The sequence below is a fragment of the Pleurodeles waltl genome, chromosome 5, assembly GCF_031143425.1.
Source record: "Pleurodeles waltl isolate 20211129_DDA chromosome 5, aPleWal1.hap1.20221129, whole genome shotgun sequence".
Taxonomy (NCBI): Eukaryota; Metazoa; Chordata; class Amphibia; order Caudata; family Salamandridae; genus Pleurodeles; species Pleurodeles waltl.
The window spans coordinates 468,666,722-468,738,810 of NC_090444.1; positions in this window are offsets into that span (position 1 = coordinate 468,666,722).

Consider the following 72,089-nt stretch of genomic DNA (forward strand, 5'->3'; position numbering starts at 1 on the left):
AAAACAATCCTGCCTGCGATGCCAGCATCATAGTGCAAGGGTGCCTGCTTTAGAGGCTAGGCTGCACTGTGTGTGTCAGCGCAGGAAGAGAGCAGGAATGCACAATATTTGAATAGATATGGCACATTCCTGCCCTCTCAATTGATGCAGTGCAGCAAGTTGTCTTGGTGCATTGCACTGCGTCACATCTTTGTTAATTTGGCCCTGTTTTTGGTGCCTGAGTGGGTCTTCCACGTCGTTCAACTAAAAACCCAATTTCTTACAATTATCAGTCCTATAACAGAGTGATACAGTACTCAGCGTTGATCTTGTCCTATATGATTTAAAGAAGGTCAAAGGCCATCTTTTGCACGCTCTTACGTACTTGGCACAGATTAGCTACAGATGCATGATGCTATCCTTCCCCTCAAATGTGCAATTACAAAATTGACTCCCACTAGTGAGCCTTGCACATCTCACAATATATTCTTTGGTGGGGAAAATACCCATCCTGAATTTATTATTTAGGGTACATTTCTGCTCAGTTTGGATCTGGTCCAGATAGCACTTCTGCCCCGGTTCCGTTTTTTTTCCAAGTTCTCATCACCTCAGCTAAGCACAAGCTTGTATTCTTTGTGAGAATTAGGTCAGGTGATCAATACTAGAAACCTGTGTGCATTACAGTATAATTTGGGGTCTCCTCAGTACTCGAAGAGATTAACCCCCACCGATGATTTCAGGAAATCCCTTGGTCAGTTTATTCTGTAATTTACATGTTATTAATTTTCCTTTTGTCAATAATTGATTTTGCACTCATTCAAAACATGAAGCGAAGCTTTCTTGGGCACTACATAAAACACAATCTGTTTGTGATATTTTATGGCGCAAAAACACCTTAGCAAATTCCTTAGCCACTTTCTGCTAATACACCCTGGGACGTGCTAGGTACGCAAACATAGCTCTGCAGCACGGGCCTTAACCTTTCAAGATGTTTGTGATCTCTTAAGTAAGGCAAAACAGATTCTATGTCAGGACCGGAGGCTCCGATTATGCTTTCTCTTTCTTTACTGAATCAAACAGCAGCCAATGAAATACAAGTAACAGAAAAAACTACACATCCCATGATGCTCAACATCCTATCACATGGTCCAATCACTATCCATGTCCTTGCTATAAGTCCTTTGACCCTTGATGTCACTTCCTCTTTCTTTGCTGCTTCGCAGCAGATAAGTACATGATTTATCTCTCTTGTGTATTTTCATGTTTATATATCGATGTAAGATGTTATTTTAACTTTGTTAAGCGTCGCGATTCAGCGCGCTTTATTTGCATTGTTTCGAGCGCTTCTACGCTCGGTTTTATTGGCTTTTTGCTGGCCTGACACTCGTGGAGCGGGAGCGGAGCTGCCTCGGCAGTCTCCTTTTCATTTTCACTCGCGTGCGCGCGCGCACGTCTCAACGAGCCGATTCCTTTCTGTTGAATCGATCAGCTTGTGAGAGGTGCGGCGAGGGCGTTCAAGTGCCCTTTTTGAATCCAAACTCTTTGCTCCCTGACGCCCAGCAGAGTGACTGTCTGGGTAGTAAAATAAATATTAGGCTTCTGCCTAGAGTGCTTTTCAGGCAGCTCCCTCCACATTCTATTTAGGGCTTGTATTTATAAATTGCCTGAACTGGGGTTTTTGCACTCACCCCTTCCTTGAGCCCTATCTATTTCATTTAAGATATTTACCCTATTAATCAGAACATGGCTCAGTGGGATGATCAAGGAGCTGAATATTATACAGATGATTTGAGCAATGAACTAGAAGTTGATATAGTTGAAGCCCTTGATTCCAGGGTTCAACGGTCAGTAAACGACGCGCTGGTGAGAACTTTGGGCCCCTTTTCAGGCCAATTATTTGACTATGCCCGTACACAGGGTTGGACACAAGATCAACAACATCTCCCCGAGTCCAAAAAAGTCAAGGACAAAGCAAAAAACCTGGACCCTAGGGCAGAGGTTAGTAGTCTGCACATAGACACATTTGAAAAACTACGTAAAAAACGTAGTGGGGAGCATAATTACAGTTCAAAAAAGGAAGCCTTCCTCCCTTCCTCGTCTTCCGATAAAGATTCCTCCTCTGATGATTCAGATGATTCCAATGCTCCTAGACCTAGTAAAAAAGCTAGAAAGGCTCCTCCTCCCTGTCAGGTTCTAGACTTTGATCCCACAGAAATCATTCACCCCAGAGCATCTAATTGGGTTCCCCCTCCCGAGGTGGCTCAATATGTCCATTCTAATTTACGTAAAAGTTTCGACAAGGAAGTGCGATCACGCTTAAAAGCGGAATGCCCTAGACCTAACCTAGAGGGCAAGGTTTCTGAGACTCCGGAAATAGATCCCACAATGGTCACCTTTATGCGAACATTTTCTAAAGACCCCAAAAAAGGTTTGGATCGCTCCTGGCGTAATTGCCAAGACAAGTTGTTGGACCTTTCAGGTCCCTTGACCAAGATTCTTGAGATGGCGTATGTGGCCAAGGAATCTGGATCTCCTGTGGACACTGATGTTCTTATAGGATGGGCACAGAGATCCATTTGTCTACTTGGGAACTCGAATTGTGCTATTTCTGCAGAACGCAGAAAGTCCGTGTTAATGCGTATTGACCCTAAATTGTCTGATCTTGCGTCTTCGGAAGCAGGACCTTCAGCTGAAGGACTGCTCTTTGGATCTTCTTTCATTAAGGACTTGTCCAAGTTTTGCTCCACCTTTTCTACACTTGACAAGGCTCAAATGTCCATCAAGAAGGTCTTTAAACGAGGCCTTTTTCTCAGGGCCGGTCGTTATGGAGGACGCATGCCCGGCCGAGAAACTTACAATAGTCCCCAGAACTACTACCCGAGAGGCAGAAGTGGCTGGTACGGAGATCAAGACCCCACCTTCTACCCCACACGTTCTAGAGGAGGACGCCCCCGTTTCCGCAGAGGTCAACGCAGAGGGCAACAAGGAGCCATACAGGACTCAAGTTTCACAGGTGAGCATTATTCATTTTTCTCAGGTCAAACTTGGGGGCAGGGTAGCTTTATGCTTGACAAATTGGAAACGGATATCAGGGGATCCCTGGATTCTCCAAACAGTAGCGGGTTTTCGCTTGGAGTTTGTCAGCACCCCTCAGCAACTATCTCCTCCTATGCAAATGTGTTTTTCCCTAGCAAATCAAAAATTTATAGATGAGGAGGTACAAACCCTTCTAGACAAAGGAGCCGTACAGTTTGCCTACCCTCACCCTTACGGTTTCATCAGTCCTATTTTCGTAGTAGACAAGAAAGGAGGAGGACACAATTTAGTCTTAAATCTGAAGGATTTCAATCAGTGGATCCTTTACAGACACTTCAAGATGGAAGGCATCCACATGTTAAGAGATATCCTATTAGAAGGAGATTGGATGGTTCGTCTGGATCTAAAGGATGCATACCTGTCGATTCCAATGTTTCCCCCTCACAGGAGGTTTCTACAGTTCCAATGGAAGGGACAGTACTTGGAGTTTCTAGCCCTTCCATTTGGTCTGTCGTCAGCCCCGTGGTGCTTCACGAAGCTCCTGAAACCTGTGATGGAATGGCTCAGAGCCAAAGGAGTCAGATTGATTATTTATCTGGACGACATTCTGTTGATGGCTCAATCCCCTCAAGTCCTCCGGACTCACTTAGATTGGACCATCAATCTTCTGCAGGATTTAGGTTGCCTTATCAATGTGCAGAAGTCATTATTGATACCCTCTCAAGAGATAGAGTTCCTGGGGTTCCAGATAAACTCCATATCTTGTCAACTCATACTTCCCTCTCAGAAGATCCGCAACATCAAGAGGGAATTGAGATCGACCCTACCCAGTCAGACCGTTTCCCTGAGGAATATTGCCAGAATAGTGTGCTTACTAGCTTCATCTATTCAAGCGATCTTCCCTGCACCCTTACATTACCGAGCACTTCAAATGCTCAAGATCAGACATCTGCAACAGGGTCTGAGTTACTCGGAACAAATCCCATTGACTGCCGAAGTTCGATCAGAGATCCAGTGGTGGCTTCATCACATGGAAGCTTGGAACGGCAGGGCAATTTTCGGATCCCATCCAGAAGTGGTGATAGAATCCGATGCCAGCAGATGGGGTTGGGGAGCACGCTGCAACTCCTTAGTGACGGGGCAGATGGTCAGAATGGGAACAGACCCCACATATCAATTGCCTGGAACTTCTAGCGGGATCTTTTGCCATAAAGAGCCTCTCCCCTCAGAAAACAGATTGTTGCATACTCTTACGGATGGACAATGTATCAGCAGTAAGATATGTCAACAAACTAGGGGGCACGAAATCCAGGATTCTGGCAGAGATTGCCAAAGACTTTTGGCATTATTGCCTAACTCAGCATCTAGTGGTCATTGCGGAATACCTTCCTGGGGATCAGAATGTCATAGCAGACTGGAATTCCAGATACCTATCGGATTCCAGCGATTGGAAATTGGACCATCTGATTTTCTCACAGATAATCAGGGAGTGGGGCAGTTGCGAGATAGATCTCTTTGCCTCGTGGATCAATTGCCAACTTCCATAATTCTTCAGTTGGCGTCCAGACCCGTATGCACTAAAGACAGATGCCTTTCTTCAGGATTGGTCCCAGTTTCGGGGTTATGCCTTTCCTCCATTCCTGATGATTGCCAGGGTTTTGGCTCAGGTGCGGAGACAGAAGACAGAAATTGTTCTGGTGACCCCTTTTTGGAGAGCACAGCCTTGGTTTCCTATAGCTCTTCATTTAGCTTGTGCCTCTCCTCTTCTGATTCCGCCTCGTCTGAATCTTCTGTTGAGTCCAGAGGGCCTTCAACATCCACTGGTCTTGTCAGGGAAGTTGGTTCTACTAGCCTGGTTAATTTCAGGTCGAGATGGAATACCCCAGATGTTTCGAAACAAGCTGCGGAATTCATTAAACAGGCCTGGGCGACTAGTACCAATAAAAGATATGACTCAGCCTGGCACAGATGGTCTAGTTGGTGTGATGGAAGGGGTGCCGATCCAGTGGAAGCACACCTTGGTATGATTGTTAACTTTTTAGCAGAACTAGCAAGTTCTGGTATGGCTTATCGTACAATTAATAATTTTAGATCAGCTATATCAGCAGGACACGCTCATCTTGAAGGTAAACCCATTGGTGAACATCCATTAATTTGCAAACTTTTGAGAGGTATACGTCTTTCCAAACCTCCTCAAGCTAAATATTCTGTATTATGGGATGTTAACATTATTTTGAATTTTTTGGACTCTTGGCCTACCAACAAGTATTTATCTTGCAAACAACTCTCTGCTAAACTGACAATGCTTTTATGCCTTATCTCTTGCAAGAGGGTTTCAGATGGCAGAGCGCTGGATCTAGCAGGTAGAGTTTTTTCCCCAGAAGGGGTCACTTTTTCAGTGACAAGAAGAACTAAAACAAATTGCAGGTCAGTATCCTACCCTATCTACACGGAAAATTCAAAATTGTGAGTAGTACAATGTTTAAAGGATTATGAAGTAGTCACAGAAGAATTTCGACAAGATTCTAAAGGTCAATTATTAATTTCTTTGCAAAAACCATTTAAACCAGTGACTTCAGCCACTCTGGCCAGATGGTTGAGATGGTTGATGAGTGAAGCAGGTATTGACACTTCTGTTTTCGGGGCTCATTCGGTGAGAGGAGCTATGGCTTCCAAATCTTTTGCCCTGGGTTCCCGGTTGGAAGACATTATGAAGGCAGCAGACTGGTCTTCGGAGAACACTTTTCGTACGTTTTATCACAAACCAGTGTTGGATGTAGCTACTGTAGTAATGGAACAGCTTTAAACTAGCATAATCGGAGCCTCCGGTCCTGACATAGAATAAAAAATGTTCTAGCTATCGCGTCAAGAATTTTCAATTCTATTAAGGACACGGAGGCGAGGATTATCCCCCCCTTTTTAAAAAATTATATAATGAATATTATGAATGTCAATTATTGTGAATATTTATGATTATTGTACATTTTTCCCTCCCATTTGATTGTCTATTATTGAACCATTAGTTGATGAAGACATTTCAATTTGTGGGGATATTACCTGCCTGTTTTATTTTACAGGTTCTGATCAGAAAAATTCCTGAAGTTATTCTCAGCAGGAATAGTTTTGTTTTCATGTTCTACCTTGGCTGATGCCCGGTATCGAGTTGCCCAGGAGAATGTTACCATGGAAGTCTAGAGGTTACGGTCATCGGAGTTCGTGATGGCGTAAGAAGTTTCGTTTTCCAAGTTGATCTTATCTGTTTTGACCAAAGAAAGAGGAAGTGACATCAAGGGTCAAAGGACTTATAGCAAGGACATGGATAGTGATTGGACCATGTGATAGGATGTTGAGCATCATGGGATGTGTAGTTTTTTCAGTTACTTGTATTTCATTGGCTGCTGTTTGATTCAGTAAAGAAAGAGAAAGCATATTCCTTTCCTCCGTGTCCTTAATAGAATTGAAAATTCTTGACGCGATAGCTAGATTTTTTTTTATTCACTGTCACCTGTATCCTTGCTGGTACTTTGTTTGGAGGTACAGTTTTTTTTAAACAAATAAAACTACAACTTGACTGTCAGACTCTGTCCCTTGTGTCTCTGCCCCCACCCCCCCCTTTCGGCTACCTCTCCTCAACCCCTCAATGTATGAAATCCCAGACTTCTTGTTTCCATTTCCGGCACTGTACTTATGCCTCAAGCGCCTAGTCCCTTCTACGGGCCTATAGATCTTTCTCTTTAGGGGCACGCCTTTAATTATATTTGCAACAATTCCTCCTGCCAATAGAAATCTGCGCAAGAAATATTCACATAGGCAGAGTCCTTTCGAGAAAAGCAGACAAGGAAATAAACAAGAGGCTTGCCAGACGTGCTGCCTGAAAGCTGTTAATTCAACGAGTGATTGCGCTGACGTCAGACACTTCCCATTGAATATTTGGGCTTCATCCCACACCATCTGATTGACTTCTGTCACAGCATTTCCACCAAGCTCAGTTTAGAGGCATCCATCATATGTCATAGTGTTAGACTTCAAAACTCTACCACGCTTCTTCTGCTACTGTCTCTGCCAGCAACATGTTTAGCATGATTTAGATGTCTATTATCCGCATGAGTGACTTGTCTTCTTAATTTCATCAAAAAATGAACCCCTGTAAGTGGCACAGATGCTGGTATGATGCTAATCGAATTAGGTTTTGGACAGGTTTATGGCCACTCGCTGTCAGCTCAGCTCTCTTTGGCTATCATGGCTCTTAATATAGTTTTGATGGTGATTAATGACTGCATTAATGCTCTGTTTGTTTGTGTTGTGATAGACACAACATTCTGCCCCTCTGTTGTTGACCAGAGCTGGTCATAAATTTGAAAGGAATTCGTTTTGGGCAAAAAAATCCAATCACACGCAGTGCCGCATCATTACATTTTTGTTTGGCAAGTTAGTACATTTCCAAATTCATTCCACATACATTTTGCATTTGATCATTTTGTAACAGGGCCTGCTGGACAACACAGTTGTAAATCAGAATGCCTGCTTTCTGTCTCTGCCTTGAAAAGAAAGAAGCTGCGTTAGTTTTCATACTGAGCTTGTAGCTGAGGAAAAAGATAGCGCAGTTTCTTTACATAGCATTTATGTGTATCATAGTTATTTTACACTGCGCTTCTGTTTGGTATTTTTAGAGCACACATTCAAAAACCGAAATAGGTTCTTAGAGCAGAGATTGTATCGTGTTTATAGTGTTGCAAAATGGCTGATACTGGTTAAAGTGGTCCCGGCTAGCCAACGAGTTTACACTGGTTACCTTTTTAGGGATTTTTGACCTACCAGGTGGTAGGTATCATGCCGAGTGTATCTATTTGCATTTTGAACATGCTCATGCAGTTTGTATATGTTCCTCAGTAATTTAGCATTTCAGCTATTAAAGCAAGATGTCAAGTTTTAATATTTAGACTAATACAACTTCAACCCTTGAGCGTGTGTATGAGGACTGCCCATCGTGATTCCCTCACTCAAATAGTACACCGCATTAAAAGATTAACATGATCGCATACCCTCTGTGAAAATGTTGCTACACACCTAGGCCCTCATTAGAAGTGGCCTCTTGAAGCCGATTGGCTCGGAGTCATGAAATACGCCGGAACACTGCAGATCTCTTTACTTTCAGATGGAGAATGTGACTGTCGCAAGTTTAGGGGAGAATGAGGAACAGATGGGGGAAACTGGGCTCGTAATGACAAATTCCTCAAGTACTTCCTCATTTATTGATGGACCTGTAGGGTAAAACTCATAATGGGCCATATATTCTCGGCCACGGGAGTTAACAGTATCCGTGGTATTGGTACCTCCTGGAATGAAGAAATAGCAAGCTACTTTCTGGGGTGTTCGTAATGAACGCTTCCGGAAGGTCCAGATATGTGTCTTCCCTTCACGTTTACTGCCAGACAGTGTGTTTGCAATGTTGGTGTGAGATTATGATTCACAATGCTGATAAAAAATAAACTTGAAAAGTGTAATTGGGTGAGGAAGAGAATGAGAAAATGAGAATTATGCCCTATGTTTCCATATTTCCAGGGAGTCGCTGATGTCCCATGGATACCCTTCCCACCCCGTCCCACATCAATCAATGTTAGTGACAAGGACAGAGACTACTCTTCTTCGGGAAAGGGATTGTCAGACCCCCAGATATATTTATTTACATACACACAAAACATTTAAACTTCATAACATATGAACAATAACTATAATATTTACATATTATTTACATCTTGCTTACATGTGGACCTAACCTTAACAGAGACTCTAGTACATGGGAGACACCTAACCATAAACTTGTGCAATCAACAAAATTAATAGTTCAGAGTGAGATTATAGTTGTTCTGTGCCCCTTCCTCTTAGACCACCTCTGTCAAGAGGATGGGTCTGTCCTTACGGGAGAACCCCACCTTCCCTCTCCTGTGCCGGGAGCTCTCCGGCCTTGGGAGCTCTTGTGAAGTGGCCCGGCTGCCCATAGGACACCTACCTCAGACACCTCCTAAACCCTAGTTCCTCGCATCCCCCCCCAAGTGTCTGCGCTGTCTGGCACCAAGCAGTGTCTGTGCAGGTGGTTAATAGGTAAGGACTGCATGTCAACGACCGCCCCCAACTTCCCACTAGGCTGCAACCTTCTTTTGACTTGCTGCCAGCACCCCTTGGAGGGTCCAGTGATGCCAATGTTAATTTGGTAGAAAAAGGAATGCCGTAAAGGGACCCGAAGTGTCCCCACCAATCATGACCTTACCTGCCACAGGCCAGCATTGTTCTCATACTATCTGGCACCCCACCCCTACCAAGCATATTCGACCAATCTGGCCTGCAGATTCTCAAGAAACATTGCATTACCTTCTCCGGACAAGTGGACCCCATCCCGTAGGAAAAAATGCTCACCCTTTATGAAGCCATGAGGTATAGATGATAAACAAGCAATCCTAAACAACTGACCAACCTTTCTGTTCAACCACTTCAGAGTTGTTGAGAGCCCTGACTGACTATGACCGCTCCAATTCAACCTCGGGACCACGCAATGCAGGTCTTCAGAAACTTTTTTACAAGCCAACCCATTTCAGAGACAATCAGTGCAAATAAGTCCTTACGTCCTAGCTCAGCCATATTGTTGCCTCCTAAATGCACGATTACAATCCCTGGAAGCGGAAGCCTCCGGAGCAACATTTTGTCCAATGTATTCCACAAATGGACCAAGCAGAGCCCCCCCTTGACCACAGGAAGTTAGCTGATATCCTCCTTTCTTTGCCTGTGCCATGTAGTCACCTGCAAAATGGAAAGCCTTTGCACGCCTCACAGAAGAGTGGCCCAATACCAGCACGTCTGTAAGACCTATTGTTTCTTCGTTGACAGGAAGCAATGGAGTATCCATCCGCCGCATCAACTCCTCACTTTCTCCACCCACGCTAAGAGGAGAATGTGTGAAAAAAGGATGAAGTCAGTGTTGTAACATCTACACCATGTTCAATCTCACATATCGCTTGTAGCAGTCAGACATCCACCTGCCTATATTTTGAACTGCTTGTCCCTGCAGCCCCATGCATGCTGTGGTGGTGGCTGCGCCAGTCCGAAATGTGTGCAAGTTGTACTCCAATCCTGCAGCTTCCAGGCCCCTAATGATTACCTTGGTAAACTGAAACCTTGTGAGAGGTGTCCTATCCTCATACACGTAAAGGGGGCCAACAGTCCCTTGTGTCCAGTGAGCCATAAATGCCTCCAAATTCCCCAGTTGACAGCACTCTTTCACCAGGGCCCTTTGAAGGAGTATCCGGCTGCCCCCTACCCATTTGGTTGGTCTTTGAACAGACAGCTAAGGAACCGTTTGACCATTGGATATCTGCGCGCTGCAGACAGCCATTTCTGTCTTGTTTATTCTTTGCCACTAGCGCCGCCACCCTCACGTAAAAGGCAGGGGAGAAAGCTGCCAAAAAATGTCGGACGTCATATGGTGATCTGCACACCGATCCAACCTGTCCATGCTAGCTGACAGCTTCACCATGTCTATGGGGCACCTGGAGTAAGGCCTGCCTCCCTCCAATCGGTGCTAGCCTTTTAGAGCCCTCTGACCCAGGTATGCTTTTGTACCCTAGCATTTTTGGAAAGAAGGAAATTGCAGTGACATGCTGTTTAGTGCAAGACACAGGTTGCCTTTCTTCCCTCAGGGACACTAAAAATGCAATAACAGACTCAGGTGAAAACCATCCTATGACCCTCTTGCTTTCATGAAAAATGCGATACTTGCAAACTGCCCCCTCATAGGCACAACTCATCCTGGGCACTAAACTGGCAGCCATGAGGTCAGGTAGACTGTGGCACCAGTTACCACAGTTGCTCTTATCTCTGCGTCAATGACTCTGCTGAATCTGGGTGGTGGTACCTGAAGGCCTGCGTCTTAAAACAAGACAAAGCATCCATTTCATTGTTCAATACATCAGGCACATGTTTGGATTTAAAATTGACATTCAGCTTTAAACATAAAAATATTATTTTCCTTTAAGAGTCTCAAGATCATCTCACACTTGGCCGCTTACTGATTAATGCATTCCACCACAGTCATGTTGTCTGACCAGAAGACCACTGACTGATTGCAGAACTGCTTTGGCCATGTTGTGAGGGCCACCAGAATGGAAAAGAGCTCAAGGAGGCCAATATTCACTACTAACCCTGACTCTACCCAGGCACTTGGCCACCTTTGGGCACAACAAGGCGTACCCAAAATGGCACAAAAGCCCTCACTGCCTGCTGAATCTGTCAACAAACTCAACTTCTCATTGGTCTTGGTAGGGCTTGGCCACACTATGGCACCATTGAAATACCTAAAAAATGCTTCCCTGATTATCATACCCCGTGAGACTTCCCCCTGACAACTTTGTGTGATGGTGCTTCAACCTCAGCCCAGACATGGCCCGCATGATCGATCTGGAAAATGAACGGCCCACAGGAGTGATGCTGAGGGTAAAATTCACCTGTCCCACCACCATCTATAACTGATGCAATGCAACTTTCATAGCAATGAGACTGTCCACCTATGCCCTTGTGAACACCCTGGCTTTCTCCTGCGGAAGGCTAGACATGCTTGTCTCGGAGTCCAATTCAATCCCAAGGAATTCAATTGTGGTAGCTGACCCACAGGTCTTACCTGTTGCTAGGGGCACTCTAAACCCTCCAAACACTCCCATCAGTTCCTGGAATGATTCTAAAGCCATGTCACACTCTGCCATGCTGGGGAAACCCAAGAAAAAGGAAATCATCCAGGAAATACAGCGCCCACCGGTGCCCAGATCTCTGCCTGAAAACCCACTTGAGCAAAGTGCTAAACTTCTAAAAGTAAGCACATGAGACTAAACAGCCTTTGGGCATACATTTATAAAAATAGAAGGTGCGCTCAAAGTAAGAACCCAGTAAATGGAAGTCACTAGCGTGTGCCGGCAGCAGCCTAAAGGCAGATTTTATATCAGCCCTTGCTAACAATGTTCCAAGCCCCAGCTTCTGCAACATTGCAATCTCCTGATCTAGCGATCGTACTTAACTGAGAATAGTGCCCCATCAATCACTTCATTAACAGACTGACCTCTCAGCATTGAAAAGTTGTGTATCAAACAGTTCTCCCTGGGTCTTTCTGCGGCACCACCCCTATGGGGAAACAGATAACATTCTGTAACGGAATGGAATCAAAAATGACCTGTCTCCTTCAAAATCTTAGTCCTGGCAATGCTAGGATTAGCCCTTGGTTACTCTTGGTTTTTATACAGTATGCTTCACTAATGTATTGCTCAGCTGGTCCCCTGAAATATTCCTTAAAACCCTCACACAAGGACTGTGGTGCTGCTGTCTTACTTAACACATTCAACCATGGAACCATTGCCTGCCAGTTAATTGAGGAGTGGGCTTTGACCAATAGTGGGTGTTCATTCCTGCTTCTTAGGACCTCTATCCTTTGTTTTCTTAAAACACTTCAACTCAAAGTATGAAGGTAGGCCACAGAAAGATTAATATTTTTCAAACTTGCATGTCCCTGGGGCTCTGGAGCAGGATCTTTTATTGAAATCCCAACATGCCCCCTTCTTTGTCCCATCCCCTGGACTATCACTTGTCCCTGAGCCCACAGGAAAGGGCTGACTAGGAACAGCCTAAAACCTCTGCTGCTTCATAAAGTGCAACCAGATGTTCACATCGATCTGATCCCAGGCCAGCGTCGGTCTATTGGCCTTAATTCTCCTAAGCTCTTTGTCATAGTCCCTCGACGCAGTGCCCCCAAACTCATCATGTACACACACTATCCTATTCTGGTAGCATGCCAATGGCACCCCCAGGATCGGGAGTCGCTTGGGCATAATTGCCTGGAACATTGTGAATCCCTTGACCCAATTCAACAATGTCTTTGCCACCCTTTTCTTGTAAGGACAATGCCCACATTCTCTAGAGTGGAAGCACTCCTTGCATCATTTGCCGTCTTCTCACTCGGGCCGCTCTGCAATTAACTGGCATATATCTACATACTCACCTTTGCAAATCTTCTCCTTCACCTCTGCTGGCACAGGCCTGCCCAACTAGTCATGCTCAGAGTGCACATCTCCCAATCCAATGCTCGACAGCAGAGTCAATGTACCTGCAGGCGTATGTGCCTTGGGAAGTGGCAGAGCACCCGACTGCCACTGGTACAGCTAGTTCACCCATGCCTGGATGTGAAGTATCAGCAACTACCGACACCTGTGCTACTCCTGCCTGCTCTTGCATGCCTTGTCCCCCTCTACCATTAAGATGGCCAACAAACCTCCATGCCCTCTCAACATAGTTGCTCTCAGATGATCTGCCAACACACTACCCATGAGTGATGCCGCTACATCCCTACCTTCGAAAGCCACAGCAGAAAACTGGCTAGGTTCACAACCACATCCGGCTGTCCCACGCTACCTGCTAGAGTGACTCGCCATTTACCTACTGCCATTCTGAACAATGCTGTTGTTTGCCACTGGCACCACCACTGCGGATACACTAGTTTGACCTTCTCCAGCAACTATGTTTCCCATTGACACAACCTTAGGGATCACACATGCCCCCTGACTCCTTTCACCAATTGCCACTTGTCGCGTACCATTCTTCACCACAGAGAATGCTGCCCCTGCTGCAACCCCTGGTTTTTTAGGCCTCTCAACCGTAGCTGTTGGCTCCACAGGCTGGCCTCCCTGTGGGCTCTGGGAGCGCAAAACCACCAGAATCTTATCCATCGCATTTATCGCATCCATCCTTCACATCAATGCCTCTGTATTGACTACAGAACATGTACGCTTGGTGTCTTTCCCTGCTCCATCTGGCATCCTTGCCACAAAGCAGTTACAATTTAGGCAAGACCCTGGCACTTTACAGCAACCACACAACCCAACACCGGTTTGTTCCTTCTGCGTGTCTCACTACTCCGAAAATATCGAGGAAAAATGGCCTCACACCTCAAATATTGTCAGAGAATTAGACACAAACTTGTCCAGGACCGAAAACACCTTGCCCTTTACCAAAATAGTAAGTAAGATGTTCCCTTAAAAAGAAAATGGTGTCACCCCCCTACTTCTCTCAGTGTAACCCTGAGCACCAATATTGTTGAAATCTCCACAGCACCGGCAGATGATCACTTCATCACCAGGCACACAACAAATAAAACACTGCTCCTAACAAAAGCCTGCCCAAACCTCCTTGCACCATCAAAAGATCACCAAAATATAGCCACCTAGTTTTGCCCAGAAACGGGCCTCACTGAACCCCTGTAGCCCCCCCATACATCACAGCCTGAGCTGCCCCCTAATGCCCTCCAGAGCTGCCACCGACCCTCGGAGGACAACCCAACCCACTCAGGTCAGGTGAGCTCTGTGCATTTCCCACAGGGCAGTACTGCCCGGAGGCCTCATCGCTGGGGTGGGGGTGGTGGAATGCTTGTTGCTCTTAGTCTTAGGAGGTGTGAGCACAGTGTGTCTGTGGCATTGAGCATGAACCACAAGACCGATTGTTCCTCTGCAGCTCCTTTTCAAGGGTCGGATTGACCCGGGTGACTCAGAAGCACTCTGGAACATCATGGCCATGCTCACCAATCAAGCCCTGTTAATGTCCAACGTCCCAGTCTTGGGCGAGATGCTGCAACCCCAGAAATGGCCCCTGGCTTCCCTGTCCTATCGTCAACTCTCCTGAGTAGGGAGAGCCTTGGGAATTTGGCACACAGATGACATGCAGTTGTAAACAACTGCTTTAAACCACATAGAGATTTTACATTTAATTTGAGAATTCCACTGGAATAATTGTATTTTAGGAGAATCAGTTGCCTGGGGCAAAAGTAAACACACATACACTGATTTCTATTACCTAAACTGGGTTGACTGGGAGGAACTGAGTTAAATTCCACAACGTGTGACAATTGCTGGCCTAATTCTTCTGGCCAGCAAGCAGTACCTCACCAGTACTCAAGAATAGAGGTGATTTGTGGCAGCCGGTTGCATGACATTCTGATTTCTCTGGGTAATCATGGTGGAACAGATCTTACCCTTTTCTCTCAGTTACATTAGTCTCACACATGCAAAGACAAACAGCAGCAGGATTTACTTCAATTAATTTAATTGAATCAACTGCATCCTAGATAAAAAGGCATGTTCTGCAATAGTAAGGATAATGAAAAATAATAACAGCAAAGCGGTGACTAAAAAAGTGAAACATAAGTAAAGTCCCACCATTGTGTCCCAATGCTAAGTGTTAGAATTTCAACCTACAGCACTGAAGCTCTATATAAGAGCAAAGCAGTGTTAGCCCTAATCCGCCCTTCAGAACCTCTGGGAAGATACCGTCCCCCATACCTGAATATGGTAGTAACAAAGAGGGATATTGGTCTACCAAGAATCTTCTCCCATGTAGGCGGAACAGATTATTAGTCTCAGCAGGCAGCTGCAATGAAGCAGACAGCATGCAGTTGCCCCTTCTGGCTGGAATTTCCCTATAGCGTATAGGGAGCAGAAAGGTCTTTTATAATAAACATCTGATGTTATAGGAAAAATGCTCTAACGCAAAAACACATATGTTTCTATGAATTGACAGGGAATATGATGTTCTACTTTGTACCAACAATATTATCGTCTACAGCCTTGAGTAAGCACAGAGTGAAGATGTCATGCTAAGGAATGAAAACAATTCCTAAGGAGAGCGAACAACAGATAAAAGAATAAAAACATCAAAGCAAAATGAGGCTGCTGCTAAAATAATAAAATGAATTATTTTCTAGACTGAAGGGCATAAGATGCAGTCCAATGGCCAAAATTACATGCCCATAAACTGATGCTAAAATAACTTCATGACACCGGAAGGCCTTTGACCAAGAATTGGGCCCTATACAAGTTCTTAAATTTGCTCCACAAATAATTTAATCGCATAGTATCAGGTTAACTTTCTGATATGTCAACACAATCTCACCTGAACCCAAGATTTCCAAAACCCTCCTGAGCGACACTCAGGCTCTGTTTCTTCCATTTGACAGGACTACTCCATGAGATCTCATTTCCAGTCATAATCAAGCCCCCTCTTTACAGTAGTTGACAAGGGCAGCTCCTCTTTACAGTAGTTTAAAAAACACAAAATTATTTTCTATTATTTGTGACCAACCACAGCACACATTATCACCCAGTTTCCATGTATGTAACATAAATATGTAAATATCACACTGTTCCTATATTTCATTGTTTGAGCATTATCTGCTATGTAATATTTTATTATTTGCCTAAGCTGTTAATGATACATATTGATTTTATGCTGTACCATTTTCACCTGTGTTGGTTTATGTAAAGCAACACTTTTGTTTCATATCCTAACTACTTTAAGAATATCCTCTGGCACAATACTTCATATTAAAATGTTTTGTCCTGAAATAAAATAAAAAATAAATAGAAATAATAAAGCAACCCCACAAATAATTCTGCGCTGTCCCACATGATATTGAGTCATACTATAACCCTCTGCTCTTTGCAACCAAACTTGCTTCATACCAGTACTCCTTCAAATACACTCCTGATACCTATTTATGCATTGCAACGGGTAACTCTGGTCAATTCATGTCATCCTTGTCTCCCCAAATTTGTATTCTGATTTTAAGTTTCATCTGTGCATTTGTCTCAATAAAGTTTAAGTGTCTAGGCATGGCATATCATTCTACAATGCGCAGTGTTCTCAGAAATGATGTAATTTAAGGTGTTATAGTGTTGTTATGAATGATATGATTTCACATGGTATGAGTGATATATTATGAAAATGTATAAGCAGTGCATTATAAAGGCACAAGTTTATTTAATGCAATGTGGCTAGAGAGTTGACAACACTGAGTACGGAGGTGCGTGAGTTACAGTAATTTGTAGGTGGTGCAAAAATTATAAATTTAAGGTAGAACTATAAGTTTGGAATTTCTATTATTTGTGAAGTTTAAGTTTGGTTTGTATAGAAAGAATAAATAAAAAAATACTAACTGTAACCAAGTTTTAACTTTTGTTTTTTTTCATTGAACCTCAATGATTTTAATTTTTAATTAAAAAAATGCTTCCAATTATAGAGTGGAGTGTCGAGTTGGGCTGTCCTTAAATGGAGGGAAATAGAATACAGTGGAGGAGAGATTTGTAGAGCGTAGTGTCGTACAGTGAAGTGTTGTAGGGTGGATTACAGTAGAGTGGCATAAAGTGGAATAGCATAGAGTGGAGTGGAGTAGAGTGGCATAGAGTTGAGTTGTGTAGAGTATAATAGCGTATAGTGGAGTGGCATAAAGTAAAGTAGTGTATAGTGGAGTGGTGTAGATTGGAATAGCAGAGAGCGGAGTGGCATGGAGTGGAGTAATGTAGAGTGGAGTGGTGTAGAGTGAAATAGGGTAGAGTGGAGTGGTGTAGAGTGAAATAGCATAGAGTGAGGCGGTGTAAAGTGGAGTGGCGTAGAGTGAAGTGCAAAGAGTGGCATAGAGTCAAGTTGCATGGCGTGGAATAGTATGGAGTGGAGTAGCATACAGTAGAGTGCTGTATAGTGGAGTGGTGTAGAGTGGTATAGAATAGAGTTGAGTAGCGTAAAGTGGAGAGGCATAGAGTGGACCAGGGTAGAATGGAGTGGCGTAGAGTGGAGTGGTGTAGAGTGAAATAGCATAGAGCCAGGTGGTGTAAAGTGGAGTGGCGTAGAGTGGAGTGGCAAAGAGTGGCATAGAGTCAAGTTGCATAACATGGAATAGCATAGAGTAGCATATAGTATAGTGATGTATAGCGGAGTGGTGTAGAGTGGAAAAGAATAGAGTGGAGTAGCGTAAAATGGAGAGGCATAGAATGGAACAGGGTACAGTGGAGTGGCCGAGAGTGGAGTGGAGTGGATTACTGTTGCATAGAATGGAGTGATGTAGAGGTCAATACCATACAGTGGAGTGATGTAGAGTGTAGTGGTGCACAGTGCAGTGGCATAAAGTTAAATAGCATAGCATAGACAGGAGTGAGGTAGAGTGGAGTGGCGTAGGGTGGTGTGGCGTAGAGTGGAATAGCGGGGAATGTAGAGGCATAGAGTGGAATGGGGTAGATTGGAATAGTATAGAGTGGAATGCTGTAGAGTGGAGTGGCATAGAATGGAATACTGTAGAGTGGAGTAGCATACAGTGGAGTAGCAAAGAGTGGGAGAGTGTAGATTAGAGTGGCATAGAGTGGTGAAAATTATTGGTGTAGAGTGAAACAGCATAGTGTGGCATAGTGGCATAGTGTGGAGTGGTGTACAGTAGAGTGGCCTAGAGTGAAGTGGTGTAGAGTGGAATCGCATAGAATAGACTGGCATAGAGAAGAGTGACACACATTGGAGTGGCATAGAGTAGAGTGGAATAGCATAGAGTAGAGTGGCATAAGGTGGAGTGGCATAGCGTGGAATAGTATAGAGTGGAGTGGCATAGAATGGAGTTGTGTAACATGGCACGGCATAGAATGGCATAGAGTGGAGTAGTGTAGATTAGAGTGTCATAGATTTGCATAAAGTGGAGTAGAGTGGAATAGCATTGAGTGGAGTGGCATTCACTAGAGTGGTGTAGAGTGACCGAGTGGAATAGCATAGAGCGGAGTGGGTTAGAGTCAAGTGGTAATGTCATTCACAGTTTTACACTTCTTGGGAATGGCATGATAATCAGAAAGGACCCATCTCCAGGCACAACTGATTTCCCTAGTAACCAACAAAGGACCATGAAGTACCAGGTGGTGTAAATGAAATGGGGAAGGAGTGACTGGGAAGGACGACTGAAATGAGTAAAGATAAGAGGGATTAGTGTCTTAAAACTATGCATACATGGGTTACATTCCTTCTTCTTATTCATCATACCTAAATTTAGGGAGAGGCATTTCGATTCTGACCCCCAATATGAGGCCTAACTCTCTTACTGCAAAGATAAGAGTCTGGTAGCTATAAACATCTTCTATGCACTTCTTCAAAAAGCTTTGGTCCCCAGCTTTGATTTGTTTAACTTCTTTAAAGTAGTTTTTTCTTATTTTGGTTTTCTTTCAGATGGAGAAAAAATTCACTTTGAGAGAAAAGAGAGTTCAGGCAAATTATCTAACACTTAATCCTATGTACTCAATTAACTTATGTAATGGGGTTTTGAATAATAGTTTTCAGAAGCCTGTGTCACAACACAAAAGTAGCTTGAGCGTTCAATACTTATTAAAACGCGATTTTTTATTTAACAATAGCTTTTTGTCTCTTGCCTTTCCAGATAATCACACTTTCTTCAGTGTACACTTTAGTTCAAATCAATAAATGTGCTTTCCACGACCAGTTCCGTCAACAAAGTACATTTCCCTTTAATTAAATTCGAGTTTAAAGTACACACTCTGCTCGTAATGTTCACCTTTTAAACATTGCGAAATGCGTGTGTTTTTTTTAGAAACAAAACAAGTTGTTGCTTGATTTAAATGAAGCTTCTTAAGTTGAAATGAAAATCTCTTCCTGCATATGCTGTAGTTATAGCTCTATAACTCTTCAAATGAATGGGCTTTTCCAGCACATTTAAGGAACCATTTCACTCTGACATTCAGAGTGGAGTAGCATGAAGTTGAGTGACATAGAGTGGAGTTGTGTAGAGTGGAATAGTGGAGTATTGTAGAGTGGAGGGTGTAAATTGGAGTAGAGTGGAATGGCATAAGGTGGAATAGCGTAGAATTAGGTGACATATAGTGGGGTGGCATTGAGTGAAGTAATGTACAGTAGAATGGCATAGAGTGGAGTAGGGAAGAGTTGAAGACATAAAGTGGAGTGGTGTAGAGTGAAGTACAATAGAGTGCTGTAGAGTGGATTGGCATGGAGTGGAGTACTGTACAATAGAGTGGCATAGAGTGAGGAAGCGTAGAGTTGAATAGTGTAGTAAGGTGGCAGTATTAGGTAGTATGTCTGGGGAGGCTTACCATGTAATACCAGCGTGCTACCCAGTAGTAGACCTCGAGTTCACACTAGTAAACCATATCTCAGTCCTGGTTGTGTGGCAAAGAGCATTCAGGCTACTTAGAGGAACATGTATAAAGCAGCTCACAATAACAACATGGACAATAAGTAAATGGCATGACTCAAAACAAATCCAAATCCAATTTAGAAAAATAAAGCTTATTTTTATATAAATTTAAACACCAAAATTAATGTTTTACGGTACACACGAGCAGAGTTATGAATTTTAGCACCTTTAGAAAATAGGGTATTTTCACTGTTTAAATGGCTCTCATTGAAGTCAATGGAGGAAATGTAAGTGTGCACTCAGGCATTTACAGGGTGAGTTCTGCGGATCCCACCTGGACTTAAGGTTCTGAAGGGCACTAGACCAAGAGTTAACAATATGTTTCTTATTACCTTGTCAGGGAGTCTGGGTCCAGAGGGCTTTAGTTGTCCTTGGTGCTGACAGGTCCACAGTGACTGGTGCATTTGCACCACTTGGCAAACGGATATTTGGGGGTGGACACCCTCTACCATTTGGATGTAGAGGTCTTTGGGGGCCCAGGAATCAACAGTTGAAACTTCATCACCATGTCCAATGGCTCCGGGTGTAGAGGTGGCTTCTAGCTGTCAATCACGGGAGCTGGTCGCGCCAGAGATGCTTTGCTGCTCCTCTTGAGGTCACCCTCTTCAGGATGCAGAACCACAGGTGAAGGGTTGTTGCCTACACTGGTCTCTATGCTGGGGGTCTGGTCTGAAGTTGGTGATGTCCGAGTGGCTGTCGGTTTCCAGATTAGCAGCAAACAAGCAATGGTAGCTGCAAAGGTAGTCTGCTGGTACTTCGTCAGCTGGAGTTCATCCGACGGTGAGTGGAGGCTTGAAACTTGTCAGAGACCCCACACCCACTCTTTGGATGCTGTACACTGAGTTTCTTTAGGTTCACTCACACAGAGCCTGTCAGGTTGCAGTTCTTTGACTTCAGCATGGCATTTACTCTTGCAGTCTACAGCGGACTGGTACCACCAGTTAAGCGAGTCTTTCTTGGCTTCTCTGTGTCCACTGGGGTCCCTCTTGCTGAGACAAATGAACTTTCACCTCGGGCACACATCGGTCACTCAGTTCCAGTGGTGGTTTCTATAGGTCACTTCTGTGTCCTCTCTTCACTCTGCGGCAGAAGTCCAGGTCCTATTGTCAGTGACAAGGTCTTCTTTGTGCCTCTTCTTTGTTGCAAGTAAGATCTACCTTTCTGGTGCCAGGGGAGCCCCTTAAGACCTGGTTTTAGGTAACATTAAGGGTGAGAGGGACAACGGCCAGTGGACTTTTGGTCCCCAAGGCTAGCTCACCCCTGTAGTGACCACTTCCTGTGGGAGTGTATCACTTTCCTACCCAGAATCCTCTAAACCAAAGGTTTGCAAGATGGCAGAACCCTTCCTTGGTGGTACGGATCCCCTAGCCCACCCTAAGGGTGTATGCCTCCTGCCTAGCTAATTTTCCTGCCTGTTGGGCTGGACAGACCAGGAAGGGATTTGTCCTCCACTGGGGGACAAGTAATTACACTTCAAGGGTGGGTGAACCCTTTGAGGCTCACCATTTTCATTACCTTTTCACGCTAGCCAACCCGGGAAGGGGGAGGAGGTGTGACCTCAAACATGCCAAGAACCTTTGTCTCCATCCTGTGGAAGTGATAGCAAAGCCTGCAGGAGAGCAAACTTGTATATGTGGTGACAGAGGCTCAAGAGAGCCTGCCAAAACAGCAGAGAGCTTGGTAACTCTGTGGGCACCCTCTCTGGGTACCACCTGGGCACATGCTAGTTAATCCTAAGCACGTGCATCATACTCAGGGTTATAAAGCAAGATGTTTGATACCAAACATGGGGGAAATCAGCTATCACAGAGGTAGGCATCTGGGAACTGCCCAGATGCCAGTCCATGTTTGCCGCGCTGCTGCGCGCGGCACGAGCGGAACATTCGGCTCGTGCCATGGCACGCAGTACCAAGACGCGCCACGTCCCCAGCCTGCTCTGCACCTTCTGAGGCCCCAAATTGGGCATGGGGCCTCGTTCTTCTTTAGCGCACCGCGCTCACAGGCAGGTCTGACCCCCCACTCACCTGTTCTTTTCTTCTTCTTCTTTTTCTTGTCATCTGGTTGTGCCTTCCTTTATGTTTTTCTCCCTTTCCCATATTACCCTTCTCTTCCCAGCATTCCTTATTCCCTACTCTCTATGGCTCCTAGTTCATTCTGTTCTATGTGTTTTTCCCTATCTAAGATGGTGTCCTTGTACTTCCTGTTGGTCCCTTCCTGTTTATTGGTATTTAAGTGCTGTGTTTCTTTCTCTCCTTGCGCGCAACACTTTCTGTTTGGATGGTGTCTTCGCTCCTACTTCCTTGTATTCCTGTGCTGGTTCTCGCCGGTTCCAGTGTATTTTCCTGTATTTTGCTCCTGCTGTTACTTGTTCGTTTTGTTCCTGTTGCAGGAACCTATCTTTTTGGAGGTTTTTTCCCCTTTTCAGGGGTTTTTTCCCTCTGGCACTACTTCTGAGGGACACGGCCTGCTCTTGGCGTACCCATTGCCTGCAGCATGGTGGCTACCAGAAAAAGTCACCCCTACCTGGGCCAAGGCCGAACATTCAAGAACAAGATCCCCGCCACTAGGTCTGCGGACTCCAGGTTTAAAGCAGCACGTAAATCGTGACAGATTGCAGCGCCCAATACTCCCGACGTTGTCTAACACCATGGATGATACATTGGCGGCTGCTGCAGATCCTGATCAATCTCTTCTGGCAGCTATTCAGCAACAGGCTTAGGAACTGCAACAATTACGCAAAGAGAATGCTGCTTTGTGACAGGCTTTCACTTTCCGCAGTGCATAGGTTCTAGCCGTCTCCACCTCCACTCCTCGTTTCTCCAGTGAACCAACTAAACTGCGAGAGTTCCTCGATGCATTAACTGTGTATTTCACCTTCCGACCTACCCAATTATCCCACGACAAGACAAAGGTGGGATATCTTATCAGTGCGTTATCCGGTCCTGCCTTGGCCTGTGCAACCCCGATGTTATCATCCAATGACCTAGTATTGTCAGACTATCCCGCCTTCGTTAATCGGTTTAAACTATGTTTAGTCATCCAGGATTGGAGGCCTCTGTGGAAGAAGCCTTATTTGACATCCAACAAGGCTCACAAGATGTCCTCCAATATATTACTCGCTTTCGACAGCTAGCGGCTGAGACCACCTGGGTGGAAGGAACTCTGGTGACTTTATTCCATAGAGGACTTAAAGAGGAAATTAAAGATGAGTTAGTACACTCCACCCGAGTTGAAGATCTTCGTGGTCTGATGGATCAAGCTCTTTCCATCGAATACCGTCTCCAAGAACGACGTATGGAGAAGAGAAAGAGTAGAGGATCTTCCCAGCCAAGCACTTCACGTGTCTTTATGCATCGCCCCGAGGAACCTCGTCCTCCCACCAGAGACACAGAAGGTGAACCTATGCAGGTGGATACCACTCGAGGCCCACTTTCCGTTAGCGAACGGGAAGACAGACGTAAGAAAGGATTGTGCCTGTATTGTGGTGCTGCGGCCACATGCTTCGTACCTGCCCCGTTCGTCCTCAAAGACCATCGGGAAACGCCACTTCCCGTCCTCTGTAAGAAGCGAGGGGACGGGATCATCTGCTATACCTTCCATCAGGTCATTCAAGGACAATGCCACGACTTTGTTTATGTTACCTGTGACGTTACAGTTCCCGGACAGCCGTCAAGAAAGAACGATGGCTTTACTTGATTGTGGTGCTAGTGGCATATATATGGATAAGACTTGGGCCACGACTCAACAAATACCAACATAACCCAAAGAAATCCCAGAACAAGTGCACACAGTGGATGGGGCCTTAATATCCTCTGGTCCAGTTGATACTACCACCCTGACACTAAGTTTACAATTTGGAAACCACCAAGAACACATCTCATTTAATCTCATATCATCCCACAATCCTACTATCATTTTAGGAATTCCGTGGTTCATAAGACATAACCCTTATGTAAATTGAGAAGCCTGGACTATTTCCTTGCCCTAACAGTTTTGTCATGAGAACTGCTTTGCTTCAGACACATATTGGTCACCCAAGAGGTTGATGCCTACTGAAATTACTACTGGATGTTCCATCAATACAGTCCAAGGAGTCCCCGATCACTATCTAGAATTTCAAGATGTGCTCCAAAAACCATCCAGACCTGTGTTACCCCCACATCGAGATTAAAATTGTGCTATTCCCTTGGAACCTGGAACTATACTATTGTTCCCTTTGGGAGGATGTATTCACTCACGGAACCTGAAAGGAAAGTTCTAAAGGAATATCTGGAAGAAAACTTACATAATGGTCTTATTGTACCATCGTCCTCTCCGGCAGGGGCTCCCCTCTTTTTTGTACCCAAGAAGACGAAGGATCTTCATCCCTGCCTGGATTTTCGAGGTCTAAATAAGATAACTATAAAAGACCGTTATCCTTTGCCCCTCATCAAGGATATACTAGAGGCAATCAGAGGGGCTCAACGATTTACCAAACTTCGTGGAGCCTACCACCTTTTGCGTATTAAAGAAGGAGATGAGTGGAAGACTGCTTTCCGGACCCCATTTGGTCATTATGAGTACAGAGTTATGCCTTTTGGTCTCACTAATGCCCCCTCCATTTTCCAAAGATTTATGGACTCTGTGTTCTCTGATCTCTTGAACCATACGGTCGTCATCTACTTAGACGATATCCTTATTTATTCTAGTTGTCCTGAACTTCTTTCCTCTCACGTGAAACAAGTCCTCCAAAGACTCCGGGAACATCAACTGTCCTGTAAACCAGGAAAGTGTGAATTTGACAAGACCGAAGTCAAATATTTGGGATATCACCTTAGTCCCACTGGAATAGCTATGAACCAGGAAAAGGTACAAGCCATCCTAGACTGGCCTTCTTCTTCCTTGATTAAGGAAACACAATGTTTTCTAGGATTGGCTAATTTTTATCTGCAGTTTATATTAGACTTTGCAGAACAAACCAGCCACATAACTCAAACGTTAAAAAAGGAGAATTTAAAGAAAGGCTTTGTCTGGACAAGGGTGGCTGAAACAGCTTTTCAGAGTCTAAAAAAGGCTTTCACTCAAGCACCGATATTGAGACACCCAGATACCAACAAACAATTTATTGTTGTTACTGATGCTTCCGAAAGAGCCATTGGAGCTGCCTTACTCCAACAACAAGAAGATGACGGTCTTAAACATCCTGTTTTCTATTTGTCCCATGTACTCTCTGTGTCGGAACAACATCACTCAGTACTAGAAAGGGAGTTATTAGCTCTGAAAACAGCCTGCATAGAGTGGATACAGTTTCTTATGGGTTCCAAAGATCCCTTCGAGGTGAGAACAGACCATCGTAATCTACAATGTTTCTGTAATTTTTTATGCCAGAACAGTCGTCAGGCTCGTTGGGCCTTTTTCTTCAGTCAGTATGACTTTTATGTCACCTATATTCTTGGATCCCAAAACATTCTGGCCGATGCTCTGTCTCGCCGTTATCCAGATTGTACTCCTACCCCATCACAGTATCTACTTGAGCCTAGTAAAATCATTGGAGTAGCTCAGTCTTTCCTGGATGAGGTACAACTGGAATATTCCAACCTGTCTGATCAAGAATTAAAGAAACTAAACCCCCTAATATGTAAACTGCAAGGGTATTATTATTATTATAAGAACCTGTTGTTCCTCCCTACTAATGGAGTAAGAGAAAAGGCACTACAAATGTGCCATGATTCGCCGGTTGCTGGTCATAGAGGCATCAAGGCCACACAAGAATTACTCTTGTGATCTTTCTGGTGGCCTACCTGGAAATCGGATGTCGAAAGATACGTTCAGGCTTGTCCCATATGTGCTCAAGTAAAGATTCCCCGTACCAGAGCTGCAGGATTACTACAACCATTACCTGTTCCACCGGCTCCCTGGCACACCATTCCATTTCTACTGATTTAATGTGTTCACTACCTCCATCAGCAGGCAACCGGGTTATCATGGTCACCATAGATTCCTTTACTAAGATGGCTCACTTCACTGCCCTGAAAAAATTACCTACTTCCCAAGAACTAAGTCAGATATTTATCCATCATATTTTCCGTCTCCATGGACTTCCACACAGCATTGTATCTGACTGTCAGAGTCACCTGATCCTCGGGGTCTGTGCACGTTCCCAACACGTCCACCACTGAACAGCTCCAAGACTCTGATAGATAAATCACAGAGACTGAGAGAGTTCTAGAGGGGAAGAGGGGATTAGGAAGGGAACAGCTGGGAAGGAGACCTGTACTAAGAAAAAGGTTAGAACACAGAATATGAAAATTATATCTCCTGAAATCAATACTAGACTATAATTCTAAGCCTAGTCACTCTGAAAACATGAACAATCTAAGAGTTAAGTTTAAAATGACTAAGTTTCAAGATGGCCGGATACCTGTAAGGGAATCAAGATGAATTAAATGAAAACTTTCTTATTCAAGTACTTTCCTTTACATGAGAATCAGAAAAAACATTCTGACTAAATGTGAAACCAGTCATATAAATCCTGTTTTGAAAATGTATACTAGGACCATACAATATTGCATCTAGAAACTCTGGCCTTCTGTGTACTCTTAAAATGTTTCAACACAAATTGCGCATATTGCAGATATATATATATATATATATATATATATATATATATAGTAAACACCATAAAAGGATTGTGCACCATGAATAACACAATATGGATTCAGGAAACAAATCACATAACTTGTCAACTCGAATATTACCTAATAAATATCTTAGAATAGTGGCATACAAAAAACAACATGAAATAAACTCGAGGAGAGAATCGTGCGTCTTTCCGATTCGAGTGTCACCATGTAAAATAGCAAGAAATGGTAGCACGCAATGAATATCAAAGTCAAATCATCATTAATCGAATTGCGTGTCTTGCCAATTCGTAAAACACGATGTAAATGTCAAGAAATACCAGCTCACAATAAATAACAAGATCAAAGTACAATGAAACAAATCACGCTTCTTTTGCCGATTCTTAAGCCACCATGTAAATGTCAAGAAATGGTAGCGGGCAATGAACAACAAAGTTAAATCCTCATGAAACGAGTTGCGCGTCTTGCCTATTCGTAAAACATCATGTAAATGTCAAGAAATAGTAGCGCGCAATGGACAACAATGTTTAAACACCATAAAACGAATTGCGCGTCTTGCCGATTCTTAAGCCACCATGCCAATGTCAAGAAATGGTAGCACGCAATGAATAACAAAGTCAAACCTTTATGAAACAAATCGCGCGTCTTGCCTATTTGTAAACAACCCTATAAATGTCAAGAAATGGTAGCGTGCAAGTAATCTGTTACTCATTTAAGAATGAAACCAAGAATATGAAAATTCTCAATAACGGTGTCGGAACAGTCCAACCACCGTCTTACCGCTTGGAACAATGATCACCAATGAAGGATGAAAGGCAGAAGACTGGAAGATCCAAATAGGCCGCCGGGACAGGAGCTCAGGAAGAAGCTGCTGCTCTGCACCGGGACCTCTGAATAGTGAGCACTGGGAGTTGGGCTGGCTCTCTTTTATAGAGTCTTGGCCCAGCCCAGAACCACGCCCAGGCATGTTGCAGTGAAAGTCTCTGGAAGGCCCTGGAAAGGGGACACACCCTAACATACTCTGAAAACCTGCAGCAATACATTGCAAAGGAACAGTATTTGTAAGCATATTAAAAATAAGTTTTCAGGATTGAACTCTGCAATGCAAAAGGTTAAACCACAACATATCAGCACAATGCATAAATTACGTTGTTTCGAGAGTGCTGGGTTTTTGCATTTTTGTCGCCAATAGAGCGCGTACTGCTCTGGTGTTGACACTGACAGGGGACCTCAGTACATCTCCCAGTTTTGGAAACATTTTTGTAGGACACTGAATATCAATATAGCACTGTTATTGGGTTTCCTTTTGTAATTCTACCCAGAGCAACTGGAACACTTAACTTCCTATCGCTGAATTCTCTTACAATAGCACTGTCCATAGTGCCTCCAAGGTCACTCCATTTTTCTGTTCTTATGGCTATCATCCTACCTCTTTTCCTACTACTCCTCAGTCTACCTCTTCTCTTCCTGCTGTTACTTCATTTTCCAGATGACTTTTACAGATCCATAGATTGATTCGATCTAACTTGTTGAACACCAAGAGGTACATGAAGAGAATAGCAGACGAGAATCGTAGGGATGCTCCAGAATATCACCTTCAAGATAAAGTCTGGCTTTCGTCAAAATTTTTGCCTTTACGCCTTTCTCAGAATAAGTTCACACCTCGTTACTACAGTCCTTTCCGTATCCTTCAGCTGATTAATCCTGTCACTGTCTGTCTTCACTTGCCTCATACCTGGAGGATTCATCTGGTCTTTCATGTATCCCAGCTCAAACCCTATGTACCTGATCCTTACTCTCTTCAGTTTCATTGTCCTCCTCCTGTGAATGATGTTAGTGGATGATGTACCTGAATATGAGGTACAAGAGATTTGTGACTCTCGTATCTTTCACAAACGTCTTCTGTATCTGATTCACTGGAAGGGTTTACCCTCTCAGTGAATGCTCTTGGGAAGATGCATCTTCTGTTCACGCACCTCTTCTGATTCGCCATTTTCACCGCTTGTTTCCGCACAAACCTGGACCTTCGGGGGGAAGGGAACTACTGTTGCGCCGCTGCACGCAGCACAAGCCGAACATTCGGCTCGGGCCGCGGCAAGAGGTCCCAAGACTCGCCGCGTCCCCAGCCTGATCTGCACCTTCTGAGGCCCCAAATTGGGTATGGGGCCTCGTTCTTCTTTAGCGCACTGCGCTCATAGGCGGGTCTGACCCCCCACTCACCTGTTTTTTTCTTCTTCTTCTTTTTCTTGTCATCTGGTTGTGCCTTCCTTTTAAGTTTTTCTCCTTTTCCCATAATACCCTTCTCTTCCCAGCATTCCTTGTTCCCTACTCTCTATGGCTCCTAGTCCATTCTGTTCAATGTGTTTTTCCCTATCTAAGATGGTGTCCTTGTACTTCCTGTTGGTCGCTTCCTGTTTGTTGGTATTTAAGGGCTGTGTTTCTTTCTCTCCTTGCGCCTCAACACTCTCTGTTTGGATGGTGTCTTCGCTCCTACTTCCCTGTACTCCTGTGCTGGTTCTCGTCGGTTCCAGTGTATTTTCCTGTATTTTGCTCCTGCTATTACCTGTTCATTTTGTTCCTGTTGCAGGAACCTATCTTTTTTTAGGTTTTTTCCCCTTTTCAGGGTTTTTTCCCCTCTGGCACTACTTCTGAGGGACACGGCCTGCTCTTGGCGTACCCATTGCCTGCAGGACCGTGGCTACCAGAAAGAGTCGCCCCTACCTGGCCAAGGCCGAACATTCAAGAACAAGATTCACACCACACATTCTGCGGACTCCAGGTTAAAGCAGCAAGAAAGTTGTGACAATGTTATCCTATGGTCTGCCACTTACTCATGATTGCATTGTATTGCATTTTAAATGCTATCACAGGGTCATATTTGCTCATGCTTATATGTCCTCACTCATAGTATAGTGCATCCTGCCCCCTTTAGGGGGCCTGTCTTAGGGGTGACTAATCTGCACGATGGGCAGTAAAGGGACTCTGCCTGCACCTGGAGGGGGCAGAGTCACAATCGAGCAGCAGGCTGCTCGTGCAGGCTGATATGGCAGCTCTGCAGTCTTACTTTTACTCTGGTTACACAGGGTGGCACAATCAGTGTTGCAGTCCTGGTGATCCCTTTACCACCCTTTCCCTGGGCCACTTGAACCAATTACTAGGGACTTCCTGGGGTGATAAAGTCCTTGCCAATTGGCCTTTGCAAATTGACATACAATTTAAGGAAAAGAGAATAAGTACTGAAGTCTGGTTAGCAGACCTCAGTAAACTAACAGGTCAAAACAACAGCAGTCTAAGTGAGGCACAAAGTGGAGGGGGCATCTGCAAAAGAGCTCAGTTTCTTACAAAAAGCATGGAGTGGAGTAGCGTAGAGTTGAATGGAGTGGAGTGGAGTGGTGTGGAGTGGAGTGGAGTGGCATAGAGGTGCATATAGTCAGGTGACCTAGAGTAGAATAGCAGAGACTGACGAGGTGTAAAGTGGAGTGGTGTAGAGTTGACTGGTGTAGAGCGGAGTGTTGTAAAGTGAAGTGGGGTAGAGTGGGATAATGTAGAGTAGAGTGGCATAGAGTAAAGTGCCATAGAGTGGGATAGCATACAGTGGAGTGGCATAGAGTGGCATAGAGTCATAAGGCATAGAGTGGAATAGCATAGAGTGAAGTGACTTTGAGTGGAGTAGCATAGAGCAGTGGTTCCCAACCTGTGGCCCAGGGCCCCCTTGGGGTCTGCAAAGCCTACTTAGGGATGTTTGTCAATGCTTGGAAAATTAAACAATATTAACATATTCCTAAAGGGTACATACATTTAAAAAAAAGCAAAATATAAATCTTAACATTTTAAAATGTTCTATAAATGTCAAGGAATGTAATATTGGAGGCTAAAGATGTGTGAGTTTCCTCATTTTGATTAGTGGAAGGGGTGCAAGTGCATCAAACATATTGTATTATGGACGACTAGTGGCCTCAATTGAATTTAGAAAGGGACAAGCCTTGCCATTACAATTTTGATTTCTTTTATATATGTTTGTGAATTAAATGAATGATAAAATGTTTTGCTGATTTGTTTGATAAATTCATTCCTCTGTATTTTTTGTGCATTGTTTTGCAGTTCAAATCAATGCAAGTGCTTAAGATGGGGTCTCCTCATTCAAACAATCACTCAGTGGATTCCGTGGATTCCAACAGTGATTAATTGGGAGTCCCTTGGTTCCAGTAATAATTAAGTGGGACTCCCCGGAAGTCAAAAGGTTAAGAACAACTTACATAAAGTGCAATGGCTTAAAGTGCAGTGGTGTAGAGCCAAGTGGTGTAGAGTGGACTAGCATAGAGTGGAGTGGCATAGACTAGAGTGGCATACCGTGGAGTAGGATGGAGTGGCATAGAATAATATAGCGTACATTCAAGCTACATAGAGTGGGGAGGTATAGTGTGGAATAGTGTAGATTTGAGTGGCATAGAGTGGTGTATATTCGAATGGCATGCAGTGGAATAATGAAGAGTGGAGTGGCATAGATTGGAGTGGAATTGTTGTGGGTACACTAGCACATCCAAGAACTCGATTACAATAAGATGCTGTTGCAAGCAACATTCAGACTTATTTGGGTATTTTCATTAAATCCTTGAATATCAAGTTTGCAATAACTAATGCTTGTTAAATGCCTCATTTATTATAACAATGCTTGTTAATTGTGCACATTGTATTCCAACTACTCCAACTGTAACTGCCAAAACATGTGCTCTTCATAATGTGATCTGTATTGAACATGTGCCACAATCAGGAGGATAATTGCTCATTTCCCTAACAAGCAATCCAATACCAAAACGCACTTGGGCACATTTTATTATTTAAGGATGCTTGTGAGTCTGAGGCCTTGCTTTGCTTCGCACCTACTGCTCTGCTTATCTATTTCCATTCAAGTTAAGTGCCTTGACCTCATGTCCAGTTCCAATGCAAGTCAAGTTCCTTGTCCTCCAGCCTGCCTCAAGTCGAGTTCCAGTGTTCCTCTTTCTCCGACCAGCTGCCAGTTGAGTTCCAGCATTTCTCGTCCTCCAGACAGCCTCCAGTCGAGTTCTGGCGATCCTTGCCTTCCGGTCAGCTTCCTGCGTACTCCAAGCTCTCCTCTTCTGTCTTCTGCTGACAATCCTGTTTTGCTACAGAGACTCTGAAAGTATTGTAAAAAGAGAAAGAGACTTGTTCAGCCTTATAGAAACGTATGCACAATATGTCAACAATAACTGACATTATGCAATGCACAATAGTTTATGCAAGTTCAATGTGTTTATGAAGTAATTATTTTGCAGCCCAGAATCCTAAAAAAACAACACCCAAGTATTTTGAGAAATCAGAAGTCCTGACACCCAACACGACATTCAGACCAGGATCCAGCAGTAACTGGTATTTTCTCTCTTTCTTCTCCCCTTGAGGACTTGCGAGAGGGCAATGTACTCTTCATCGCGGTCACGTTAGTCCTCACTGTGATTGGGAATTGGACATCGCCCCATCGGAATGCTTGGAATTCAGGTGAGCGGCTCACACAGAACAGGCATAGAGTGGAGTGGTGTACAGAGTGGAGAAGCGTAGAGTGGAGTGGTATAGAGTGGAGTGTTGTAGCGTGCAATACTGTACAGTGTAGTGGTGTAGAGTGGCAAAGAGTTGAGTGGTGTACAGTGGAATAGCGTAGAGTGGAGTGGCTTAGAGTTGAGTGACATAGAGTGCAGTAGCATAGAGCGGAGTGGGGTGGAGACGAGTGGTGTAGAGTGGAGTTGCATACAGTAGAATGACAGAATGGAATAGCATAGAGGTGAATAGTGTAGAGTAGTGTGGTGTAGAATGGAGTAGTGTAGTGTATGGCATAGAGTGGAGTGGCTTAGAGGGGGTAGATGTGAAATGGCATAGAGTGGAATAGTGTACAGGGGACTGGTGTAGAGTGGAGTGGCATACAGTAGACTGGCATGGAGTGCAGTGACATAGAGTGGAATAGCATAGAGTGGAGTGGAGTGGCGTGGAGTGGAGCGGCATAGAGTGGAATGGTGTAGAGTAAAATGTTGTAGAGTGGAGTGGTGTAGAGTGGCACAGATTCAAGGTGCTTAAAGTGGAATAATGTACAGTGGAGTGGCATAGAGTGGAGTGGTGTCAAGTGGAGTTGCTTACAATGGAATAGCATGGAGTGGAATGGCATACAGAGTAGTGACATAAAGTGGAGTTATAGAATTGAGTGATATAGAGTGGAGTGGCATACAATGGAGTGTCATAGAGTGGCACAGAGCAACATGGCATAGAGTGGAATATCATAGAGTGACATAGACTAGGGTGGACCAGAGTGGAAAGTGGCATGCAGTGCAGTAACAAAGACTGAAGAGGCCTGGAATGGACAAGTGTAGAGTGGAGTGGCATGGATTGGAGTGCCATAGAGTGCAGTGCTATACCGGTAAGTGGCATACAGTGTAGTGTTGCATAGTTGAGTGGCATGGAGTAGAATAGCTTATAGTGGAGTGGTGTAAAGTTGAGTGGCATTTAGAGGAGTAGAGTCAAGTGATTTACAGTCGAATAACATAGAATGGAGTGATATAGAAAGCAGTGGTGTAGAATTGAGTGTTGTACAATAGATTAGCATAGAGTAGAGTGGTGTAGAGTGGAATGGCATAAAGTGGAGTGGTGTAGAGTGGAAAAGTGAAGAGTGGAGTGATGTAGAATGCAGTGGCGTAGAGTGGAGAGGTATAGAGTGAAGTGGCATAGAGTTGAGTGGCATAGAGTAGAATAGTTTAGAGTGGAATAGCATAGAGTGGAACTGTGTAGAGTAGAGTGGCACAGCGTGGAGTGGCAATGACTGTAGTGGCATAGAGTGGAATAGAGTAGAGTGGAGTGGCATAGAGTGTAGTACTGTAGAGTGGAAGACCGTAGATTGGTCTGGCACAGAGTAGAGTGGAATGGCATAGAGTAGAGTGGTGTTGAGTGGAGTAGTATATAGTGGAATAGAGTGGAGTGATACTGAGTTAATTGTGCAGACTGGAGTGCCATAGAGTGGCATAGACTCAGGTGGCATAGAGTAGACAAGTGGAGTGGAGTGTCATAGAGTGCTATAGCGTACAGTAGAATGGCATAGAGAGGAGTGGCATAGAATTGAGTGTCATAGAGTGGAATTGCATAAAGTTGAGTGGTATACAGTGGAATCGCGTAGAGCACAGTGATATAAAGAGCACTGGCATAGAATGGAGTGTTGTACAGTGTTGTACAGTAAAGTAGTATAGAGTGGAGTGGTGTAGAGTGGAGTGTAGAGTGGAGTGTTGTAGAGCAGAATTGGGAATAGTGGAGTGACATTGAATGCAATGGCATAGGGTGGAGTGGCATACAGTGGAGTGGTGTTCAGTGGAGTGGAGTGGAATGGCATACAGTGTAATAGTGCACAGTAAAGTTGCATAGAGTGAAGTGGCATAGAATGGAGTGGCATAGAGTGAAGTAGCATAGAGTTGAGTGTCTTAGAGTGGAATGGCGTAGAGTGGAATACTGTGGAATACTGTAGAGTGTAGTGGCGTAGAGTTGAGTCGTGTACAGTTGAATAGCATAGAGTGGAGTGAAGTACTGTACAATAGAGTAGAGTTGAGTGGTGAGGACTTGAGTGGTGTAAAGTGTAGTAGCATAGAGTGGAGTGGCATAGGCTGTAATGGTGTAATGGTGTAGAGTAGAGTGGTGTACAGTGCTGTAGAGTCAAATGGCATAGAGTGTAATAGTGTACAATTGATTGGCATAGAATGGAGTGGTGGAGTGGAGTCTTATACAGTAGACTGGCACAGTGTAGAGTGGTGTAGAACTGAATGACATAGAGTGGAGTAGCATAGAGTAGAGGGACATAGAGTGGAGCGATGTAGAGTGGAATGGCATAGAGTGGAGAGGTGTAGAGTGGCGTAGAGTCAAGTGGCATAGAGTGGAATAGTGTAGAGTTGAGTGGCATAGAGTGGAGTGGTATAGACTGGAGTTGCATACAGTAGAGTGGCATAGATTGAAGTGGCATAAAGTGGAATAGGTTAGAGTGGCATAGAGTGGAGTGGCTTGCCATGGAATAGCATAGACTGGAATGGTATAGAGTGGAGTGTCAGAGAGTAGAATTGTATAGAGTGGAATGGCGTGGAGAAGAGTGGCATAGAGTGGCGTAGAGTGGGGTAAAGTGAAATATCATAGAGTGGAGTGGAGTGACACAAAATAGAGTGCCATTCAGCAGCGTGGCATAGACTGAAGTGGTGAAGAGTGAAATAACGTAAAGTGGCATGGAGTAGAGTGGTGTAGAGTGGAGTGGCTTAGAGTGGCATAGCGTAGCACACATTGGCATAGAGTGAAGTGTCATAAAGTGTAGTGGTATACCATTGAGTGACATAGATTGGAGTGGCATAGAATTAAGTGACATAGAGTAGAATAGCATAGAGTGGAGTGGTGTAGAGTGGAGTGGCGTAGAGTCCAGTGGGGTAGAGTAGAGGGGCGCAGAGTGGAATAGTGTAGAGTGGAATAGCATAGATTGGAGTGGCATTGAGTGGAGTAGGGTAGAGTGGAATCCTATAGAGTAGACTGGTGTAGAATGGAGTGCTGTGGAGTGGAATAGTGAAGAGTGCTTAAGTTGTCTATAGTCGAGCAGTATAGAGTGGAATACCGTAGAGAGGAGTGTCCTAAAGTGAATTATCTTATGGTGGAAAAGCATATAGTGGAGTAGTGTAGAGTCAATAGTGCAGGGTAGAGTGGCATAGAGTAGCACATAGTTAAGTGGTGTAGAGTGGAGAAGTAGAGTAGAGTAGCAGAGAGTGGAGTGGTGTAGAGTGGAGCGACATATAGTGGGGTAGCATACAGTAGAGTGGCGTAGAGTGGAGTGGCATAGAGTGGAGTGGTATAGGGTGGAGTGGCATAGAGTGGAGTGGCCTAAAGTGAAATGGAATTGAGTGGAGTGGCATAAAGTGATGTAGTGTACAGTGTTGTAGAATTTAGTGCTCTACAGTGGAATAGTGTAGAGTGGAGTGAAAGAGAGAGCAGTAGCACAGAGTGGATTGTCATACAGAAGAGTGGAGTGGTGTATAGTGGAGTAGTGTAGAGTGGAGTTGCATAGACTGGAGTAGAATAGAATGCAGTGGGGTAGAGTAGAATAGCAAAGAGTGAAGTGACGTAGAATGCAGTGGTGTAGAGTGAAGGGGCATACAGTGGAGTGGCATAGAATGCCGTGAAGAAGAATGGAGTGGTGTCGAGCGTACAAGAGTATAGTATAGTTGCATAGAGTACAGTGGTGTGGTGTGTTGTAAGGTGGAGTGGCGTGGCATGTCATAGAGTGTCATAGAGTGAAGTGGAATGTGTTAGAGTGGAGTGGTGTGTCATAGAGTGGAGTAGCATGGAGTGGTATAGAGTGGAGCGGAGTGGGGAGTCGTAGCTACTGGTGGGTAGAGTTACGAAAAACTCCACAAAGTGACACAGAGAGGAGGTTTTTCTCTTGCTTGGGCTCACCGAAGTTAAGTTGGTGAGCATGAGAAATCTCTAAGTTGGCGAATGTGAATGAGATTTCAGAGACAGCTGCCACTTGCATTGAGGAAGCTGCCACTCAAGTAGAAAATCTACTTGAGTGGCAAAAAGAAGTTTGCTTCCTCTGGCAGTTGGAGTGATGTTGTTTGCACTGATTTTACAGTGTGGGAGAAACCCTTGCACTGAAAATCAGTGCGAACAGCGTGACTTACCCAAACTCTGCGGCTCACGGAACTCCGAGTAGTGCGGCAGAGTTTTTTCAGTACTTCGTGGGGTTCCGCATAGCAGAACTCTGCGAACTCTGCCCAGGCCTTGGTGTAGCATGGAGTTGCATGTTTTAGAGTGGAGTGATGCATTTTAGAATGGAATGGCTTGTCATACAGTGGAATGGTGTGGTATGCCTTGTCATTCAGTGCAATTTAAAAAAGGCTATGGAAAAAATGGCTGATCGGATGTGGATGACATTTTGCAGTAATATAGATTATAGGGTGGAAAGGGTCATTTTTGTGAGTGATGTAAATTGGTTGAGTGGTTTGAAAGTTATAGAGCCTGATTCACAAAGGTACAATTACAATTTTGTGATGACAGAACAATATATGATTGGTAATGAAAGCTTATTTAACAAAATATTTACTTAGTACGACAGTAGGACCTAGAAATGACTGTAGTAGTTACTGGGGAAAAAATTAATCTGTAACCAATTAAAAATAAACCGTAGTACGCTATATTTCTGAAATATAGTGTAGTAAAAGGAATTTTATCTTTTTAATAAAGTTATGTTTTTTGTTTTTTTTGTAAGTACTTTGGTACTTTCCAGGTACCACTGCAATACTCCATATTTTTTTTTAAATTTAAATATGTTAAAAATTGAATGCATTTTATAGTACACTATATAGTGACATATAGTATACTGCTGTATTTTAAATGTTTTATATATATACATATGTACTTGTATTTATATATCTCGTAAATGGAATGCTCCTGCATTAATCCGATCACTTCAACCTGCGGGCAGGTGCTGGGCAAGCGAGCGCAGGACTCGCTACAAATTATTCAGAATTCCTTCATATTTCACTCCAGAAAAACGCCCGCACTCCAGGAAACTGTGCAAAGATTTATTTAACACTCACACGTATGGACCACCACGGTTTTCGTCAGGCTGAACACAGTGGAAACAATGTCGCCAGATTAAAAGACACATCAGCACATTTCCAACATAAAAAAAAAAATACTCTTCCTCTGATTATTAATGGGACCCTGTCAATGTCAAAAAAGCGATTTTTTTCAGTGCTCGATTCATGTATTTTCTGCCAATGTCTCGCCACCAGATACATGGGATCACGAGGAGCAATAGCTCTATCGTGTTCCAAAATTCTCTTTTTAACCGGAAAATTGTACTTCCTGCATACACCAAACCACAAGGGCAAACCAGATAAATCACATAGTCACGGTTACAGTGTAGTGTGGTCAGTTTTACGTATATTTTGCGCATTAGCTTCAGGCCTTAGGCCTCTGTGCACTTTGCCCTAAATATATTTTATTCATTTGCTAACAGCTTAGAGCCTCTGTGCACTTTGCTCTAAATGCTTTCTATTAGGCTTCGTACTGTTATTTTACAGAATAGCCAGTTCTACGGTGTTGTTTTTTAATCATATCACACTGTTTTGCCTACTTCAGCACTGGAGTTCTTCATAACATATTCACTCTGTGCTTTAGTCAAGGACACAGTCTGGTACATTGCCGATAGACGTGGTAGGAGTCTAGACTTGCCATTCCTGCGTAGGAACATTTTGTGATCACGATGACATGTTAGTTATAAAATCACTTCCTTGTCCCAATACATGCAAGAGGGAGATTCCGACCAGGGAACCACAACTAGACGCTGACTGCCTCGTTGCAGATGCTGAACCAGATCACAGGCCTTTGCTCAGGTATGAGTGTGTCCGTCTCCCTAGTGATACAGAAAGGCAAGCTGAAAGCTTAACATGCTGTGCTCTAAATAGAACAAGCAGAGGGAGAGTAGAAACGGTTAGGAATTATGATAGCTTTATTTCTATGTTTTACTCTCCTGGTTACTATATCAATCCTACTATGTTGTATTGTTCTGGTTATTGCGGCTCACGCCTTAATATCTAAAATACAGTCGTTTTATTAAAACATTATATAAAACTTATACTGTCTTTGTCATTTGTATATGAGACCATATTGTGAATGAGAGAGTTGGTTTGGATCTGAGTGACCACGACTTCCCTGAGAAGTTCCAAAGATGTCATGCGCTCGGCTGCCCAATCATTTCTTCCCCGTGGGAGAAATGAGGCACTGCTAGTTAGCCGGAGCAACAACCGGATTTAGGGTGACAGAGTTCCTTACACGTGGGTCAGACTCAGTCCCCCACACCGTTATCGATCCTGCTGCCTAGAAATCCAGTAGTCTCATTTAGGATAATGAGAGCCCACGCGACATGGCGCCGCCAACGTTTGGTCTGGCTCTAATGTTTGGGTCCGACTGACTCTCTCGGTCTCGTATATATTTTGACTCCTCGGTTCCGTATGCGGAGACGTCCGTGGGGCTGAGGGTTTCCGCCACCACAGGTTGGGTACATCCTATTACTTAGTGGTTGGTTGTTCAAGCTTGAACTTTGAAAGGAAATACCCCGATATTGGTGTGCCTTCTCTGTCCTAGAGCTATTATTGTTATACTAATGGCGAATACAGTTGTAGTAGATATACCGCTTAATATGCGATTTCCGCTCACGGGTCATCTGATAGCACATGGACTGACGGTCCAGGGGGGTCCGGTCACTTTTGTGGTGGACGCCCATGCAGCCTATAGATCAGAACTTTTTTATTCTTGGGTCGTATTTCCAGCAGCTGATGGGGGTACAAATACTTTTCACAAATATACTGTTGCGAATGTCCTGGACAATACAGGGCTTATGCATACTTAGAAATACCATTATCTTATCAAGAACACCATAATTGGCTTGATGGCGCCCTCCCACATTCAGTAACACCAGTACGGTTAGGTCCGTTGAGTAATGATGGTCCGACCTGGCCTTTATTGGCTACATATACACCATATCCTGGAGTGGCAAATGTGGCAGTGGCTGAAGTGCGTCGTTTATATGTGGAATTAACTGCAACGTACAGACGATTAGTTCAGTTTGTGATGCAGACATTAAATACTAATGCAGCGCGTGCTGCTCCAGCTCATCCACATGCGGTGGTGCCGGGAATAAATCCGGCCACTGTACACTCTGTAATGGGCAAGGTACCGGCTAAACGTGAGGAGACTCCATTTTGGCTGGCGCAAAAAATGAATACGCTGGAAGCAGTATTTCCCCATACGGGACCTCAGGATAAGCATAGAATTTTGACGATGTGTTTGCCGTATGGGATGGTTCCTACGGTGGATCTTTGTAATACTTGGGGCACGGTGTTTGCCGCTCTCTATACTACAGCACACGGTACACTGACTTTGGCTAATTTGCCGGAGGTGCTTAAACAAATTCAGGATGAATATGGGGCTGCCCCTGCCTTGGATTTAGGCATGCAATTGATGGGTAATTTTGACGCGGTTTCTTCTATTATTTTGAGCAATCTCAAGGGGGAGGCTGTAGCACTAGCAGTGCGAATGCGTCTTCGGGACGTTCCGCAGATTAATCAGGAGCGGGAACTTCCGAGAATAATAGCTGAAACATATTCTAGTATTGGTCGTGATAGCCTAGGGGCTCGACCGCAGAAACAACAATTGCAGGGTAAAAATAATAAGGATAATTCTAAGCAACAGCAACCTGAGGGTGCGAAAAAGCGCTGGGATAAGAAACAGCAAACACCTAAGAAAGATGGTGGGCAGTCTCCGCAACCGGAGACCCCACAAAATAAGTATAATCTCAGGAATAGGGATACTTTGAAGACGCCTGATAGATATCAATATACTGATACGCGCCAATCTCGTTCCTTCCAGGACTCCTCGGAGAAAAGAAGTGAGAGAGGTGGGCGGTCAGAGCGGAGGACGGAGTACGTGAAACACGCTGGGTGCAGTTAAGTCACACCTCAAGTTACTGTCTAATGGTACTGATTTACAAGATTTCTTGTCAGGTCCCAAGGTGCCCCGGAGAAAAAGGTTCTTATACGAAGTGTATAATGAGTTTTGGAAACTTTTCCAGCAGGAGGCTGCAGCCCGGTTAAGACAGATTGATCAAGAACTATGTTGTATTGTTCTGGTTATTGCGGCTCACGCCTTAATATCCAAAATACAGTCGTTTTATTAAAACATTATATAAAACTTATACTGTCTTTGTCATTTGTATATGAGACCATATTGTGAATGAGAGAGTTGGTTTGGATCTGAGTGACCACGACTTCCCTGAGAAGTTCCAAAGATGTCATGCGCTCGGCTGCCCAATCATTTCTTCCCCTTGGGAGAAATGAGGCACTGCTAGTTAGCCGGAGCAACAACCGGATTTAGGGTGACAGAGTTCCTTACACGTGGGTCAGACTCAGTCCCCCACACCGTTATCGATCCTGCTGCCTAGAAATCCAGTAGTCTCATTTAGGATAATGAGAGCCCACGCGACAACAGTTGATGAACTTATTTATCTTTACATTCCTACCCGTGGGCAATGTAACCATTTTCCTGTTAATACTGTGTCTACAGGCTTTGCATTTTCTGCATTTGAAAAAGCCTTTTTGTTCCTGTATCCATGAGCTCTTACTTCCTTTTAAGTGGCTACGATCCAAAATATCCTTTATCGAAATGCATTTCCTATCGGTGATAGTTGGACGTGGTGTTACTAAATTCACAATGACCTGATCCGATCTCACCAAATACCAGTGTTAGTTCAAAATATCTCTCACTTTTCCTGATTCATTATTGAAAGTAGTAATCATTCTGATCGCAATACTGTTCTCTTTCTTCACCATTTTTTTGCTGTCTCCAAAGTTCAAAAGGCTCTCTCTAGAGATTGCTTCTGGTCTCTGGATTGGCCCTTTAATAACATCCCTTGGGTACCCCCCTAGCTCTAAACCTTTTAGCTATAGCAGATTGTTCCACCTCATACGCTGCTATAGTACTACAATTTTTCTTAGTATGGAGAAATTCTCTGTAGGGAATACTCCATTTAAGTTTCGTAGGGTGATGGCTCATCGCATGTAGAATACTATTTCCAGCAGTTTCCTTCCTGAAGAGACTAATTTGTACTACCCAATCTTCTACTCTGATCAGGATGTCCAAATAAATCAATCTAGGAGTCATGTGTCCTATAGGTAAACTTCAAATTCAAATTATTATTTGAAATTAAATCCAAAATGGCACGCAACTTGTCACACGGGCTCTCCCAGATGGCAAATATGTCATCTATATGGCGTATCCATAACGCTAAATGTCTACTCCAGTCCTCATTCTCTTATGTCCAAATAACCTGTGACTCCCACCAACCATAAAGTGGTCAGAGTTCAAAAGCCAACAGCAACAGGTCAGAACAAAATAGGAGGCAGGAGGCAAAAAGACTGGGGATGACCCTGCATAAGCAAAAAAGTCCAGCAGTCATCAGCAAGTGCTGCAGAATACCAAGAAATATATCACTTACCTTTAGTGCCTTATAACATTAAAACTACTTAACTAAATTGCATCTACAAACAAAAAGGATCATCTACACCCTATAATCCATATTCCTGCCAATGTTCATTAAAATCCGTTCAACCATTTTACCGTTATGGCCAAGTACATAAAATATAAAAAATGCATTGGTGGAAAAAAACATTTTTGGACCCCCTGTCTTTCTTTGCACCTCCTTAACGAATCACCCCAAAATGTTGCATCATTCGCCAATGTAGAAAAAGCAGTAGGTCTGCAATGCTTTGTGGAGATTAGTCAAATGGTTGCAAAGTTATTAGCAAGCAAAAATCCACAGCAGGACTGCCCAAATAATAAGGTCCACATTATCATAGCAATTGAGCAAAAATAAATTACCCTTTTTTATTGGTTTAGTCTCTGAGAATGGGATTCTCAGTGCCTAATAAGGCTGGGGGAGGGGAGCTGCATGCATCTCTCCCCTTAAATTTTGGCTCAGGGGAAGGGGTCCCTTGGGGCCCAAGAAAGTGTGGAGAGGGTGGTTGAGCATCTCCTCCCATTTCTATTGCAACTGGACCACAGGATGGGGTCCACGGGACAAATTAAGGGTCAAGAAAGGAGGCTTCAAGCCCCATTCAACCTCAATATATATGTTTTGCTCCAGAGATGGGATCGAAGGGGCCCAAAAGCCAACCCTACACTGCAAAGGCTGAGCTTCGTGTGGGTTTAGTAGCCTGTTGGGGGATTGGCCAGAGGGCGTGGCAGCAGGCTAAGCCCTGTGGCCAACACACCGCCGTGCATGGCTAAAGGCTTTGTGCAGAGTGTGAATGGCTGCCTGCAGGGAGTTAGAAACAAGACCTGACTATTAAACAGGCCCTGCAGCTAACCCCACACCACGCATGACCAAAGGCCATGTACGGCATGCGGTTGGTTGCCTCCGGGTGCAGCCTGTGGGGAGATGGAAACAGGGCCTGACTACAAGCTAGGCCCTGTGGCCAACCCCACACTGTGTGTGACAAAAGCCATGGCCAACATGGGGCTAGTTGTCTGTGGGCTGTTTCCTGCAGGGCCCTGTCGCAGGCCAGGCCCTGTGGCCAACACCTGCTGTGCCTGGCCAAAAGGCATGCCCAGAGTGGGGTTGGCTTTATTTATTGAAATAAAATATTACTTTCCAGTTAAAAAAACAAGAAATGCACTGAAAAACCAAAGGTTAAGGTAACGCTACAGTTAGGTGAGATAAAAAGAACTGTTATTGTAAAAAAAAAAACACCGAAATTTGCTGACAAAAACAAAGGTTAAAGTGATGTTATAGTTCGGTGAATATGTCACTGACAACATTGAAGTTTTGAACTTAAAAAAACACAGAAGTTCACCATGTATTCTCATCAGAGCAACTATAACTTGCACCCCCACCGTGCACTGCTTATGACCTCACATATTACATCACTCATGACATGCTATGCACAGTTTTCTCATCAATAGTTTTACAGCAAATGTTGCAGTTATACTATCAATTATGATATTGAAGATATCATGAGTGATGTAATATCTGGGGTAATTATCAGTGTGTGAAGAGGGAGTGAATTATATTTATCTTAGAGCATGAGTTATAGTTACTTGAGATAACTGTAATTATAGCTGCTGAATTTCTATGGTTTTGTGTGTGTTAATTCTGAACCTAACAATAAAGTCTCAGTAACCTTTGTTTTTTAGTGAAATTCTAAGGATTTTTAAATTTTATTTCTTAACTAGAACGTCCCTATAACCTTTGTTTTTTTTCCGGGATTTTCTACTTTTTTAAAGCTATTCCCTAATTATAATGTCTCTGTAACCTTTGATTTATTTTTTGTAAATGTATAAGGTTTTTTTAAAGTGAAGGAATATTTAATTACCATATGGCAATCTAACTGCCATCCCCAAAGGTAGCAAACCCATTGGCCCCCTACCTAGGCCACTTTTTGGCCCTAGGGACCCCTTCTCCTTGGGCCTGCTGCATTTTTTAGCAGGAAGAGGGCATAGAGGGGTCCCTCTCTTCCTGGGCTGATTTTGGCCCTGGCACCCCATCCCTGGGACAGAGCACCTTTTGAGAGGAGGTGGGGGCACTTGTTTCCCTCCCTGGGTGGCTTTTGGCCCGTGACCCTATCCCTGAAGCATTTTTTGGGAGGATGGTGTATGTGGCCCCTCTCCCAGGGCCATTTTCGGCCCCAGGTACCCCCCTCTCCCAGGAACCAACATTATATTTATGAAGGAGGGGGCAGAGCATTACCCCTCCCTGGGCCGGTTTTGGCCCGGGAACCCCATCCCCCTGCCTAAGTTAATAAAGGGGCACTCAACTCCCCTCCCCTGGCCAATATTGTCCCCATGGACTCGATACCCCGGGGACCAGCTATTTACTAAAGGGTAAGAGGGGTATGTGGCCCCCCCTCCTGGGGGAATGATTTTGGCCCTGGGGTCCCCATCCCCCTGCCCCACTTTTTGCTAAAGGGGGAGGGCCGCACAGCCCCCAGGGCCCAGCCAAGAAAGAGTAGGAGCCCTGGAGCCCACCCAGGGCACACACTACATCCTCGATGGGGCCTGCAGGGGAACGTCAAAGCCCCCACAGTGTCAGCTGGCTCCCCACTTTGAGTGGGAGCATGCATTACTCCCACCTGCAGAGAGCAGCAAAAATGCTGCTCCCTACGAATGTGAGCAATATTCAGATCAGTTTCCATCCCTATATCACTGTGCAGCCCCTTACAGTCAGGCTCCAGAGATAGGGTCCCTGGGGCCGAAATCGGCCTGGAAAGGGGGCTGCATGCCCCGTCCCAGTTTTAAAAAGACTGGGACCAGAGGATGGAATCACTGGGGCTGAAATCACCCTGAGAAGGGAGGCAACACGTGCCTCCTTTCCCCCAAATCTTTGTATACCCACCGGCTCCTGGCCCAACAGGGGGGCATAATAAAACATGTGCAGGAAACAGCTCTTGTTTTATATTTTTAATTTTACTGAGGATCCATGGATGCTCTGCAGATCTGAAGCAGCATTTAAAAAAAAAAAAAATTGGGCCCAGGCATGGCCCCTTTGAGGGCCCACCACCAGGCATAAGGGGTCAGGGTACTCCTACCCAGCCCCCTTATATTTTTATTTGTGTTTTTTCTTGGGACTCGGCCTAGTCCAATTCCCAAGATGGCTGCCACCACTTCAAGGTTGATGTGATGGCAGCCAATCAGATCTCAATTTTGAGATCTGTCGGCTCGGTGGACCCTCCACGACTCTAGATATACATAAATCTTTTTTCCTTAATAAATTTGAAACTACTGAACAGATTTACACCAAATGAGAAAAAGCACTCTTTTTCGACCAAGATCTGGCTTTATGCCAAATTTGGTTTCATTCTGTTCAGTGCTTCGGGCTGTAGTCGTGTCTAAAATCCCTGTGGGATAGTGCATTTGGGAAAATGCATTTTGAGACCCCCCTTTTTCTTAGCCCCCGCTTAATGAATTATCCCACAACATTCCAAACAGCAGCTGAAGTGAGTGGCAAACTCGTTTTGAAAATGTCATAAAGATTTGTTAAACAGTGCCAAATTTATTAGCAAAACAAAAGTTGCTTTTCCTATGGAAACTAGGTCCTAACTATAACTGGCGACTGGCAGTAGGTAATATATGTAGTGGTTGGGGTCTACGGCCATTGAGGTGCAGTAGGAGCTGGCTACATCTGTTTTTTCCCGCTGGCCAGGAGCAGCTTTTTTTCTGCTCTCACCAGGTGGGAGAAAATCTGTGGACCCTACCTGCAAGAGCACGGGCACTGCTACTTACCACCCATTTTATATCACTTCATGACATGTTCCATGACATTATTGATAACAACACTGCAACATCTGAAATTACATCCTTGATGACAACACTGTGCACTGAGAAGGTGTGAGTTATAGTTACTTTAGGGCACACGCTATAGTCACTTGAGATAACTATAACTGGTGGATTTAAGTGGTTTTGTTAGTCTAAAACAATATGTTTAACTGACATTATGCATTAATTATTATTATATATGAATGTTTTTCACTGCTCATCAATCTGCTAAGCTCTCTAATTGCCTTGTTTAACATGCGGCTCTCAAATCCTATGATGACAAGATGTATGCTGCTCCTATTGCTTTCCAGGAGGGATCTGTAATGTTATACTGCCATGATGCTACTTGCTGCTCTGGTCCTTCTATTTCCTGAGCTCAAGAAGACCATACTTTGGGGTATAACCTACCATACATTTTGTGACTTCAGTTTTGGTCTACCATGAAATCAATCTTTGACAACTGCTTGCACGTATTTTACAAACATCTTCCTTTTTTTTAAATAACGTTTTCACAATAGGAGTAGCTCAAATACAATGACAGTGGCTTTGGAGATATGTATACATCATTAACATACACCATAGATCATGGCATATAAAGCAAAAGCATCTGGATTACTGAAATCCCTATACGCATATTTCCACTCAACATATGTATGTATGTATGTGCGTCTCAATAAGAAAACCCTATATAAAACATATAACAGAAATCAAACAATACAAACTGTTCACCACTCATCCTGCCACACCTCACGTCAGGAACAGGTCACATATTGTCCCTCAACCCAGTCCATACATCATCCTGGAATGCCTCACAGCACTCCCTTCAAGTACCTCCTAAACCACCATTCCCAGACACATCCCACTAGTCCTACCAATATACTGCCGGGGGAGGGGGTCCAGTGGTGGCTCATAGGTTTGCCACACAGTTGCACTCTATTTTGACTTAGTGAACTCTGTTCATCTTCTCCAAGTAGACCTCCCGCTGCCCCCACGGATGACACCTCCGATCCTGTGTCTTAGCGTCTGCGCATACCGCCAGTTTGGGCAAGTTAAGGGGCAGAGTCATTGCCGACTTCAAGGACATGGCTATGCAGTGCTTTGCCAGTACCAGAGCCATATCATGAAAGCAAGCCATTTGCCTCATCCTCTTGGTTACCACTCCTGTGTGGAATAAGCAGCTTAAAGGCTCCTGTGAGAAGATGGATGTGGTGACCTCTTACATGCAGTGTGGAACCTCTTTCCAGAACTCACTGATTATTGGGCAAACCCACGCCATGTGGATAAAATCAGTCTGGCATCTGTGGCAAACAGGCCTGTTACCTTCATGCATTCTCACAATTTGGTCTGGTGAGAGATATATGTGGTTGATATAATCAAACTATGTAAAGCAAAAATGGGAGTTCCTGGAAACCACCTTGACGGAACCCAGACCTTTCACCCTTGTGGCCTCTGGAATCTCTGTTGACCATTGTTCCTTCCACCAACCCTTCAGAGCCTGACTGCCTCTTGTAACAGTCCCATGTAAGAGTGCTCCATATAGACCCGACGCCACCTCATCAATTTTGTGTATAGTATTGCAGTCACTTGGACTGCCAGTGGTGGCAAATCGAGTTCTGATCCCAACATCTCCCTGCCGCACCACGCAAAACTAAGTATAAAAGGAATTGCTGGGGTCCAAACTGTGCCCAGCAACTAAATCCTCAAACAGGCAAAATCGTCAAACAGGCATAACCTCACTTCAGTAACCACGTCTTCCCATGTCCATAGTCCTACTGCGGTCCATCCCCCTGTCCTGCTGTGTCTCTCTCAGGTGACTACCTAGGGGACTAGCCCACAACTGAAGCTGCGGTGCTTATGGGTCTGCCCTTTTCCCATTGGGAATATATTTTTTCCAGCACCAAGTGGCTATTCGTAATAATCACAAAAATGTTCCTAATAAAAAACTGTGTAGTGTTTCCACTTTTTATCGAGTCCATGATTTATGTATTCTGAACTTAAAGAACCACCTTACTGATATTCCCTATTGTTTTAACAGCATAATAACACACTACTCTAAATTGATGATTTACTAATACGTTCACAATAGTGTGTGCTTCACTCGGTTATCCCTAAATATTTAAAATGTATCTGGAATCCTTCAATCAATGTTTTGTAATCTGCCAATCTCATGTGTGGTTTGAACGGGGTTTAAGAGTTAAACAATTTGCACCTGAAACTCTTTAGGAAATGTTGTTACTAAAAAACGTTGCTGATCCATTTTTGACCAAAGCCCTCTCTGAATTGTAATTGTTAAAAAATCTCGAGAAACCTGGTTGAGGTATATGCCTGAGGGAAAAACGGGTGCAATACTCTTGCAACCATTTATGCAATGAATAAAGTGTTCCCCTTACAAGTTACCAGTGGATTTCCATTCGAACACACACTGAGAGTCCCACGCACCTCTATCAGCTGCAACTTTTCATGATGTCAACAGTTTAAGTGACATCTTTTCAAAGCCCACTGAAATGTTGAAAGATTCTGACTAGTCTCTATAAAGTAAACATAAAGGTTCAGGAGTTGAAACATAAACTCATCAATCAGATAACAGCTCTGGTGACTAATAATCTGTGTGTTTGCGCTGTACTGCCTTTTAATATTATCAGTTACACGGAACTCACATACATTTTGTGTTCATTTTAACAGGAGTTCGTGTTTGTCTGTATCTAGCGTGTGTTTCTGTGACCTAGCTTCATACCCTATAAAACTTCTGTAGTTACATAAACTTTCCCTTTCCTTCTCTCATAGACAATAAAGTCTAATTATGTCTTTAGACTTCTATCTGGCCGCCAACATTGTTCGTAGTACTAATTAAGACTTTGTTTGCCCCTCCCCCTCCATTGTGGCAATGCCTTGATTTCCTTTTTTCTATAGAAAATTACTTTTCACTTAAGGCTAGATTGTCTCTCAGACATTCAATATATGTTGCTATAATAATGTTCTACGATACTGGACAAGCTTTCCTTTCTGATGCCTCTCTTCCATAACTACTCCTTCTATTACTCCCTATGTATGGCGTGTTACCTTCTTTACTGTGCAACTGTATTTCTACATTTCCTATTTTGAACCATTTGTTTACACATATTGACCATTTCACCCTACAGTTGTCTACTGCATCTTCCAGTCACTAGATGACATTAATAGTCTTTCCATGGACTAGCTGTACATTGTTGATAATATTTGGTCCTGCCAAAAACATATCATGCCTAAGATGGCTGCCAACGCATTTGCTATATGTTTTTGCAACACTTTATTGAAAGAATAGAGATAATTTGGTCATATATAAAATAAAGAATCTCAGCTTCTGAATTTTCTTCTAGTAGTATTTTCCATAGGAGAGTAGGGACACTTATGGTCCGTCCACAAATGGGCAGGTTTCAAAGCATGCATGTAGAATACATACAGCATGTGAAGGCAGCGATTTGGCTATATGTGTAGATATTTCTCCATTTCAAATGCAAAGAATGATGCACCAGTACTAATTGCCAACTAAGATTCTCCATAAATATCTATATCCATCTTAAATCATTGAATACTCCTTATTTTCTTATGCTCTATGTGTGATAATGTTATAATATATTACTATCGAAATGTAATTCTGTCTGTTGGACTATTTACTTAACTGGCTCTTACGTAAGAGAAAGGTCTGTAAATAATAGTCTACCAAAAGTCCCCTCTCCTACCAATTAATTAAACAACTTTTGACCTTACAGTGGAAAATTAAAGCTGGGATTATAACTGTAAAATGCATGATATCTTCTGGCCTCCTGGATTAGTCTTTGTTATGGGAAAAACAAAATGCTCATTGATAAGGTAATATTGAAATATAAGGAAAACTAAAAAATAAATTAAAGGCGTTATTTGGCTTTCTGTCAATAAATGGTTCTTTCACTGAGCTGATTTAAATTATTATTTTTATTCTCATGACGAGTTCATGTCAAAGGTATCACATATTCATATTTTATTTTAAAAATAAAGTTGAATGTTTCTTAGAACACAATTTCCATTCAGAACTTAAGTTTGCAGGATCGCCTGCTAATGTGAACATGTTCACTAGATCAATTTTAAATGGTTGTTCATGCACTTGCCATTTTTTAAGATGTGTCAATTTTATGCAACGAATTGTGCATCCTCGAACACCATACAGAAATACAGAATACTGCAAATGTCTTTGTATGAGTCCCATCCTTAAATAAATGTTTTAAAAAAAGTTGACATTATTTATTTTTTCTAAGTACATATAAATACAATTATAAGTTGTCAGTATTGTCCAAATGCATGACCTGCATTCAAGTATTCAAATACGTTCAGACACAGTTTACAAAACACGTGACCTGCGTGTATACAATGTCAGATTTAAGTTCTGTCACGTAACATATTATCCATCTATTGTTTCCCACAATGCACAATCACTTTGGCTCAAAATAAAATGATTGTTTGCAGCCTGGCAACCACTTGAAGAAGCACCGTGGCCCCTTTAAGCAACAATCGAAACTTCAAAGGCTTTGAAGACATTGGACAGGCAGGTTTGAGCAAGCCAAAGAACAAAAGGCATTTCCATCCCCACTGAGGTGTCTCTCAGTCAAGAACTACTTCTCTCGACCTAGTTTGCGTGTCAGAACTCTTGGCAGCAACAAAGACACATTCTGCCCACCATGGTGTACCCTGGGTTCTATATCAGGAGCGCATATGGGCATTTACGGCACCATAAATCAAGACTAGCCTATCTGCGAGCAGCTGGCACATGTGCTAATAACTATAATTATTAATCATGTCAATTTCACACCCTTCAAGTGTATACTAGGCACTCTCTATATGGAGCACATCACTGGCGCCTTGAGCAGTTTATAGTATGAAAATATGATGTGCCGCAGGTCTTGGATAATTGTCTTATGACAGCGCTGAAGGGCCTACAATTGGGATTGCGGGGCATCGCTGCCTGACAAACGTGGTATCCTCGTCTTCTCATATATATCATTGTCACCACGGCCATTGTTTGGAAAGCGGGAGATTCACTTTCAGCATATTGCTGGGTCTCTGGCTGCTAGGTCACCATTACTCTTCTCTTAAGTCAATGTGGGGACATTTACTTTGATGCGTCCTTTGTAGGTCTTCTGCAGCTCGACTCTTAACCATAAATATCGTTTTGTAGGCTAGATTCAAAGAGAGGCAGGACCAGCTGTGGGTGGACAGGTTGTGCCACGGGGAGAAGGACAGAGCTAATTCGAGAAGGCAACCTGAACACGCTAATAAAGTCTTATCAAGGGATTTTAATTCAAACCTGGTCAAGAACATCGGTTCAAGACCTAATCACGAGCTTCTAAACCATAAACACACTTTGTAAACATTTCTTATTTGTTAATGGACTAGCATTTTACAAAATATCTGACAGATACTAAGTACATGCATGAAGAAAGCTACGTTTTGCACACTGATGTTTTCAATTGAAAGTAATATTTTATGCCTGACGCAATTCTTTAGTCAATATCTGGACACATACCAAGTAATTTGCATGTTAACTTGACGTTACCGCGTGCATTCATGCCTGCAGGGTGAACAAGTGCATAGGACGTTCACTGCTTGTTCAGAAGCAGGCTCAGCATCCTCGGGGCCAGTCCTGAATCACTCCCGCTGTCTCCACAGCTGCTCTGTTCGGATGACCCCTAGAAGATTTGAGGGCCATTAGGAAGTAAAAACAAATCTATTAATCAAGCGCAACTAGACTGTTACAATTTCACACTTCTCTTCCCGTCGTTTCACACATTTAATGGATGTAGGTGTCTGGGAGGTTGGCGACATTCGCAAGCAGCCATCAAAAGCAGATACATACAATGCAAGGCGGCAAGTAAGCACACGCCACTTCCACAGAACACAAGAAAGCAAGCGCAGCCAAGAAAGCATTGTGAAACAAAGCTGGTCCACCCCAGGCGAGATCAAAGAAAAGCAGTTTTACATGCAGCTCCTTAAAAAGACAAATGTTTCACACACTGTCCCATCACCAAAGCAAGGTTAGAATACATATAAGTGGCAAGGATCAACATTCTAGCGACTGTAAATACAGGTGTGAAAGCTCTGCCTTCGTTCGTGGTTTCTAGATTCCATGGAAGGTGATTAACATGTCCTCAGTGAGCACGTTCCAAGGCCAGTTCGCTTGGGTTAAGATTTAAGCCTTCATTACAAATTGGCCACTATCTAACGCACTAATTACCACAAACGATGAAAACGGACACATGAGAAGTTCTATTTTTATTCGGGCGAGATAATTATCACCTTTCACGAGCTTTTGGTGAAAAATGTGCAGTTTCTGTCCCTTAACTTCACCCGCCAAACTCCACATGCTGCCTCAGCTACCTTTATTGTCGAGTATACATTTATATGTCTGGCATTCATGTACCTTGGTTGTCCTTCGTTGTCTGGCCTTGTGCATATGGATTTGCATGCAACTTTAGGATCACAATATTGGCACATGGTGATTTTTTTTTTTCTGCTTCCATTATATTTCTCTGCATGCACTCTGAGTTCCTAATTGATTATAAGTGGCCCAGTAAAGTGTCATCCATGTGCAATTGAAAATATAAGTTATACAATGTTTATCTCTTCTGGTACTCAGTGGATGTGACAAAGTTCAGAACCCTTTTTCAGCAGGACCAGAGTTTAAAGAGTGAAAATACCTGGAAAATACAAGGACATGCGGGTTTTGGTTCAGTAAGAATCAAAATCCACATGCCATGCCCCACTTTGAGGGCACACCATGGGATGAGCGACCCTTATAATACCTTATAAGTTCCGAGCCCTTGGATGTAAATATTATATTGGATGAGATAATTATAGCATCGAACACAGGGACACTCATAATCATGCTAAAAAGGTATTCCTGTTCATGCAATTCCTTGCTACACACTCAACTTTAGATAACTGGACAAATGAGTGCATGTTCCTATACTTTCCCTCCAGCTCTTGGTTGGCCCTCTTGGAAGTTACTTTAGCACTCAAAAAGCATGGAAAATACATTTCTAAATGTTTGACAGTACCCAACGGAGTTACTACTCTCTTAATGCAAACATAATTTGCATTGCATTTTCTGGCCACTCTTCTAATTCCTTCCTGGTTGATAGAGTCACATTCCTTGTGACCAGAGAATAGGCAGTCAGTATAGGAGCGAAGTAGAGTCTTCACATTGGTGAGCGTAGATGGCTGTAGGCTATTCTACAAAGCATTTATTTGTTCATCAGCATGGAATACCATAACAATTTCTATAGTGGAGTAAAATCAAAATATGTCTGCAGGAAGGAAGAGTTTAATTTTTTTGTAGGAGATGCAACTAGTACAAAGCAGTTCTTTTTGGTCAAGTGGTACTTGACATGGTAACACAGAAAGTATGTGATTTTTTGAGTGAATGTATGTAAGGACCTTTGCATACTGGTTCATATCCATTGTGCTACTAGCAGATTGAGAAACAGCTGGTATCATCACAGCAGAGATAAACTGTAATGTCATGGGTAGTCAATGATTCCCCTAGGGGTTGCAAGTATGGATTGACTAGAGTGGGTGAAATGGTGAAATACCATGGTCTGCACCTGGACAAGATGCAGACTTTAGTGGAGGCAGGAGGAGATCGCCTTGAGGATGGTATAGCAAATATCCATGTAAGTCGAGAGGGAAGTTGGATGGGCTTGGTGAAATACAGAATCAAAAGAAGCTGACATACCCACTCATGCAATTAGGCAGCCTCCTCCTTTTTCAGTAATGTACTGGGTATCATCTATCATCTTGAATAAAGCAACTCCAGCACCGCACCTGGGTCAGATACCTGACATATGAAAGCAGGAGGGTTTGTGGTCTCTGAGTAATTGACACCGTAGTGTCACTTATACTCCTAAAAAATACAAAAGTATGGACAAGTGGGTATTGGGTCTTAGTTGATAGCTCATCTGTGTTGAGGTGAGGTACGCTACAATGGGAGAATTTAACTCGTTTTGTGGATTGGAGAATGATTATTGTGAAAGTAAAGTGGTGACAAGGTTATAAGGTGGTGCCTTTCTTTCGAACGGTTTAATAATGAAGGAGTATAGATTATCATCCTTGTAGGAAGTTGCTTTGACATTAGAGTAGGTGAGGCCATCTATGCTGAGATGTGTGAATTAATGCCATACTGGTATGTCACGCTATGAGACAGTAGACATGTAAGAGGATCTATGATGCAGGACACTGTTGTATTATTTGGTGATGGGGTTGTTGACAAAGTAGCTGGCAGTAGTGGATTTATAGACTGAATAAGGGTATACAAAGGAATTAAGGCTGTGTTTTATAGATTCGAATATAGCTGTACTGCCTCTCTGGATTTTTGCAGATCATACTCAAAGAGTTCTTTGCATGTACTTTAAGTGTGATGTTGTCTCATGTGCATTTCATTCTCCAATAGATGGTTACCATTTTTGTAAAATTCTTTTGATGGAGCTTAGGTCTGTGATATACCAGGACGTTAAGTAAGTAAAGCACATAATTATGCTGCAGAGGGCTCTATGTAGTCCTAATGCCATATAGCTGTGATTATTCAATTCATACGTGGCTCAACATTTTGTCAAGGGATCAGTTATAATGAGGAGAGAAAGTATTTCAGTTAATCCATGGGGGTCATTTTTGAGGAACGAGTGGCAACATGATGTTATCCTGTCCCCGGTGGGGTTTAGGGTTGTCTACAATTTGAAAAAGATTGTGTTCTGGTCATACCAATCCACTGGGAATGGGCTTCCGAAGAGAAAGAAGAGGGAAGATAAGAAGATGAGGTTGAATTAATTTATTTTAGAGTAGATGGGGAAGGTAGCATGGAATGTGAGAAAAGGGAAAGGCATGATAAAAGAGTTTCCATAATATTCTTGGTAGCTGGATGAATTAGTGTAGGGAAGTCCTGTGAATAAGTGTTTGTGTGTGAGAGATGTGCTCACTTTTCTAGCCTAAAAATGTCTCTATGAGCCTTTGTGAGCAAGAGCTTTGTATGTTGACTAGCTATGAAGACAGAACACGATGTGAGGTTTTCAGACAGTTCTATATGAAAGTACATAAATCAGTAGTAACATTTTAATGGTGAGGACATTTTCTGTTTTTTGTAGACAAGTTTGTGCAAAATCTTGTTCCCAATTAAGACGAGTGTCTCCAAGATGTCCAGAATTGGTGTTGATCTTGTTGTTATCTATGTTTCATTGATGAAACTAGCTAGTTTTGTCTGACTTGAGGTTTACATTGTTTTATTCCATATAAGTAATTGAGAAAAGGCTTTGAAATTGTTTTCTCTCTTCATTGGGAGATTGTGCTGTGATTGCTTCATCAGTCAGAAAGCAGCGCTGAGGTTGGTGAGACTTCACCACAAAGATGCGCTATCATTGATTGCTGACAAAGCCGCACTATGATAGGCCTTTGACGGAGTGGAGCTTGGCTTAGTTGTAGTTTGTTAGCGTATTCAGTGTGATATTTGTAATTCATTTTTAGCTAGACAAATGGGTGTTGTGTTTAAAAAAGCCTAACATTTCTGTTGTACTTTCCACAGGGAATCAGAATTTACCAACCAAGGGAACACCCGCAGAAGAAATCATGATGGTGATCTGGTTTTATATGCCTGCCTTGATTTTGAAATGCATAAATATACTGCTTCTGATAAAGACTTACAATTTCCTTCAGAGGGTACATTTAACATTTGAAAGTTTGATCTCTTGAGAAAAAAACATGAATAATAGAAAGTCGTTACCTAGACATATACATTTTGAGGCGGTGAATAAATTGGATCGCATGGCAACAGAAAAGGAAAGCAAGGCAAGGGCAAAGCAAGTGATGGATTCATTCAGATAATGGATTTAAATCAAGTGGGGCTGACAGGAAATGTGCTGAAAGGAGAACATGATAGAGGGAGTGAGAGTCTTTCCTGTAATAGTTAAAGAAACAACAGATAAAAAGAAAATGTATGAGGGAAAGAAAGGAAACCAGAATCAAGTTTCAGATGAGGATAACCTTTTAAATGCTCTTCTGAATTTTAGACCTCATGCAGATACTGTTTAGGGGTGGCCAGAATATTTCATTCTGCCCTCAGAATTGGAGGAGTTTGGCGACTCTGTGTTACTCTGGCCAAATTCCGCCAAACCGCATTGTGGAAATTTTTCTCATGAGACTCGAGAAACGAGAGTGCAAGTCAGATTTGTGGTCACCTAGCCCTACTTTCCAAAGCAGTCCATCACAAATGGTCAGAGGGCTGCTTCTCGAGTAAATTTTCTAATTGAGAAGCAGTAAAATCTCCTCAAATGTCCACGCCCTCATGCACACCACATGGTGCCATTCCTGCTGATTTTTCAGCGCGACTTGCCCTACTGGCACTAAATTGCAGCACAAGCAGTGCAACATGCTTATTTCAGTCTGTTGGTGGAACTCCATGGAATATCACAGAGTTTTTACATAGGTTTGTGGAATTCCACAGAGTGAAACTCTGCAAGTTCTGCTCATCCCTAATAGTGATAGGGTGCAAAGACAGGGACTTGTTCCTCCTGTAATGTTGGATATGAATGCAGCAGGAGACATTCATATTGGTCTCAGACATAGGGACCAATTACATTTATGGCTGTGAGCACAATAGCAAGTGGCTCACCTGAGACTGCAATGGCAGCATTGCTGAGTATTAGCAAGGATAGCACAGCTGTTTCCCAGATTCAGATTTATCCACCTTTTACTACAGTTGCAGTTGAAGAAATTACTATAGAGAGAACTAATAATGTTTGTGAGAAACTGGGTTATTGGTTAATTCTGGTGTAAGCCCTGGTCAGGCAGCCACAATCCCTTGCAGAATAAACAACAAAAAGTCATTAAATTACCCTGTGCTTAAACCTGGGTAGATTGGCACATGAAGCAGTCAGACTTAACTTAAAGGCAATGTGTAAAGTATTTATGCAGCACCCAAAAAGTTGCCAATGTACAGCAAAACACAAGAAATATCATAAACCAGTTTAGAAAAATAGAGGAAATGTTAATACATTTTTTTGACATAAAAACAACAAAAATTGAATCAGTACACCCAAAGTTATGAATTTTAAAGGTTTTTAGTGAAAACTAGCACCTAAAAGAGGCAGCTGAAGACATTTTGTCGCACCAGACTGGGTTGAAGTCGAAAAATATGGCTGACCGCAATGGAGCACGATTTGGATACAGAAAGTGGATGGGCCCGGTCAGCACTTACTTTCAGACTTAGAAGACCTTCTGGGAATAAATGGCTGAGAACGTAAAGTTCAGCGGGGAAAGCTGCAGGAGGTGTCTGAGAAGAGAGCACCATCGTTGGATGGCCTTGGGTCAAAGCTGCAGTGAAGATTTCTGCATTTGGACTTAGTCATCGAAATGGAGCTGAAAATCTCCAGTGGGATAAGGCAGAGGAGTGTAGACAAACGCAGATAAATGAGGTCAGATACTCCTTTGGCAAAGGACCACTGATTAGAATTGCTGCTGCAGCAAGAACGTAGTGGGAGAAGCCACAAAGTCAATTCAACCAGCGATAGGCGAGCAGGTTGGTGCTGGTCTCCTCCTGGTTCTCAGAGCAGTTTTGGGAAGTGGCCATCTGAGCAACTTTAGCAGCAAAACCAAGGGCCCAGGACTGGTAAGACATCTCTTGGGGGTTCAAGACTCACTCAGACTGGGTCCAGGTGCAGGTTCAAGATAGTGGAAGCCTTATAGGTTGTTGTGACTTTGAACAGGAACACAGCAACCTAGCCCTTCTGGTGGTCCCGGGTGTAGAGGAAGATGTAGAGCTCAACAGCACGACTAACCACTGAGGGAGCCACGCAGGTTCCAGGCAGCAAAGCAGTCCTACTAGGTACAGCAGTCATCTGGCACAGTGCATAGCAGGTAACAGTAGCAGGCAGTCCTATGAGAGCCCTTCAGCAGGCCCAGAAGTTAACTGAAGAGTGGGTCTGAAGGTTCTATTTTTATACCTTGGTGCCCTTCTTCTAAAAGGTGGGAGAAGCTTCAGTAAAAGTTCTTTGAAATGCATGGCATTTTCTGACTCCCCTGCCCTGGCTTCAACCTGGCTGCATTGACAATACAGGGTTGTTAGGCCCTTTGTGTGAAGCAGAAGACAGGCTATTAAGTTATAAGTGATGATGTGCTTAGGTCCGCCCTTCTCCATCCCACCAGCAGATTGCCCATGAAGGCTCACCTAATCCTTCTATTGTGTGACTGTCTGGGAGGAATTCACAAAGTCTAACTGTCAGCCACATTCAGTCATGTACTCAAAACATGCTGCAGCACAAAGGGATTAGGGCAGGAAAATGAAACCTTTTAAAAAATAATGAAAAATCCAACTTTACCATTAAAGAGGGCTTATCATTACAATTTCATAGATACCAAACATGACATAGCGACTTGCTCCCAATTGGGAATTACAGCTTATTAAATGTAACAAGGTATTCCCAATGTTATCCTATGGGAGGAGGTAGGCCTCACAGTAGTGAAAAACAACCAGGATATGTAAAACTTAAAAGGACATGTCCAACCTTTTAATTATACAGCACTCTACTGTGGTGGAGCCATTTTAGTTATAGCTCCACGCACATTATTTTAGCACACTAGGCTTGCTGCTGTGCACTTTAGCCTAGATGTATTTTATTCAGCTTTGTTTATTGTTTTAACAATAGCCACATTTGCAGTCTTGTTTTATTTATTTCTATCTAGCTGTTCTTTGCTTAGGCCAGGACTGTGTTCTTAAACAAGCCCTTTGTGCTTCTCTCAAGGCTAAAGTAAGATAGGTTGTCGGTAAATGTGGTAAACATTTTGTCTCTGGTATTCGTAGAAGCACACACATCCTTACACAGGGACATTTTCTCAGAACATCAGTTGTTGTTATTATAAAATCACTTCCCTGTCCCATACACGTTACAGGGAGATTCCAGCTAGAAGACCCCAACTGTATGATGATTGCTGAATGCTTCGCTATGGCTGCTTATGCAGACTTCAGGCCTTTGCTCAGGTATGGGGGATGATGTCTTCCCAGGGGAACCTTAAGGACAGAACTAGAGCTTAACATGCTGAGCTCCAATATAGCCTAGGTAGGAATTAGTCTATTGACTCTAGTGACAATATGGTAGTGTTATTTCTGTGCTTTACTCTCCTGGTCACAATTTGAATCTTATCAAGCTTTATCATCCTGGTTTTTGCAGTACATGCTTTAATGTCTAAAATGCAGTCGCTTCATTAAAACCTTATTGAAACATACAATGCCTCTGCTTTTCATTGTGTATGTGAGACTAATGTAACTGAGAGAAACGGATGAGATCTGAGTAACCACGATTTCCTTGAGGAGCCAATTGTGTTATGCACTCGGCTGCCCAATCCTCCCTGCTCTTGGGTAGAGATAAGGCACTGCTAGTTAGACAGAGCAAAACCCGGATTAGGGCGACAGTTGTCACCTGTAGTGGGTTAAGACTCAGTCTCCCACACAGCAGGCGATTCTGCCGCTCAAATCTAGTAGTCTCATTAGAATAATGAGAGCCTACGGGACACTACCCTTTAGGTTACTTAGGCCCTACTTTAGGGGTGACAAATGTAATAAAAGGAAAGTTTAAGGCTTGACAAGGGGATGTTAATGCCAGGTTGACATGGCAGTTTAAAACTGCATTCAGGCAGCTATGGCAGGTCTGGACTTGTTTTAAAGTGCTACTTAAGTGGGTGGCCCAGTAAGCGCTTTAGGTCCACTATTAGTATTTAATGTACAAGCCCTGGGTATATGGTTTACCACATTCCAAGTTAATTACAGGTTAAAGAAATATGTGAACTGTATATAAGCAAATTTGATTATGTTTTTAGGGAGTGAGTTGTAAATTGCACAGAGTGCTAAGGCCAACAAAAATTAATTCAGCAGTGAAGGGAAAAAAGACAAAAGGTTCGGAGGTGACCCTGCAGAGAGGGCCAGGTCCAACATAGTATGTCTTTTAAAAACTAAATTTGGAGGAATGCTACAAGGGACAATTGATTGGAATAGATGGTTGTCATACAATGTTGATGAAATGTGATATTTGACCAAGGAACCTTCTAAATGTGCATATAAGACACATGACAAACTAGAAGAATTGACTGATGAGTGTGAGGTTGGCATCATTAAAATGAAGACTGTGAGAAAGAAACTACTGAAAGGATTTGACCCATGTTGAAATGCAGTAATTGGGCTTAATCAATTTAAGAGTTCACATTAAAGATTTAATTGAGAAAACAGAGTGATTTAAAGAAATACAGAGAAAGGTGTGAGAGAGGGGAATCAAGTAAAAAGAAAGCTGCCGAAACAGGGAAGAAGGTGAAGGGGCTAACAGTGATTCATAAATAGGGACAGAGGCCGAATTTCCATTAAGGGAGTCAAAAGGAGGGAAATATCCTCATGTACCCTGGTTGAGAGCTGATCTTTATGCTAATGCGACAAATTTTTCGAAGGTGCAAGAGGAACCTGAGAAGTGGTACAAATAGATCCATCGGTCGACTAAAATTTGAAAAATGCTGTGGACTGATTTGACTTTGTTATTTGAGATTACAGTCCCTAGTGATTTGTGGCCTTAAGGTCAGGTTGCTGTTGCTTGGTCAAATGAAGAAGAAGAAGCTAGGGTTCCATTTAATAATACTCCTGCTGTTGAGCAGATAATCAGAAGCAGAACATTTAACATTTGACAAAGAAGGTGCCTGAGAAATATGTCAGTTGAACAAAGATGTTGAGCACCCTCACAAGAGCCAAAATAATCAGTGCATGCCTATTATGAGAGGTTCATGCAGATTTTCCAAAAGCATGGTGGAGTTGAGGTGCCCGAGAAAGATGGTGCCAGTAGTTTCCTATTTGCTTTTTTCATGGGGTGGTGTCTGGAGCTACATAATTTTCTACAACAAAGTAAAATGTGCTGGCAGACATCGAGTATTGATAAGATTTTGAACCTTGCTGAAGACAACAGTGATTCGTTTGGTGCAAAGCACAAGGAAATCTAGGAAAAGTTGATGTTGCCCAAACAAAATACTTTGAGGTGAGTGCTTAAAATCAGATAATGGACTTCAATTTGGGTTACGTTCAATTTGAAAATGATAGAATTAATAGAATGCCCTCATTGAAGGTGTGAGAATGGGTACGACAATCAGGGTCATCAAAGAGGGATGGTAAATAATTCTGGAGTGAATGCAAGCATTGATGTATGGAAGAACACTGCTTGTCACTTCTGTGGTAAAAACAGGTATTGGAAATGGGAATGTTGACAGAATCCAGATAGAATCCATAATTAATTTGTACTCCAAATGCAGATAGACATAGGGGGTCATTCCGACCCTGGCGGTCGCGGATGACGGAAGCACCGCCAACAGGCTGGCGGTGCTTCCTGGGCCATTCTGACCGCGGCGGTGAAGCCGCGGGCAGAAAACCGGGTCTGGCGGTTTCCCGCCGGATTTTCCCCGGTTGCCCAAATCCGCCATGGCGGCGCTGCAAGCAGCGCCGCCATGGGGATTCTGACCCCCTTCCCGCCAGCCTGTTTCTGGTGGTCTTCACCACCAGGAACAGGCTGGCGGGAACGGGTGTCCTGGGGCCCCTGGGGTCCCCTGCACTGCCCATGCCAGTGGCATGGGCAGTGCAGGGGCCCCCTAACAGGGCCCCAGCCTGATTTTCACTGTCTGCCTAGCAGACAGTGAAAAGCGCGACGGGTGCAACTGCACCCGTCACACACCTGCAACACCGCCGGCTCCATTCGGAGCCGGCTTCAGTGTTGCAGGCCCCTTTCCCGCTGGGCCGGCGGGCGCTAACTTGGCTAGCGCCCGCCGGCCCAGCGGAAAAGTTGAAATGGCCCCAGCGGTCTTTTGACCGCGGAGCGGCCATATGGCGGTTACGGCATGGCGAGCGGCTACTGCCGCCCGCCGAGGTTAGAATGAGGGCCATAGAGTCCATGAGTTCAGCCCAACCAGCTTCTGGTCAGAGTGTGCATGACCAGAAATCATTTTGCATGAATATGCCTACAGCCTCAGTTTTGCAGAAAAATATTAAAAGAAAAATGCCATATAACCCAGTATATCAACAGGAATCAAGTGATTCTCAGTGACGATTATCCTCAGTTTTCTCCAGAACATAATTCGCAGTGACTATGCCTGGGAGGGGAGGAGGATGATTGTCTACTTATAGGAGTACTAGAGGTAGCTCAAAATAGCCCATGCATTGACGGGGAAGTAAATGGCCTCCACATTTCATTTTTAATAGACACTGGAGTTGCCTGTTCTATAGAAGCCCAAGTTGTAGCAATTAGCGCTAAACAGATTGTTAATTTGGTTACAACAGATAAAATAATGGCCAATGGCCAATGGAAAATAATAAGCATTTAATTATATGTGATTCAAGTCCTGAGAAGTTGTTGGACGGAGGCTTGTTGTGCAAGATGAACTGGTGACTTACTGCTCACTGGATGGAGTTACAATTGACTTCCAAGCTGAATATTTAGTGCTTAAGGGTTAATCACAAGATTTGAAAGTCCAATTGTTCCCAGTCTTAACTAAAGATGATTTACCTCTGGATGTAAGTCATGCTATGAAAGAAGAAGTGTTGGATTTCAATGGTAAAAGGATCAGACTGATGAAAACTGCCAAGCCATTGAAGATCAGTTTAAAATCCGATGCTGTTTTCCCCCCCCAAAACAAAACAAACTTTCAGGAGAAGTGGAAGAAGAAATTAAATCTGTTATTTAAAAAATGATTGCACAGGGAATCTGTTGGCAGTTGCTTGATAAGAAACTGAGTGGTTAATGGAGAATGATGCAGGATTTAAGAAAAATAAATACAACAGTGATTCCATGTTGTCCAGTGGTACTAAATCTAGCAATAACCATATTTCAAATTCCACCAGCTATAGAATGGTATACAGTCATTGACTTATGCCAAGGATTTTCTTTTCCATTCCTCTCCGTGAGGAAAGTCAGTAACTCTTCACATTTTAATTTCATAATAAAGTTCTCTTTGGGGTAGAGTCCCGCAAGAGCATATTGAAAGTTCATCGATTTTTTGTTGAATAGTGAAGAAAGAGCTGAAAAATTTGAAATGTCCATATTACTCAGTTTTGGTGCAATACATTGATGAACTAAAGGCTGCATCTAAGATAACAGAGGACTGCAAACTTTACACAATTGCTCTAATCATTTGGCTGACAGTGGTCAGGCCCCCCCCCCACCAAAAAAAATGCAATATTGTAAGAAATAAATGATTTATTTTGGTCATCACATTGAAAAAGGAGCAAGGAAAGTCTCAAAACAATGTGTTTCTGAAATTCTGAAAATGAATCCTCCACCCTCTATTTGAGGGGTGAGAATGTTTCTGGGAATTGTTGGCTACTGTCATCAGTGGATTCTATACTTTTTCCTAATTACAAAACCTTTAACAAGGTTGAAACATAGTGACAAAAAGGATCTAGGGCTATTTGATGAAGAATGTTCATAGGCATTCCAGGTGTTGAGAAAAGGGTTGTGTAATACACCCACCCTTGGAATGTTAGACTATAATTTGAATTTCTATATTTATTGCCTTGAAAAAGGTTGATGTGTTCTGTCAATACTTACACAGAAGTTTGGAGGGAACATAAGGCCTTTTGTCAATCTTTCAGATGTGCTGGATCCAGTCTTCATTGCTGTTTGAAATCAGTTGCAGCTGTTTTCAATGCAACTGAACAAAGTGAAGGTATCATATTGGAACATACATTATTTGTATTTTTACCACATTATGTTGAGATATTGCTGAAAAATACAAGAACTCAGTATATGAAATACAATTGTCAAACCAGACATAAACAAGTCATAGAGGCAGCTGAAATCATGCCAATCCAATCAATTTGTCAAATTCAGCAACATTGCTTCCTATTTCATACAGAAACTGTGAAGACAGGAACAATGATTATGATGATGATAAACATGAGCATGACTGCATCAATCTTACAGAAATATGGACCACATCAAGACCAGATATTAAAGAGATTCCTCTGAAGATCGCTTATCTGAATGTATTTGTTGATGGTTCATGTTCCGGGAGTAGGGCGTTGTGCTACACAAGTGCCAAGAGAGAGAGAAATGCTTAAGGGACCAACATACTGCACTGAACACTGTCCAGGCAGTATTTTCCATTTCTGGGACTCTTGAAGTATTATATCTCCAGAATGTAACTTCAGCACATGTGGCACAGTTCTTTGCGTTGACAAGAGCTTGTTGCTTCTCAGAAAATCTGAAAGTGACAATCTATGCAGGCAGGCAGAATGGTTTTGGAGTAGTCCATGATTGTGGTCAACTGTGTTTACAAAGAGGAACTCACATCAGGAACAGTCTCTATATACAAAAGCTATTAGAAGCAATACAACAGCCAAAAGAGATTGCTGTAGCCACATATGCTGCCCAGAAGGCTGGAAAAATATGTAACAGATACCCAGATAAAATGGCCAGATATTGTGCTCTTAAGAATGAAACAATAATTCAAGAAAGATCCTAAAGGAATAAAAGAATAAATTTCATGCAAATTATAGAAAATGTTATTTTTTTCTTTTAGGTTTGAGTTAAGCTTCTCTCAGTGAATTGAGAGACCTTGAAGTGGAAGCTTCAGGAAATGAGAAAAGGAAACGGAAAAACTTACGTTACAAGAAAAATCATCAGGATTTCTATTTTACCCCTGAACAAAAATACATATTGCCAGAATCAATGTTGTATACCATGGCACGTTATTTTCATGCAAAGTCTCACCCAGGGATGGATGCTATGCTCAGACCCTTTCAAAAATATTGGACAAACACAAATTTTATAAATGTTGCTGAAGATATATTTTCATGTTTGACCTTCCAACTGAATAATCCGGGAAAAGAACCAATACTGTAATAAAGTACATTGGCAAATCAGATGCTCCATTTACAAGACTCCAAGCACACTTTATTGAAATGCCAGTTTATAATGGCATGAAATATATTCTTTTGATTGTCTGCTTGTTTTCAAAATGGTTTGAGGCTTATCCCGCCCGGAGATCAGACAGCCTGACGGTTGCCAAACATTTGTTGAGGGAGTTCATACTGAGATTTGGTATTCCAACTTTTATTGAGACAGATCGTGGCTCCCATTTTAAGAATGGAATTTTAGAATTGATTTGCACTTCTCTCTGAATTGAACAAAGGTTACATTGTATCTACTGTCTTCAATCTTCCAGAGTGGTTACAAGGATGAATGAGACCCCCAAGAACAAACTGGCTAAAATCTGTGCTTCTCCTGGTTTGAAATAGCCAAATACTCAACCCATTGTTTTGGTGAGCACTAGATACAATCCTGCTAAAAAGGCTGGTCTCTTACCCCACAAATTGGGCATGAGTAGAGTAATAAGATTGGCTTATACTCTATGAACTGCACTTGGTTCAATTACTAATTACATTGTTCCAAATGACTGCAAAGGTCTGGCTGATATGGTGAAATTTGTCTCTCGACAGGTGAATTTGTCAAAACAAGCAACAAAAGAAGCACAGTGTCACAATCTAAGCCCTGGCAACTGGATAGTTGTCAAAAGACATGCGAGGAAAAGCTACTTGAAGGACTGGTAGAAAGGAACTTACCAGGTGATATTGGTGACAAGCACTGCTGTAGAGTGTGCTGGATTTCCACAGTGGGTCCACTCCACTCACACGAAAGAGTGAAAACGATGGATGAAGAAGTGGTAAAAACAACCACTGATTCCCAGAGTCAAGATCTCTGCGTGGACTCAGGGGGAAGTGTGGTGAAGTTTTGAAAGCAAAAGTAAAACTGGTGAAACTGCTAATGACAACAGAATCATAGAAGTCTTGGTCGATGGAAGTGAAGATCAAGACCCAGGTGAACGTATCAGTAGTCCTGTCCAGTTTCAAGGTGAGGATCAGAGTGGAGAGCTGTTGCAGTGTCAAAGTCAAAGGCATGAGTGGGAGCAAGAAGACGTAGTCTCTGATCCAAACAAGGAAAGACACCAGTTGAAAATTCGAGTCATAAGAACCCCCAGAGGATTAAAGCAGTTCATAGAGAATTGTGCTGCTGATGGTGGTCAGAGTTCAAGTTCATTGGTAAGTGGAGAAGATTTAGCAGTAGTCACTAGAGAAAAAAGGGCACAAGAGAATAAATCATTGAAAAGAACTGGTACACGACACTGCAAACAAGACAAACTTAAGTCAATCAATGAGGACCCTGAAGTAATCAAACTAGACACAGACAACAGTGAAAGTGAGTCACCAATTGTGAAAAAAACAGCGATGAAGAGGGCACTACATAAAATGTATGCACCACCTGAATGGGTATATCTAGCAACAGTGTCGGAGGAGGAAGAACATTCCTGATCTTAATTTTACAGTCTAATAAATTGTTGTCAATGCACTTTTGAAAGTGAACCTGAAAATGAATCAGCAGAAGAAGAACCACCTTGAAAATTTTGAAAAGACTGTTAATGGCTTTGTTGACACTCCTCTTTGGCTCTGAACTGCCCTGGTGGATCTTGCTGTCCCAGGGCTCTTTGCAGCAATTTATTTGGTGACAGCTGACAGCAGGGGGAGGTGCTGGTCATCGTGCTATATAGTGCTGCCTCTTCCCCGCAGTGCAGGACTTTGTTGACACTCCTTTTTTGCCCCTAACCTGCCTTGGTGGGTCTCGCTGTCCCAGGTCTCCTTACAGCACTTTCTTTGGCCACAGCTGACGGCAGGGGGAGGCACTGGTCATCACACTATAATGTGCTGCCTCTTCCCCCCCGCAGTGCAGGACGTGCACAGGGCATGCCCGGCCGCAGACCGGACCAAGAGAGGACCAGGAGTGGGCCTGTCAGCACTCATCAGAGCCAGGAAGAGGTTGGACTGGGACCCCCTTGTGGTTTTGCACTTCAGGGTTTGTCTGTAGTTCGCTTAATGGCGCTTCAAGATTTTGTTGCTGCATTTCAGTTAAGAAACTGAGGTCTATCAGCGTAAGAGGACAGCAGCTTTCTTGGACACCGTTAGTGTCAAGGGGATGCATCAAGTGATGCTGTTTGTAATGGCATTTCTAGATCTTCCATTCTCTCTCATTTAACCACTATGTGAGGAGAAGTTGGGTATCCGCTCCACTCCTACCTCTTCTGATGCATTTACAGGTTTTACTGCATCAGTTTCGGACGCTGTTCTTCTGTTGAGCCTTAGCAGTCAGCAGGCTAGTGGGTGTCCAGTTGTTAATAACATAAGTTCTACTCTCACCACCACCCCTGATGTGTATCAACCATCATCATATGAGGGAGATAGAAGCTCACTCTGGGGTGATGACCCCCCCCAACTACAAAGCATAAGAAAGGCAGGAAAGCTGGCCTGCGGTCTATCAGTCTGGTGGCTAGAAATATGGGGAAGTTTGCTCACCCAGTGCCAAAGATACCTGCAAGGAAGGACTAACTTTGAATTGCCTAGCGTTTTATTGTCGGATGTACCCATTAATGACCACCTTTCCATAGCGCAGCCACTGGTGGAGGCAGAAGTTAACAAATGTCTAGCAAAATTTATGGATAAGTTGCTGACTATTGAGGCGAGTTTAAATACCTTACTGTCTGTTTATAAAGTCAATGTCCCTATGGAGTGCCCTGGGTGAATACCATAGTTGCTGAATTAGGGGAACTGGGTAAAAACGTAGAAGGGGACAAGAAGCTGATACCACAGCCATTAGGCAGAAGTCATGAAGCTACCTCCTCATTCCTTTCTAAAGTAGATGTTACGGAGGGTGTCCAAAGTACCCTGAACAACCAGAGCACATATTATGGCCCTCCATATCATACTAATAAGAAAAACCTTGTAGCATCACCTTCCATTCCAAAATTGCATCCCTGCAGAGGATACAGAGGTCCTCTGTGTAGGTGGCGGGAGGGGTCCATCACATAAATACGCTCACCAGCAGCACTTCTGCTCCTGTTACTCTGCACCTCCCCTCTGCCTCAGCTCTTTATGTTTCATACTTTCTGGCATTCCAGAACTGAAAAATTGGGATGGAAGGCTATTGGGCCTTAAAAAAAAAGGTTATTGATTGGTTGACGAATTTGGGCCCAGAAGGTTGCCCCTTAGTCAATAGAATTATTATGGTTAGGAGGGTGGAGTCCCCTAAGACCTACCCAGGCTGTGATAAATTTGACAGACGTAATGCTGTCCCAAAGGTTTTAAACCTTGACCCTCTAATCGCTTGCACTTCCCTGATCCAGCCTTTTCCTCTAGTCTATGTTATAGGCCTGCATTTGTTTTAACTGTTCCTCGGTTGGCTGGGCATCCTACACATCAAAGGGCTAGTGGTGCAAGGTCTAATGAAGATAACACGTTTATTGTAATGACAAATAATAGGTATGATGCCCTGGGGTTAGAGGGTGTGGATTGGCTCCCCCTTACCAGTATTGGCTTACAACCCCCTTTGGATGTGTCTGTGGCTATATCAGATTGTGCTCTGATTGAGCCTGCCAGGCTCAGCGATTGCATGTCAGTAGCCTATGTTGTTCCCTCTTCAGGGATTATGTTGTCTAGTGATGCTTGCTTTGGGTGTGAGGATGTTTCTGGTACCCAAGGGCAGATTTCCCCCATGTTTCCTCAGATATCTTAATATTCTGTACTACGTTTATGGGGGACCTTAAGTTGACCTTCTGGAATGTGGCTGGAGTGAAAGGGAAAAGGGACAATCCTGGATGGCTTGAGTATCTTAAATTTTTCTCGATAATCTGTCTTCAGGAGACCTGGGGCACAGAGGGAACTTTTTATTTGGAAGGGTATAGATAATTTTTTAGTCCAGCTGATCCATCTTCTAAGAGGAGGCCAAAAGGTGCTATTTTAACAATGGTTTCCTTGTCATTGGTCTGTACGGTCAGAGAAGTGCCCACAACTTTGTCCATCATGCAGGCTTTTATATTCTGTGCCACTGGGGTGGGTACTTTTGAATTTATATAACACAACAAATGGACCCCCTTTTTGTGGCTCTCTTCAGTCTTTTATGTGGGACTTTGAGCACAAGGAGTGTGCAATTGTAGGTTTTATTTTAGTGGGAGGTTTAATTTGCATCCCTGCAGTCGTTCATTTTCGTCATGTAGCTATTTGGATGGCAATAGTACTTTGCATCTTGCGCAGAGTTTGGCAGACGATTTCCTTGATTATATATTGGCTGAGTTCAACTTAGCCCGTATTATGAATGAGGCGTATTTGGATTCTAAAGGTGATTTCCCACCAGCTTTTATAGGTCATGGCACTGAATCTAAATTAGAATATATTTTTTGCACTACTTCATTTTTGGATTGCCTTGCTTCGTTTAATATAAGTCCTTCTGGTTTTAGTGATCACTTTTGTTTTTCACTGACATTATTACTTTGTTGACCTTGCTCCACTGAATAATTCCACATGTAAGTTGGACTCCAAAACAACTGCCCTGGGTAGTAGATTTAAATGGTTGAAGGTCATTCCAGAGGACTTTCTGAAAACTCTTGTTGTTGTTAAAAGGAGGAAGTTTGAAATTTGTCTTGGGGATCAACCTGATGATGTGACTTTTTGGAGTGCCTACCAGGCTATTAACAAGGAAGTATGTTCTAGTCTAATTCTTCCTCCCAAATGATGAGTTAGCACAAACCCTGAATGTTCTAATTGCCACATGCTACTAGTATGTGCGCTTAAGGCTACTCCTAAGGATCATTACCTCATCTCAAGTCGGCACTGAGCTTCTAAACAGGCTGTTGAGGAAGGAAAAGCGAATTGAAGGAGGCAGCATGGCAGGATCTATTGGAAGTGTCTAATAGCGCAGATAGTGGTAAATTTTGGGAGGTAGTCAATCGTCCCCTGTTCAAAGGTAGTTGTGCCCAAGATATTTCCTCATATATCACCCCTGAAGCTTGGGTTGAGCATTTACAAAGTATATATGGGGTTGAGAAGGAGGATGGACCAGTCGTGTCCCCTCATATGGCTGTTGTATCTGCTGAGAAGTGCCTACATTTCGAGGTTATTGAGGTTGAGCGAGCGATTGAAAGATTAACGAGCCATAAATTGCCTGGCCCTGATGGCATATCTGCTGATTTGTTCAAATCTAACCTGGTTTATGGGCCCCTATTTTAACCAGAGTTTTTAATTTAGCTGCTCAAATGGGTCTTTTGTGTTCTTGGTCTAAGTCCATTATTATTGTTGTCCATAAAAAGGGCTCAAGGACCTTTCTGGTTATTACAGGCCAATCACATTGATTGAATCTGTTGTCAAAGTGATGGACTGGGTGATCCTTGAGAGGGCTATGATCTGGGCTGAGTAGGGGTCGATTTTATCAGTCTTACAGTATGGATTTCAGCCTAGTTTCGGTACCTGTGATCAATGATTAAATTTTTATATGTTGATCAATAAATACACGGTTGTAAAACCAGGGTCATGTTTTATAGTACATATGGACATCTCCTCTGCGTTGGACAAGGTAAATCAATCTCAGCTATGGCAGATCTTGTTAGACACAGCCATTGTTGGCTTTTTGGCTGAAATGGACAGGGGCATGAGGGCAGAAGTGAGCTATAATTTGGATGGGGGATGCACTAGCTCCTTTAACCTTCAGACCGCTGTGCAACAAGGTTGTATACTTGCCCCATTTTTATTCCATTGTATATAAATGATCTGGGGGCCAGTCTACTCGATAAACCTATAGATTGCCCACGTATCAGATCAAGGTTGATTCCCGTACTTTTGTATGTGGATGATACTGTCCTATTATCAAGAACTGTACTGAGACTGCAGGTATTACTTGAGGGTTTTGTGGATTGTATGAATAGCTTAGATCTTTCCATGAATTTCAGCAAGTCCCAGGTAATGGTGGTAGGCCCTAAGATTGCTTGAGTTAGATATTTTTATGTACAGAATAATAAATTGTCTAGGATACAAACGTAACCCTTTTGATGCTCAAATTACGTGGATTCCACTAGGAAAATTAAAAAGGTCCACTTTTCTAAGAACTATTGATGCCCTTTGGGGGCTGTGATGAAAATTTACCAGGCAAAATCTGTACCAGTGGCCATTTATGGCAGTGAGTTTGGGGTTATGCCAATGTTAAAGATATAGAAGTGGCTGAAAATGTTTTCTGCAGGCGTGTGTTGGCAGTTCCTTCATCAATTCTTGCTTATATGGTACATGGAGAAATGGGGTTACCGCATATCTCAGATCTCATAGTGTTATATCCCCTGATCAGGTGGTTGATGACCTGGGTGCGTGTGGAAAATCATTTGGGCAGAGAGATTCTTCTGGATTGCCTTGCCTTTGATGGCTGGAGTTCAATACGTTGGTTGAAATTCATTAGGGACACTTTTGTCAAACTGGGCAGATTGAATCTGTTTGAGTCACCTACTTTTATTGTAAAGGCTGATATTGCTTGGACCAGGGTGAACTTTATGCAGTGGAGAAAGTTAGAGAGGGAGGCTCTCGAGCTGAAGAGCCCCATGGTATTGAACCTGATCTGATCCACAGTTTTATCCTTCATAATTGTTACCTTTTAACAAAGTTTAGGTTTAACCAGTTCCATCACTTGTTAATTTATCCAAAAGTTGATAGGGGAACAATAATCCAGGTCTTTCTGTGAGTGATAATTTTTATCTTCATAATTTATGCATTTTGTTTTCTTTTGTTGTTTTTACATAATTTCTCATAGAATGTTTCCAATTCCATTGTTGAAGACTACCCATTTTGTATAAGTTAAGCCAGCATTCCTATTTATGCAGCCTTTGCTGGATGTATACTATATTTGCTGTTGCAGGTTCTTTATCTTCCTTGCTTAGGTTGCGGAAACTGCGTGATGTGGGGGAGGCTGATTATGATGATGATAATTACACTCATAATGCACTTTAAGTTGGTCCAGATTGTTTTTCATATTTGTTTTATGTTGTTGTTGGTATCATGTTTTTGGAGATCCGGCGTGTTTAGTGGCTGTAGTATGAGACACTGTTTGTAAAATTATTTTATATTCCTTTTATCAATATTTTCAGTGGTTTGTATGTTGTATTTATTTATATACATATTGTTTTGTTGCTTTTATGGTCTTAACAGACCGAATAAAGTATTTTACTACTACTTCTTCTACTGTTAAAGACACAGCTAAACGTGAGAAATTCTTATCCAAATGTAAAAGAAGAAAATAATCATTGGAGAGCATAAACTGAAATGAACTTCACCACCTAACCCTTCACGACCAGAGACAGGCATATCACATATGAAAGGCTCTGTGGATCCTTGCTGGCAGCTGGAGAGCACAGATGCAGCTCCACCAGCCTACTTAACTAACCAATTAGTAATAACCAGAGAGGTCTATGGAGACTGAAGTGTTCTGCTGCACAATGCTGGTCACCTGGAGGTCCCAAAGAGTCATATACTCTGAGCACTGACATCCTTCGAAGACTAAAGCATAATTTTAACGCAGTGCATTTTGGCAAATCCCCTTACTTGATGTCTCACAATAGCAATCATAACAAGGAGTACTGTAATGTAG